We start from the raw sequence: 72089 nt of genomic DNA, 5'->3' as shown, positions 1-72089 counted from the left end.
ACAGAAAAGAGGAAATTGTAAAAAATAGAGCAGAAATCAATGCAATTGAAACTGAAAAAGTACAAAGAATTAATGAATCAGTAAGCTGGCTTTTTGAGAGAATAAACAAAATTAACAAAACTCTAGCTAACCGTATAAAGAAAAAGAAAGAAAAATCCAAATTCATGCAATAAGGATGGAAAAGGGGGAAATTACTATAGATCCCATGGAAATTAAAAAGATCATGAATACCTTCTTTGAAAATCTCTACTCACATAGCATGGAAAACACAGAGGAAATGGACAAATTTCTAGAAACATATGAACTACCAAAGCTCAACCAAGAAAATATAGCAATTTTGAATAACACAATATCAGCTATTGAAATTGAAAACATAATTAAAAACCACAAACAAAGAAAAGCCCAGGGCCTGATGGATTCTGAACTATACAAGAAATTTATAGAAAATTTGATGCTTAAACTCCTTAAACTCTTCAATGAAATTGAAAAGGAAGCAATCCTCCCTAAATGATTCTTGGAGGTATGTATTACTCTAATACCAAAACCAGAGAAAGACCTAACCAAAAAGGTGAACTATAGGCCAATCTCACTAATGAACATTGATACAAAGATTCTCAATAAAATACTGTCAAATAGAATGCAGAAAATCATCAAGAAGATTATACATCATGACCAAGTGGATTCATTGCAATAATGCAAGGATGGTTTTACATATGCAAATCAATAAATATAATATACCACATCAACAGAGCCAAAACCAAAAACCACATGGTCATCTCAATAGATGCAGAAAAAGCTTTTGATAAAGTCCAACACATGTTCATGATAAAAACACTTTAGAAACTCAAAATACATTGTGTCTACCTCAATCTCATAAAGGCCATCTATGACAAATCAAAGGCCAACATTATACTAAATGGACAAAAACTGAAAGTTTTCACTTTAAAATCAGGAACAGGACAAGGATGTCCACTGTCACCACTCCTATTCAATATAGTTCTGGAAACACTAGCCAGGGCAATCAGACAAGAGAGAGAAATAATAGGATTAAAGATAGGAAGAAGTCAAATTATCATTATTCCCAGATGACATGATACTCTATATAGAAGACCCAAAACCTCCATTGAAAGACTACTAGAGGTAATAAACAAATTCAGCAGTGTAACGATACAATGTCAATGCTAAAAAATCAATAGCTTTCCTGTACACAAACAAAAAACTCACTCAGAGAGAAATTAAGGAAGTAGAGTCCTTCACAATAGCATCTAAAAAATGAAATACTTATTAATTAACCTAACTAAGCATGTAAAAGATCAATATGCTGAAAATTATGCTATGTTAAAAAAGAGATTGAAGAGGATATTAGAAAATGGAAGGATATTCTTTGCTCTTCACTAGGAGGAACTAACAGTGTGAAAATGGCTATACTCCCAAAACTCTTATACATATTTAACGCAATTCCCATCAAAATACCATTAACATACCTCACAGATCTAAAGAAAATACTCTTAAAATTCATTTGGAAACAGAAGAAACCTAGAATAGCAAAAGCAATTCTGTGCAACAAAGGCAAGGCAGGAGGCATCTCAATTCCTGACTTGAAACTACACTACAAAGTCACAGTGATAAAATCAGCATGGTACTGGCAAAGAAATAGATCTGAGGATCAATGGAACAGATTAGAAGATACAAACACAACTACAAAGATACTCAGCCACCTAATATTTGACAAAGGGGATAAACATGTTCATTGGAAGAACAGCCTCTTTAATAAATTGTGTTGAAACAAATGGCTTTCCACATGCCTAAGATTGAAACTAGATCCATGCCTATCACCATGCACAAATCTAAAGTCTAAATGGATCAAAAACTTAAATATTAAAACAGAAACACTAAATCTACTGGAAGACAAGGTAGGTAGAAGTCTTGGACACATATGGGTAGGCAGAGAATTCATGAACAAAATGCAAATTGCATGGGAAACACTTCAAAGTATCAACAACTGGGATCTCATATTATTGAAAAGTTTCTGCACTTCAAAAGAAATCACCAGCAGAGTGAAAAGAAAATCCACAGAATGGGAAAGAATTTTAGCCAGCAACCTCTTAGACAAAGGACTTATATCCAGAACATACAAAGAATTGAAAAACATACATCCCCCCCCAATTCAAAAACCTTCTCGAAAGATTGCCATCTGTGATGAACACACAGTTGTCAGATGAAGATTTATAAATGGCAAATAAATACATGAAGAAATGTTCACCATCACTGGTCATGTGAGAAATGCAAATTAAAACAGCATTTGAGATTTCAACTCACCCTGGAAAGAATAGCTGCTCTCAAGAAATCAACTGATAACAAATGTTGGCGAGGCTGCGGAGAAAAAGGAACACTGCTCCAACTGTTGGTGGGAGTGTAAACTGGTGCAACCATTATGGAAATCAGTATCGAGAATTCTCAGAAGACTAGGATTGGAAGTTCCATTCAACCCACCTATTCCCCCTCCTGGGTATTTTCCCAGAAAAACTGAAAAAGTTATATCACAGTGATATATGTGCACCCATGTTCATAGAAGCACAATTTGTAATTGCCAGATATTGGAAACAACCAAAATGCCCATCAATCGCAGAGTGAATGAAAAAAATGTGCTATTTTTCTATAATGGAATATTACTCAGCTATAAAAAGGATGATCTTGAGGCCTTCATAGATGAATGGAGGCAACTTGAGACTATCCTCATTAGTAAAATAAATAAGAATCATAGTTATAAATATCACATTGTGTCTCTAGTGCAAAAGGTAATAAGAGCTGTAGAAGTAATAAAACCCAAAATGTGTAGTTGCTATTATAAAAAAAGAGAGGAAAAGAAAGTGCTCTAATGGGTATAACTGCATGTATGTTTAAGTGTGTAGGAATGATAACCATACTACTAAGTTTTTGTTAGATCGCTGAATGGGAACTGTTTGCATTCTTGATGTTTGTACTTACCAAAAGGGCGGGCAGATTGCCTTTTTCTCCTGGGTTCCACCATGGCCAGTTCTCCAATATTTCTCTTTAAGAGAAATTGCACGGGGTACAATAAAGAAAGTAATTTGATGCAGCTTATATAACCCTCTGAAGAAGTTTCAGGTGATATGTGTTACAGTGTTTAGCCTGAACTACACCGACCTTGCTGAGAGGGATCCTCCTGATTAAGATATGCTCCTGGGCTCACTAAACTGCAAGTCCAAATTTCCTTCAGGATTGTGAACTAAATAGTATGGGACATTCATGAATGGGGCTTAGAATCTAAACAGATTTTCTTAACTTTGATATGTAAATGTACAAATGGTTTTGCTTTTTTCTTGAACTTCTAAAAGTATATAGACAATTAACACTTCACTGTTCTTTAATCTTTGCTAATATGTAGACTACAAACTTTAATTTTTGTTTCATTTACTTAGTTTTGTATTTTCTATGTATCAAACTTTCATATGGCTCAAAAATTGGAGGTATGCAACTAATTATGTATAGTTTTAGTTACATGTATGTACATGTGCATGCATATATTAAATTTATATTTAAATTAAATTTATATTTATATCTATAGTTATATTTAACACATAACCATAAATATAGCTATAGCTATATATGTAACTATATGTTATATATGTAACTATAACTATAGTTATATAGCTACATATTATATTTAACTATAATATGATGTATAATTATTTATTATTATTTAATGTAGGTTATTGTATATACATTTTAGTTTTATTATACAGTGGTACCTTGGTTCATGAACTTAATTCATTACAAAATTTTGGGGAAAATGACCACATTCATGTTCATGTAGAATAGATGGCCACAGTCACGTCCTACATCCAGTGCAGAGTTCAAAAGCAAAAACAAAATTTTGCTAAACACTTTTGTTTGGAAACAAAACTCAGCCACAAAGAAGGGTTAATTTGAGACATTTATAGTTAAAGGACAGACCTTGAGACTACATTCTTAAGTGAAATAAATCAAACACATGTGTAAATATCACATTTTTTCCTGGTATGAGAAACAGAAAGATCTATATTATGTGATGGTATAAAATAATGAACAGAAAATATATGAGATAATATGATACAGGAAGGAAATATTCAATTGGGAAAGGAGCAAGAGAGGGCAAGAGGAAAGGAAGGAAGGAAAAAGAAAAAAAGAAAAGAAGGGAAAATGGAAACAAAGCTTTTATAAATAAGGAGGGGAAAAAAGGTTGGAGGGAGGGTAGGGAATGGGAAGAAAAGAGGCACTGAGGTGAGTCATGTACAGCTGCAAAGTTCCTGTGATGAAAGAGACCACTTTGTATATTTAAAATGTATCAGTAAATTTAATAAAAAGTAAATAAAATATTGAAAAGAGATAGTATGAAATCAAACTAAATGGTTTTCATAAAATATTTAAATATCTCAAGCTAATTTGAATCTTTGATGATAAAATAGAAAAAGTTTTTATTTGATGATATTGTCTATCAAAAATCAGAAATATTTGAAAAATAATTTGTACCACACAAATGTACTGAAATAAAAGAGATATTTTTAGGTATGGAAATGTTAAATACACTAATCTGTACTTTGAAATAAGACTTTGTTAAAGTATGTATTTAAAAAAATTTCATCATGAACCAAAGCACTGGTATATAATATTATTTATATATTTAATTATAATTATATGTATAGTTATATATAGCTATCTGATATAGCTGGTATAGTTATATTTTATATCATTACATAATATAGTTGTAATGTACAGTACTTTATAATACATATTTATATTTGCTACTTATATATGTATTTATTCATATATATGTAACTATAAGCTATATATATAGCTATAAATGTTACTATAAGCTATATATGTATCTTCCACCATTTCCCTCCCAGGAAATTTGAGAGCTGCACTGGATGTGACATTTTGGCACATGAACAGGAACCTGGGCACCAGGAAACTCATCATATAGCAAGTGAGAGGACACCTCTGAGAGCACACGTGAATAAAACAGTCTCGTGAGAGCAAAAGGGCAAAAGAGGCTCATAGGAAGCATAGGAGAGAGATGAGTACTGATATTATCAATATTCACTTCATCAGGTGTGAAACACGGAGCAAACAGGTTTTCAAGAACAAGTGACGTATATACAAATGCTTGTTGTATTATTGATTTCTGTATTTACCTTTTTGTTGTGGACCTGGAACAGGGAGTGTATGGATGATCATATGCCTGTTGAGATAACCACAGGGATTTGGCTCTGAGCACTACTGTAACACTAAGTCCCAAGCAGAAAAAAGATACTAGAGCAACAGTTTCCGCCATCCCCTACTATAGCATGAACCCTCTAGCTTTGCTCAATCAGATAAGGAAGGAGCAGTGAGTGGCAGAGAAAACCCTTCCCCACTAGGGGAATGCTTTGCTATGACTTTACAACTGCCCAAAATAAAACCACTAACCTTACCTGTGCCACAACTGACTACTTCTACTTTCTCAGTTCAGAAAAATTTTGCTGCATCACAGGCTGAGACTTCCACCTTTCATAAAATAGAGTAATCCTTTCTTTCTCCCTTGAAATTGGTGCTAACAGAAGCTGGGGGTGGGAGAATGCCTGGAGGGTTTTCAGCTTGTCTATCCTGTTGCTGAACTCCAAGATTCCAATAATTCAGGACAAGTTATATGTCTTCATGAAGTTGTATCCTTTAAAACCTTAAGAGAACTATAACAAGTGCCTGCTATCTATATTCCCACAACTCCTTTTACCTTGGGTTTTGTAGGGCTTATAGGATAACAGATTATGGCCCCAAGTGATTGGAAAGGAATAGCTAAAGCCTATTTAAATCCAGGGTATTATTGTGGAATGGAAATTTTTTTGAATTGTGTGTGGATCAAGCCACTCACAATGCTGTTCACAACATGGCCATTACAAAATACATGTTAACCCGAAAAGGTGCCTTTCCTGCCACGACTAATGAACTTACTTTTGAATTGCAAGCACATGAAAAATTAAAATAGCTGCCATAAAGGTATGGAGGAACTTCCTCCAAAGATTGAGTCATCTCTTGATCAGACCTTCGTTCACCAGGGTCCTGGTGAACATTTTTAGGATTTTGCAGCATGCTTATTGCAGGCTAATTGGAGGATTATCAATGGCTCAGAGACTGGCAAGTTAATCATTCAATAGTTGGCCTTTGAAAATGCAAATAAATGGTGTAAAGAGCCTTTAGGAGCCCACAAAAATACGTACTTCATTGTCTGAGATTATTTGGATTTGTGCAGACATTGGTCCCTCGTGTGTACAAGGGGCTGCCTTGGCAGCAGCTATCACTCTGGCTATTCATCCACAGCCCAGAGGAAAGGCAAAGAACAAGATTACTTGTTTCAGCTCTGGAGGTCAGGGACATTTTCCCCAAAAGTCCTGTGAGTACTGCGCTTGTGAGGGCAGCACAGCCGCCATTATCTGTTCCTTGAACAAAACCTTCTAGTATATGTTCAAAGTGTAGACAAGGATATCATTGGGAAACAAATACAGATCCAAAATGGATGTGAAGATGTGACCCATTTCAGGAAACACCTAGTGGGGCCTGCCCGGGGTTCCCAAACAGTGGAGATGCTTTTCCTAATTCCTCCCTAGTCCTACCTGCTACCTCCAAGCACATTTCTGACCTCTGGTGAGCAACAAAAGACAGTGAAGGCTTGGGCCTCAGTCCTAATTCAGATTAATACTAATTCTTTTCTTCATTTAAGAGAAAAAAAGACAGAAAAGTTAAACAAAAAGCAAGAGATGAACAAACAACGACAAACCCAATACAATAACAGTATAGATTTATAAAACATGATGATAGGAATTTGACAAAGGTTGTAATAATGCATATTGTCACCTTCGAAAGGGTTGCTTAGAATTATATATATATATATATATATATATATATATATATATGTAAAATTGATCTATTATATGAATATTGATGGATTTTTTCCAATAACTAGTACAATTAGTAGTGTAGTCATTTCATCTATCTTATGTATATATATGCAAATTTATGTCTTTTCCTTTTTCCTTCCATCTTTTCTCCTTTTTCTTATCCCAATTACTTTTCTTTTTGAGCAGTTTCTTACCCTTAAACAGTATTCATTTTAGATTTTGGATTATATATACTTTTTGAACTTCTCATGCTAGAGAGGCGGGACAGTAATTACACATGTGAGTTTGATTTAATTTACTTATGAGTATGGCCTCAAGTCATATCCAATTACTTATGAATGAAAGTCTTGATGTAATCTTTATAGTTGGGTAGTACTCTATTGTATAAAAACAACACATCTTTCTTATTCATTCCTTGATTGCTGGGCACTTGGGTTGTTTCCAAGATCTGGCTATTACAAATTCTGTTGCTATAAACATGGGTGCACATATGTCACTCTGCTATGATGCTTTCAGTTCTCCTGGGAAAATGCCCAGAAGTGGGATAGCTGGTTCAAATGAGATCTCTAATCTGAAGATCAATGGAATAAATTACAAGATACAACCACAGTTTTTGAGGAAACTCCAGACTAGTTTCCATAGTGGTTGCATCAGTCTACACTCCTACCAGCAGTGGAGAAGAGTTCCTTTTTCCTCACAACTCCTCCAGCATTTGTTATTGATTAATTTTTTCATCTTGGCCATTCTTTCTGGAGTGAGATGGAATCTCAGTGTTTAATTTGTATTTCTCTAATGACTAATGATGCTGAACATTTTTCCATATATTTGTTTGCCATTTGTGTTTCTTCACCAGAGAAGTGTGTATGCATCACCAAGGCTCATTTTTGATTGGATCTTTGAATTTTGGAGGCCTGATTTTTTTAACCCTTTATACGTCCTAGATAGAAGTCCTTTGTCTGAGGGAGAGTCAATTAAGATTTCTTCCCAATTCATGAGTTTTCATTTTACTCTGTTGGAGTTTCCTTAGATGTGCAAAAACTTTTTAAGAAGATGAGATCCCAGTTGTTGATTTTGGGAAGTATTTTCTGTGCAGTTTGATTTTTTTTCACGAACTCTCTACCTATCCCCATATGTTCAAGATTTCTACCTGCTTTATAATATTCCAGAAGTCTTAGTGTTGTTATTTTAACATTTGGATCTTTGATTCATTTTGACTTTAGTTTATGGTGATAGATGTGGATCTAGTTTTAGTTTTCAGCATATGGGACACCAGTTTTTTCAGCCCCGCTTATTTATTAAAGAGGCTATCTTTCTTCCAGTGAACATGTTTGGCCTCTTTGTCAAAGATGAGGTGGCTGAGTGTGTTTGTAGTTGTGGTTGTATCTTGTAATTTATTCCATTGATCTTCAGGTTTGTTTTTTTTTCTAGTACCATGCTGATTTTATCACAGTAACTTTGTAATATAATTTTAAATCAGTGATTGTGATGCCTCTTATCTTGCCTTTGTTGCCCAGAATTACCTTTGGTATTCTAGGCCTCTTCTGATGCTAGATGAATTCTACAGATAATTTCTCTAGATCTGTGAGGGATGCTAGTTGTATTTTGATTGGGATTGCATTAAATCTGTATAACAATTTTGGGAGAATGGCCATTTTCACAATATTTATTCTTCTTATCTGTGAACAAGGGATGTGTTTCCATTTCTTTTTAAAATTTTATTTAAATAAAGGCAATACAAAACAGAAAATGGGTAGAAATAGCACATAGTTTCAAAGAAAAAAACAGTAATAAATCACTAGTTGATGTTTACATATTGTCCTCATAAATAATTGTTCAAGATACAAAAGTGGAACATATAGGTGGGAATTCAAACATGGAGACTGCAAATAGTTCTTTTCAACTATCTAATGAAATCTTAGTAATATGGTTATCAATCCTATACACTTAAACATATACATATTTATCCATATCTTCATTTAATGTTGATATTAAACAAACCAAAGCAGACTAAAATCATTCTGAACAAAGAATATTAGTATTGCTGGATTTCACATCATGACACTCCGGAATCAGCTTTGGGTACTATAGTGCCTTTTTTTCCTTCAAAGTATTTGCTCATTTCATCATGTATCATAAGATCAGTTCTCATAAATTGTTGATAGGTTTTACACAAGTATGAGTCTTAACGTATATTTCTATCCTTTCTATATTAGAAGGAGGAACAGAACAAATAAGAACAGAGCAAAACATATTCCTATACACACATAAAACCAAAAAGACATAAGACTGCTGTACAAGGAGTTCTACCATGGTTACTATCATCAATAGAATTGGCTATATCATCAGATAAAGTATAATTGTATATATTAGTACATAACAGTATTAATAGAAATACAACTTTGTAGGCAGTGTAGAACTACAAAACAGGTAGTAATCAAACCATAATGGGTATTGTAGTGAATCATTGTCATTGTCAGTATAGTTGTCTATACCCTCTTGATTGTATCATCCTTAACAATTTTGAATAAAATCTGTCAATAACAAACAGCAATCAAGCAAATCAGGTTTAAGATCAGTCATGATATAACAGTATAAGTTAAACAAGGATCCAGATTAAGTTAATAGGAAATGAAAGATGATTGCTGTGCTATATCCTGGTATTTTTGGGATAGCTATCTGTGCCCTCAGATCTAGTGCTTGTATACAAACTGGGATGGAATAAGTTCTATCTAAGAAGAGTGTTGCGAGTAGTATGGGTTTTCATTCACAATACACTATTAGCAATATCTTCTGCTGTCTTTTTTTAAAAACTATGCTTCCCTTTCATTCCAAGTTGTACTGTGCATTTTTGGATCTCCTCAACACCCTCGGTTTTATATTGGGAGGACAACCTGCTATTTACCTAAGTGTTTCCGAACTTTCTCACTCCTGAACTTGATCTCTAGTTGTATTTCTTTACATACTAAAGCCTGTCTTTCCAACCTATCCATAAATACTGGTCCAGTTGCCCCTATTACTCTCTGGTGCCCTATCACATAGAGTCCTGTTTTCTCATATTTGATTTTTGGTCCATATACCCTTCTTCAGGTTAATCATATTTCCTATTAAGAGTATCTCAGTGGATAGTATCTCTCTCTCTCTCTCTCTCTCTCTCTCTCTCTCTCTTTTTTTTTTTTTTGGTTTTTGTTTTGTCTTTTTCGGTACCAGGGATCGAACTCACGACTGCCTGCTTGCAAGGCAGGCGCTTATGCTGCTGAGCTAAATCCCCAGGCCTGGATAGTATCTCTTGATCTACTCTGCCTGTGATTCTCTTTTTTCCCTTAATTTAGTGTATCTAGGCCATCTTTATTAGAAATTATATCCAATCTTCTCTGCCTCATTTCTGTTGTGCTCTTTTCCCATCATAGTTGTCTGTTTGTCTTCTTCATTTCACTTTTTGCACCCTTTATTGGGGCCTCTCAGCCACAGTTCCTGGAATCCTGATGCTTTTCTCTCTCTTTAGAATGTCCTGCAGTATTCTCTGTAGAGTTGGATTGGTGGCTGCAAATTCCCCCAGTTCTTCTTTGTCTTGGGAGTGTCTTGTTTCTCCATTAATTTATAGAGACAATTTTCCAGGGTACATCAATCTGGGCTGGAGGTTATTTTCTTTCAGGGCTTGGAATACTTCGCTCCACGCTTTTCTCGATTTCATGGTTTATGCTGAGAAGTCTGCTGTAATTCTGATGGGCTTTCCCTTGTAAGTAATTTGTTTCTTGTCTCTGACAGCTTTTAATATTCTGTTCTTATATTGGATTTCTAGGATCTTGATTGTTATATGCCTGGTTATAGTTCTGTTTTGGTTGTAGGTGACTGGAATTCTGTATGCCTCAATATCTTTTTCTTTTCCTATGTTGGGAAGTTTTCCTTGATTATTTCTGTAAACAGCCTTTGTAGTTCCTTTGTTTGTACTCCTGCTTCTTCATTCACACCTTTTATTCTTAAGTTATAGATCCTGTTGTCATCTTCTAGCCTTTGTATTATTACTGCTTGTTTTTTTGATATTTTTAAGAAATTTTTCCTTTCATGATCCCACATTGCAAACCTGTCCTCCAGTTTGGATAATCTCTCCTTAGTTTCTTTCAAGCAGTTTTGCCAACTTTCAATGGAGTTTTAATTTCCTAGTAATCTCTTAGAACCTGCTTCATGTATTCTACATTTTCTTTATTTTCTTCATCAAACAGTTCTCCCCATTTTTTGTGTTCCTCCATTCTTCAATCTGTTTTTTGTTCTTGAGAGGTGAGAGGTGCTTAGTATTTCTTTTATTATTCTATTTATATCTTGCTTTACTTGGTTAAATACTTCACTTTTGAACTCGTCTATGAGGTCCCAAAGATATAGCTTTATGTCCACTGGTGCTGTGTCTGATATTGCATGTTTGCCATCCTTAATCTCCTTTGCATTTACCTTTCCTGAATCAATGTTCTCTGGGTTGGGGGCTAGGAACCCTTTCTTGTTGCTTCCTCTTCTCATATTTTTTGTGCCTTCCATTTTTTGTTTCAAGGTGTACACAGGAAGCCCCAGTTTCTTTCTTTGTTGGTTATAGTTTGTCTGCAATGCAATGACTAGGTACTCTCGCCCACTGCAGTGTACTATGGAGGTACTGAACGGGGCAGCCTATGCTGGGTCCTCCCTTCCGGATCAGTCAAACTGCTGAGGGCTTCACTGCACTATGGTGCATGGCCAGGCGTAGGCACTTGGTTTGGGCTAGCCTATTGGGTCTCAGTCTGGGGTGTGACCCAGGTCAAGTGCTCCCCACCAATCCCACTTGAGAAGGGAGCAGCTGACTGAAGTCACTGCAGCTCCTTGTTTTCACCAGTCTGCCCAGTCCCAGAATGTCATCTGTTGGGGCCCCTTTTTTCCTATGGCATTCACTGCAGGTCAATGCAGGTTCCCCACCTGCTCAGTTCTCAGTTCAGTTCGCCGACTCCTGTCCTCAGTGCAAGTGGGTTTCCAGTAAGTCAAAGTGGTGGGATTTCAGATGGTTCAGTAAGTTGCTGCCACGCAAGTTCAGGTGCTGCAGTGGGAGCCCCGAACCTTTAGCTGTTCCAATTGTAGCACCAGGACTGTATGTTCGATTGCTTCTTCTCACCTTGGGTTGAGAGGATTCATCTCCCTCTATTTGGGACTCCCCATGCTGTATTATGTTGAATTCTAAGTTGACTATCTCAGGGAGCCTCTGTAGCCTGCTGTTATCTACCCACCATCTTTACTGGGACTTTATTAGATCTCAGCAGTTTCAAATAGCTTCCTCATAGAGATGAAGATAATGCTCCTCTTAGATACCTGGGCTTGTCTGTATTTCCATTTCTGAGGTCCTCTTCAATTTCTTTTTCAGGGTATTGTAATTTTCCCTGAGTAGATCTTTTACTTCTTTTGTTAGATTGATTCTTAAGGATTTCATTTTTTTGGATGAGATAGTGAAGGGTGTGACTTCCCTTATTTCTCTCTCAGTGTTTTTGTTATTTTTGAGTGTTGACCTTGTATCTAGCTACATTACTGAATTTGGTTATTACATCTAGAAGTCTTTCATCTAGAAGGAGTTTTGGGGGTCTTTTATGTAGAGTATCATATCATCTGCTAATAATGATAATTTAACTTCTTTTCATATCTTTATTCCTTCTCTCTCTTATCTGTTACTCTGGCTAATGTTTCCAGAACTATATTGAACGGGAGTGGCGATAATGGACATCCTTGTGTGTTTTTTTTTCTTTTTGATACCAGGGATCAAACTCAGGACTTTGTGCTTGCCAAGTGACATCCTTGTCTTGTTCCTGATTTTAAGTTAAATTTTTTTCTGTTTTTGTCCATTTATTAAGATGTTGACTGTTGGTTTATCATATATGGCTTTTATCAGATTGGGGTGACGGCCTCCTATTCTGATTTTCTGTAGAATTTTTTTTTTGGTCATGAATGAATGTTGGATTTTGTCAAAACCCTTTTCTCCATCTATTGAGACTATCATATGATTCTTGTCCTTGGCTCTGTTCATATGGTGTGCTATATTTATTGATTTGCATATGTTGAGCCACCACCCCTGCACTCCTGCGATGAATCCTACTTGATCATGTTGTAAAATCTTCTTGATGACTTGTTGTATTCTATTTGCCAGTATTTTATTGATGATTTTTGCATCTATGTTCAGTAGAGAGATTGGTCTTTAATTTTATTTTTTGATTGAGTCTTTCTATGGTTTTGGGATTAGGATAATACTTGCTTCCAGGAATGAGTTTGGGAGACTTGCTTCCTTTTCAATTTCATTGAAGAGTTTGTGGAGTGTTTGCATTAAGTCTTCCTTGAATTTCTTGTAGAATTCAGTAATGAATCCATCAGGACCTGGGCTTTTATTTGTTAGCAAGGTTCTAATTACATTTGCAATTTCATTAACTGAAATTGAATTATTCAGCATTTTTAAATCTTCTTGATCCAGCTTTGGTAATTCATAAGTTTCTAGGAATCTGTCCATTTCTTCTATGCTATTGAAACTATGAGAGTAAAGGTTTTTGAAATAGGTATTGATGATCTTTTGTATTTCCACAGGGTCTGTAGTGATTTCACCCTTTTCATTCTTTATTGCATGGATTTGAGGTTTTTTTTTCTCTTTTTGATAAGGTTGTCTAGGAGTTTATCAATTTTATGTATTCTTTCAAAGAACCAACTCTTTGACTAATTATTTGTATTGTTTTAATTAAATATTTGTATTGTTTTCACAGTTTCAATTGCATTAATTGCTGTTCTGATATGTACAGTTTCCTCCCTTCTCTGGGCTTAGGCCTTGACTTGCTCTTCTTTTTCTAGAAGTTTGAAGTACAGCATTAGGTTGTTCATTTCATTTTCTTGACATGGGAGTTTAGTGCTATAAATTTCACTCTGAGGACTGCTTTCACTATATCCCACAGGTTCCAGTAGGTTATATTTGAATTTTTGTTTGATTATAGGTATGTTTAATGTCTTCTGTGCCCCATTTTTTTGTATGGGGGAGAGTATTATTTAATTTCCATGTGTTTATGAAGTTCTTATGGGTTTTTTGTTGTTAATTTCCAATTTTATTGGGCTATGGTAAGATAATGTGCATGGAATTATTTCAATTCCTTTGCATTTACTTAAGCATGTTCTATTGGCTAGTATATGATCTATTTTCAAGAATGACCCATGTGCAGCTGAGAAGAATGTGTATTCTGATGTTGTTGAATGGGACACTCAGTATGCATCTACTAGGTCCATTTATTCATGAGTTTGATTCAATTCTGTTAATTTTTTTGCTGATTTTTTGTTTGGTTGATCTATCTCTTTGTGACAATGGTGTGTTAAGGTCTCCTGTTATGTTTATTATTGTTTATATGATTTTTCATGTCTATTAATATTTGTATCACATAGTTAGATGCTTCTGTATTTGGTGCATATATATTTATGATTGTAAATTCTTCCTCTTCAAAATTTTCCCTAACAAGTATATAGTGACTTTCTTTATGTCTTTTGATCATTCTTGGTTTGAAGTTCACATTGTCTGTAAATAGAAAAGCTACCCCAATTTTTGCTGAGTTCCTGTTGCAAGGAGTATTGTTTTCCATCCTTTGACTTTTAGTCTATGGATTTTGTCTTCTGTTAAATGTGTTTCTTGTACACAGAATATTGTTGGAATTTGTTTCTTTTTTTTTTTTATCGGTACCAGGGATTGAACTCACGACTGCCTGCTTGCAAGGCAGGTGCTTATGCTGCTGAGCTAAATCCCCAGCCCCTGGAATTTGTTTCTTAATTCACTTTCCAAGTCTGTTTCTTTTTATTGGTGAATCAAGACCATTTACATTGATGGATATAACTGGTATGTACTGATTTATCACTGTCATGTTATCTTTCTGTTGTTGGCTTTCTACTTTTTCTGTTTATTTTGCCCTGGTTAGTGGTTTCCTTCTGCTGTTGTTCTTGGGATTGTAGTTATCTTTGTCTCTTTCTAGCATGTCTTTCAATACTCTTTGTACTGTTGGTTTGGTGGTCATGAATTTCAACAGTTTTTCTTTGTTGTGGAAGTTTCTTATTTCTCCATCAATTTTCAAAGATAGTTTTACAGAGTACATCAATCTGGGTGGAAAGTTGTTTTCTTTTAGGACCTGAAAAACTTTATTCCAAGCTCTTCTTACCTTGAAAGTTTGTGGTTGAGAAGTCTGCCTTGATTCTCATAGGCTTTTAGCATTCTGTTCTTATGCTGAATTTCTAATATCCTACTTATTATAAATCTGAGTGAAGATTTATTTTGGTTATGGTTAACTGGGGTTCTGTGTGCCTCACTTATCTATGTATCAGATTCTTTTCCCATGTTTGGAAAATTTTCGGCTATTATTTCTGTAAATAGTCTTCATATGTCATTTGTGTTGTCCTGCTTTTTCATTGACCCCTGTCAATCTTATATTGTTTCTGTTTGCATCATCTTGCAGCTGTTGAATTGTTGCTTTCTGATTCCTTGTTATATTTAAGAGATCTTTTCTTTGTGATCATAAGCTTCTGTCCTGTCTTCAAGATCTGAGAGTCTATCTTCAACTTCATTCAAGCAGTTTTGCCAGCTTTCCATGGAATCTTTAATTTCCTGAGTATTCCTTTGAATCTGTTTCATGCATTCTAATTCTGTCTTATATTGTTCATTAAAGGTGTCCATCATTTTCTTCTGTTTCTCCATTTTTACGTAGATCTTCTTTAGACGCACACATTTCTTTTATAATGTATGTCATTTCACTTTTTACTTGAGAGATTATTTCTGATCTGATTTCCTCTATAACTTCACGGAGCTCTTTTTTTGCTTCATTTCAGAAAGTTCATTTCAGAAAGTGCAGTTGTAATTTCCAGTGTCTCCCATTTCAACATCTCTAGCATTTTTCTCAGTGGGCTAGAGGACTGAGACTGTGTCTTGCTCTTTCATTTTGTCATTTTCCTTTGGAACCAGTGCAGTTGGCCAGGCACCCTCCCAATAGATTGCACCAGAGTGCTGCACTTGGCAGAGCTTCAATCCTCCAATACCACTGCACCCCTGATCTGTGACTCTGGCGGCTTGAGCTCTGTGGCCTGTGAGGCTGGCCAGGCATTCCCCTGATGTACTGCATTGGGTTTCTCTGGATTCTGGGCTGGGCAGAGCTCCATTCAGCTAACAGAGATGCAACCCCAGTGTGTTACTGGAGCCTAGAACCTGGCTGATTGGAGTTTAGAAGTTCTGCAACTCAGGTGGCTAGTAGGGACTCACCCCAGAGTGTGTCACTGGGTCCTAGCACCTGTCTGGGTGGATTTTAGAGCCTCCAGGACCCAGGATATTAGGCAGAGTGTGTCCTTGGAGTGTGGCAGCGCTGGGGCCTTCTGTCTGGTGGGGAGGAAGTCAGAGCCTCTGGAGCACACAACTAGCCAAAGCACACCCATAGTGTCTGGTGCCACAGTGTATTGCTCTTGGCTGGGTGGAGTTTGGAACCTGTAGGAACCACTATATGGCTAGCTGGGCTGCACTTTTGAACTATGGAGCTGGAGCCTTGGTCCCTGATGGGCAGAACTCAAATTCTCCAAGACCCATTAGCTAGGCTGGTCATTCCCTGATGTGTGGCTCGGGAGCTCTAAGCTGGGCTGGGCTCAGTACCTCTGTGACCTGTGGTGCTGGCCAGACATCTTCCTGATGGACTTCACCGGGATGCTGGGCTTGAAGAGCTCAGATCCTCCCATGCAGCTAGTGCAGACACGCCCCTAGAGTAAGATTCATACTAACTCTTGAAATAGGACTCCTACTGAGGTTTATGGATTTTTATCCAAGGAAAAATGTGGTTCCTGGTAGGCTGCAGCAGTCTTACTTTAAAAGGTCTTCAGAATTCATTTGGTGTCATAAATGCTGATTATACAAGGGAGATCAAAATTATGGTCCAAACTATTTAACACTGTTCAAGTTACCTCAGATTCTCATATCACTAAGTTAGTCATTTTTCCTCTGACAAAAATTGGAAAATCTATAAATAAAGAAAGGGAATCTAACGGTTTGGGGCTCTCTGATACTTATTAGGTTCAACAGATTAAACAAGATCATCCCATTTTTAGGTGCAGATGTTTTCCAATGCTGTTGGTCTATAGAATGGCCTTTGGACTTAGCAACTACAGATCTACATGGGATAGACACTATTTTTCACCCTAGCATAAGTATTAAGTTGTTAACCTGGAAGGATGCATAAGGCTATTCTGGACATTTCTCACTTTATGTACTTCCCTATAGACTAGTCAACTTGTAGGGTTGTGACATATTACAGGCTCTGGGGGCATTTTTTGCAGTCCAAACCCTTTGGTGATTCATCAGATGTTACAACAAGGTTTTCTCCCCATTCAAGGGATTGGTAGATTCAGTCAGGAAGGAGAGAACTCTTTTCAGTAAACCTCAAAAAGGACCATTTTTGACATAGGCTACTCACTTGCATATTTGCAGGAGGGGCCTTGATTTCTTCTCTATCCCACGAATAGTGTCTAGTAGAACTTGGATGTCTGATGACCCTGTTTGGGTTGATCAATGGCCCCTCACTCAGAACTTTACAGTGTTTCATACACTGGTTAATGAGCAGATGACAATGGGGCACCTAAAACTTTCCAGTAGCCTTGGAGTATTCCAATTTTTGTAATAAAAAAGAAGTCAGGAGGGTGGGGATTACCACAAGATTTGTGAGCTGTTAGTCATGCCATGGAACTTATGGGAGCACTTGAATCAGGATTGCTGAGAGCTGTAGCAATCCCTTTTCATTTTTTTCCCTCATGGTGATTGATTTTAAAGATTTTTTTTGCAGTCCCTCTTCATTCCTCAAGATAAAAAGCATTTTGCCTTTTGTTTCCCCTGCATTAACAATCAGGTCTCTATGCACTGTTTCCAATGGTGTTGTCTGCCATAATGAATGGCATGTACTCCAACCCTGTGTCAAGAATTTATGGCTGCAGCCATTTTGGTAGTCCATCAGCTTATCTTATTCATTACATGGATGGTATTCTTCTAGTACATGAATCCTCATCTGCCTTGTACCAGATATTTATTCAATTAGATGATGTCCTCCACAATTCAGGCCTTTTTTGGCCTCTGAAAAGGTGTAAACCATCCTATCTTTCTCATATTTGGGTCACCTTACCCAACAGAGATATATTGTGTCCCAAACTACGTAGATCTATGTTAATCATCATGCAATCTTAACTGATTTTCAGAATGTATTTGGTAATATTTGACTTTTCACAGCCGTTAAGCAATCAGTTCATGATTTAGTTCCTCTCTTTGGCATTCTCAAGGAACACTAGGTCCCCATGGTTCCAAAAACACTTATATCAGAGGTTAAGGACAAAGTTCATCTGGCTCTTTCTAATGTTCAACTCTCTAGAGTTGACCCATCTTCACCAATGTTTTTAACTATTTTCGCAAGTCAGTCTATGCCTGTTGGGGTCCTTTGGCAGCCTCAGGGCCCCATACAGTGGCTGCATTTGTCACACGTTCTGCATAAAACCACTATTTCCTTTTATAACGCTGTAGCAGGACTGATCACAAGTGGATAAATGTGTGCTGTTCAACTTGGTTGTGAGATGCAAACTAACATTGTTTCCTTTTCTTCCATTCAACAACAGTGGCTGTGGCGATTTTTGTCCTCTTGGCAATCTGGACTGGCTAATGTCCCTGGTGTTACTGATTGCCATTATCCTCCAAACAAATTAATTCAGTTTGCTTCTCTCACAACTTTTGTCTTTTCTTCAAAAATAGGTTTGGCTCCCATAGTAGGAAGTGTCGTCATTTTCACAGCTGAGTCCTCTTTGGGTAGGAGAGATTATGTAATGGCCTCCTCTTCCTGAACACAGGATATGGGTTTCTTCTGCACAAAAGACCAAATTAATGGCTGTTATATATGGGCCTTACAAGATCATTCATCCATTCCCATCAACTTCTTTTCAGATAGTGCTTGTGTTTATGGTGTGGTGCACTATACTGAAACTTCCACTATTCACGCTGGCCAAGATCTTTTTCATTTATTCACACTCTCCAATCTGTCATTCAATCATGCCATGTTCCCTGTTTTATAGGTTGCTTGTGAACTCATTCTCAATTTTGGGGTCTCTCACTGGGGGAAATGCTGGCTACTGTCATTGTTACTCCTTCAGATGCCATTCAATAGACTTCTGCTTCCCATGCCCCCTTTCATCAGAACACTTTTGTCTTGCACAAACAATTCCTTTTAACCTAGGAACAGGTTTGACAAATTGCTAAACAGTGTCCTTATGTGTAATACATCATCCCTTTTCACTATGGAGACTAATCTCCAAGAGTTACACCCCCATCATTTTTGGCAAATGGATGTCACTCACATTCCTGAGTTTGGCTCTCTGTGCTAGCTTCACTTTTAGTGAGTAGTTCCTCAGGATTTATTTTTGCTGCTTCTCACTCAAGTGAAGTGGCTACACATATCATTTCTCACTGCTTGGATACCTTTAGTACCCTTGGTTACCTGCAGGCACTTAAGACTGAAAGTGACCGAGCTTATTTGAGTACTTCATTCCAAACATTTTGTAAAACCTTTCAGATTTCCCTTACTATAGAAATTTGTTATGATCCTCAAGGTCAAGGAATTGTTGAATGTGCTCACCTTACACTCAAATTCAGTTTCAAAAACGAAAAAGGTAATCCTTCTCTACAAAATGCAGAACTCATAATAGATTTGGCAGTATATACTATTAACTTTTAAAATTTACTAGGGAAGGACTATAGCAGCAGAAAAACAATTCAAGCATGTAAAGGAAAAGAAGATAGGATGGGTCCTTTTTAAAGATCTTCATACTGGCCAGTGGAAGTGACACAGCCTAGTACTATATGAGGCCAAGGGTGAGCTTGTGTCTTTGCAGAGAAGAATGAATTGTCTATCTGGGTGGCAGAGCAAATTTTCCAGCTGAATCATGGACCCAGACTTAGAGAAAGAGTTGGTTACACCTTTTAAGAAGCTGATTCTTAGTCCTGTGTTGGTGCTGCCATGGAGACCTCACTGCAGCTGATAGACAAGAATGGGGCTAGACCCAGTGTAGGACCAATTAAAGAAATTGGCCCGGGATGCTGAGGAGATGAGAACCCAGAATATAGTTGAATGCACTCTAATGTTGTAAGAATATTACATATATATTTGTTTGTCTGTTTGTGCAATCTATTAAGCTTTTTATTTGAATGCAACAATATTTTTTCTCTTTTACATTTTTGGATCATTTGCTCATAATTTAAATTGGTTTATAGATGTAAAAAGAATGCTTCCATGTAGATTGACAGCTGGTGAAAGTGATATCAAAATTGGTGTCCTCAGAGGTCAACAGAAGTTTGTTAAATAAGTGGCAACCCTTTTGGCTTGGAAGATTATTGATCAGAGCTCCCTTCAGTGAAAAAAGGAGCAGCTTCTAGGAAGAATTGTATCTCAGCCTTTGTTCATGAATTGGAGGCCCCAGTGATCTCTATAACTTTATGTGAGACTCTCCAATAGATGTTATTAAAATACATTATTGTGATATATTTACACTGGTCATCATCAAAAGATTAAATTTTCTAAAAATGAATAAGTTTTCTATGCTACCACCATTTTGGACCGTGGTGCTCTGCAGCTTTCACCTTAAAGCAAAGTCTTTCATTTTGCAGTTTTGAGGCTGCAAAAGTTTAGACTTGCTGCTTTTTGTAATACCTGTATTATCTTTGTAATACCATCTTTTTTATTTTCCTGTTCCTTTTCAACAATTGAAATTTCTTCAGCTCTATCTTTGCAGTCCTATTGGAACTTCTTTTCTGGCCAAACTCACAATGTTTTAAATCATCCTGCTGGGATCTATGCTCTTTATTTGTAACATAAGTCTGGCCAAAAGCTCCCAAAATAGCCATGCCACAGCCTCAACACTTGACAGCCTTGAAATTTCTTTTACCAGATCAATTATTCTGCTGCCCTTAATCTTAGTCTTGGGCAAAATCTCTGGACACAAGAAAAATGCAGAAAACCTTTTTGCTAATCCATAACACACATGATCTGGAGTCTAGCAACCAAAGCAGTCATTTTTCCCAGCAGAAACCTCCCAAACCTGGTCTTTACCAGCAGGATTTTTTATCAACCCTCTGAACTCCTGAGCTCTGATCAGAATCTACCATACAGAACAGCTTAAAAAATTCCAGTGATCTTCTTTCAGGAGACATCTCCAAGCCTTTCCAAATTCTTCCCATAAGCCATTTCCAAAGGCTTTTGAACCACATGGTCAGATATATTCACAGCAACAACCCCATTTCTCTGATAACAAATTCTGCCTTGCTTACTTTTCTCTCATGGCTGGCGCAAAATATCCAGCATCCCAAATGAAGGAAGGGGAAGTTTATCTAGCTTACACTTTGTGGAAGTTTCAGTCTGTAATCAGTTGGTTCCAAGGCAGGGTGGCATGGTACCAGGGCAACAGTTCAAGGCAGCAGGTAGAAAAAGCAGCCAGAGAGAAAGGAGGCGGTGGGAGAGAAAGCCTCTTTTTCTCCCTTGTACATACACAGCCTGGTATAGCACTCATAAAATCTCTTTGCCCCCCTCTTACGTAGGATGAGAATGTTTACAAAGTTTACAAACATTCTGGCTCCCTGCTGAGTCTCTTAAAGTTCTAAACTAGTAGCATGAGCCAAGACTGAGGTTGTGACATATAAGCCTGAGGATTTCATAAATATGTCTCTAGACTGCTTCCTTGGCTTACATTTTTGGGTACTGAGAATGAAGAAAGAGTACAAGGTGATTTTGCTTAAACTTTATTCATGATGTACAGGATAGGGCAACTGAAAACAATTGTAAGATACAAAACATTGCATTTATTTTGCTATAACATTTGAATGTTAAAATATTACTTATTTTGGATGAAGATATAACATGAATGATATGAATTAAATTATGAAGAAAGAAGAGTTAATAATATCCAGCCACATGTCACATGGGATTCTATATTGGAAAGGAATTTGACTGCTCTGTAGCAGCCTTGACCCTTGTTTCTTTCTCTGACGGAGACCTAGAAGTATGGCCAGTCCTAAGATGCATTTAAGGCTGCACTTTATTTTTTCTATACTTGGTGCAAAGTGGATAAAGATTAATGTGACAGTAGTATTTCATCCATTTAATGAGTAAAATAAATAGATGGATAAGCCTGAAAGACTGACAAAATAGCTGCAGCCACACACTTGGCATACAGTTGGACTATTTGTCATTTCTTGTGGCAGACAACAACATTGGAAATAGAATATAGGGTCCTGATGATTGATAGAAGATAAACTAAAGGCAAAACATTTCTTATGCTGAGGATGAAGTGGAACAGCAAAAAATCAGTCTTTTAAATCAATCACCATGAACTAAAAATGCTAAGGAATAGATATGGAACTGGGTAATCCTGGTTGAATTAGGTTCCCTGATTTTATTAGTGGCCCACATATCTTGTAACAATCTCCATTTTCCTGTATGTTTTATTATGAAAGTTGGAGCATTGCAAGGGCTGTTAGAGAGTTCTAGATGTCCTGCCATCATTTGTTCATTAACCAGTGTGTGAGCTGTTACAAGCTTCTCCTGAATAAGTTGCCACTAATCAACTCATAAACAGCAATTCTCAAAAACTAGCAGATTCAGGTCAGCAATTGTGAGGCTGCTAGTAAGTTGGGTAAATGATAGAATAAAGATGGTAGGCTGACTTATATAGTACTCATACAGAAAACTTTTCAGAAAGGGCAAAAATAGGAAACTGCAGGTTGAGAGTCTATTGCAATTCAGCTAAATATGTCTTGGAAAATATTTTTGCTGAGCATAATGTCCTCTCTTATATGAATTCTCTGAAAAAGCCTTTCTTTTATTGCCACACTTAACATATTTATAATTATCCTTAGCAATTTGCTTTTTTTAATCTCACAAGTCCTATCTTTTGCTTATTTAAATTTTCCTTTCTGATTTATTTGATCAAAAGTCAAACTCAAAATTGTGGGTGAAGGGTAGAGCATACATGAGTCATTATAGAGAATGTATTTTTCCTAAAATTTTTATTTTGAAATTCTTATATTTACTACAAAGCTGAAAAATAGTATGTACTTTTAACCCAGAAGCATCAGTTGTTAAAATATTATGTCTCTTTTGTCTCTCTTAGACACATTGTTCTTCTTTAATCATTTGCAAATAAATTTTAGATATTGTGAAACTTTATTCCTTCTACTTCTGTATACATCTTCTAAAAATAATTCTATATAACTATAATACCCTTATTACACCAGATATTATCATTAATTGAACAAGATAATCTAATATACAGTGCATGTTAAAACTTACTAGATCATTCAAAAACCACTTATCCATACTTAGAAACATTATATTTTGTCATTATGATTTTTTATTTTCCATTACCACTACCATTATTTTAGCTCTATTAATGATGCTATTTTTGGGGGACGCAAACAAGATATCTGCACTTTTTTTCTAATTATCTTTCATAATTACATTAAAGTTAAAATATTTTTTACAATACTACTTGACAGGCAATATTGGACTTATTATATCATATTAGGAGTTATAAAATTTCACATTGACTTTCTATTAGAAGTTTGATCAGTTAAATTGGATTCAAATTTTTTCTTTTATAAGAAATATGATATCTGTTTGGGGATAATTTGAGGCCATAAAATGCTTTTTAAAAACTTACACCTGGCTTAAATTTCTTTGTATATTTATTTATTAAATACTACTTTTGATTACTTGCCTCTATTGTATGTTGTTAAGACACTTCAAATTACTTCTGGAATACAGTGAAAACACTCCATGTATTTTCAACCCTCATTCCTTATAAAGCATTTTGGAAAGTCATTATTAATTTTGTTTTCATTAAACATCCATATATGAGTTAGTCAATCTAATCAACACCTTTCCCCATATAATCAATTGTTTGCATTTTGATACAATTCAAATAACAAGCTTTTCTTCTCCACTTGCAGAAACACCTATGTCAATGTGAGCTTAATTACATGTCATTTGCATGATGCCTAATATGGGAACAGAGAGACAAATGACAGCAAAAATACACCTGACCCAGAACCGACTAGAGGAAGGAGACTCAGAGGTTGTTAGCATGCGCGTCTTTAGGGGTTTGAGGATCCGATCTCTCTGGGTCAGGATGGCTTTCCGGGACCCGCTCCATTTCCCAGGACCCTGTAGACGGTACTGGTATGAAGTACAGGGCCCATAGAAAATCTCCTTGGCCAATTTTGCATCCCAGAAGAGGAGAGTGAACAGACTGGGCTTGACACCTAATTCAGATGCAATTTCATCCATGTACTCAATGTATTGCACTCGACGTGAAACTCTTGGGCTTTCCAGAACTCTGGAATAAGAAAGAAAATATTAAAAGCCCCATGCCAGATTTCAATCACTGTTTTCTACTGAGTTTGCAATGGAATTTATTCTGTTTATGGACATCAATTATCTTCTACTTATCATATTATCCTATATACACATGTGTTATGGTATATATGTAGATATTTGCGTCACCCCAAAGCCTCATGCAGTCATAGGTGGTGTTTTTGTGAGGTAGTTGGACCTAGGTATGTGATGCTGAGATTAAGTGTGTGATGCTGGGATTAAGGGTGCCCTAAATTGGATGTGAGTGCTATCCTGCCAGGTAGGTTAACTGGATGGAAGATAAAGGACAAACAGGGCTTGCTGCTGTTGCTTGCTGCTCTGGCTTCTTGCTGCTGCTGCCTGTCCTGCAATGGATTATTTCTCCCCTGTGATGCCCCTCTGCTATTCCACCTTGCCTTGGAGCCAGATGACTATGGATTGAAATCTCTACAAACTATTACTTGAAATAAACTTTTCTTCTTTGACTCTGGGTGTTGCGTATTTTGTCAGCAATGAGAAAAGTAACTGAGTCAACATACTTCTCAAACTTCCCCAGAATGCTACAGTCTCAAAACACAGCTCTGAAATCTTTAACATCCATAAAATTCCTAAAGCAGCCATACAACTGACTTGTATATGGAATATGTTGAATGAATGAATGAGTGTTTGAAGTCTTGGATGTTGATGCCCCTTCTAGACACAAGATCCAGTTTCATTATGTAAATTACATAATGGGGAATACAGGCATTTACTAGAAGAATGTTCCACTGTGTTAAAATTTATGATTCAAAGCTACGTGAAATATTTTCTCCATGTGTTAATTCTAGAGAAAACTGTGCTTTTGAATACTCTTAAACTGCCATAAGTTGTTCCACAAACCTGGACATTTAATGACACTGAAGTAAATTCCCCTCGGGTGAATGAAAACAAGACCTGAAAACAAGACTTTAATTATAGACCACTTTAAAAATATCAAACCAGATGTAATGGTGTGAGCCTTTTGTCTCAAGAGGGCCTTTGAGGATGAGGCAGATGGATTACTTGAGTTTATCAGTTCAGAATCAGTCATGGAAGCATAGTAAGACCTTGTTTCAAGCAACAACAACCACCACAAAAGCAACCATAACAACAGTAACAACAACAACAACAAGTCATACCAAGTCAAATAACAAAAAACCAAATGATCAAAATCTATAAAAATGTTGCGAGATTAGTTATTATCGAAGAAAAAAATCCTAAAATGTGAATAAGTAAAAGTTTAAAAATAAAAAAAGAAGAAGAAGCTGGAAAGAAACATAAAATAAGAGTAAAAAAGTGGTTATAAAGCATTAATTATGGTTAAGTACGAAACACATGAAATCAGGAAAAAGACAAATTGACAAATAAGTATTAAGGTGGTTATCTGAAAGTTTAAAATAAACAACGAAATAGTCATATCTCTTCAAGCCTTCACTAAGTAAAAAGAGAGAAAGCATATTTCTGGGTTAACCTAAGAGGTCTGTCTTGTTCTTTCACTCTATTACTCGGCTGTCCCAGTTTTTCCTTTTTGGAAGATTTTTGCTTCTGGGTCTGTGATTAGAGGTTATCACTATATCAATGGATCCAGATTTTTTTAAACTAAGAAAACATATTGCAATCTGTATAGTACAGTTAAATAGTTTTTACGGAACCTAGAGAAAGCGAAGTACCACAACATTTTCTTTTTTTTAAAAAATCTTTTTATTGGTACCGGGGATCGAACTTGTGACCACCTGCTTGCAAGGCAGGTGCTGATGCCACTGAGCTAAATCCCCAGCCCCATCCACAACATTTTCTTTAGCGCTGTGCAGTTAATGCTGTCATGTACTTCCTGTGCATTTTGCAGCCCTGTGACCTGGGGTTCTTTTTTGAATCTCCTACCTACTACAATAGCACTAGATCACACTCACCTATAGGGTCATTATATTGATTAAATGATATAAAGTTGTCTGCAACATACTTGTCCAGTTGTTCTCTGGATTTCACTCTGTGGACAGTGCCACGCTGCTGAGAATTTAGTATTTGCCATCTTCAAATCAACATGTAAGTATTTTTATTTTTTTATTGTGGGACAAAGTCTTGCTAAATTGCCAAGGCTGGGCTCAAGATTGTGACTCTCCTACCTCAGCTTCTGAAAATGCTAGGATTACAGTTCTATAAGACACATATACTTTTGTATGATATGATACGTAACAATGCGATAAATATCCATGTCTGTTCCTGTCTGATGGAAAGAACATCTTGATGGTTCCTTGTCTCATATGCTTGTCCTCCCTCTCACTTATTTCCACATGGGTAACCATTTTTATTGTACATTTTTAATTGCCTTCTTACTTCTTTTTGCTAGTTGTTGTGTTTTACAACATACAAAATGTGGTTTTTTCAGTCCTACCATCAAGGGAAATATTGACTCTAGTACTTTTCTAGCCCTCTGTATTTCTATCACTGGCTTGAATTTGTCTCCCAGATCACAGAAGATTTCAAAAGATTAATAAAAAAAACCCCACATTGTTCAACACTTCTCATTGCTTTCAGAGAGCAGATGGGTCAGGACATTTTAGTCTACCTGCTTGTAGAAATGAAAATGGTCATTCAGGGTTTTAAAAATTGATTCCTCTTCGTTCATTTCAAAAATGCATTGTAGCTATAGACTGTTGTTCAGATGATATCAATAGTTCAAATTTTGTTTAATCATCAAGCATGTGCTTAGTTTCTGTGACGTTTCCAATTTTGCTTCTATAGTTGCTCTTAATCATCCAGTACAGGTTATTAATAAATATCCACTCAAAGATGTTAAAAAAGAGAAAAAACATAAAATCTATACACACAAAATAAGTCAGAAAAGGATATGATAGAGATATCTGAAAGCTCAAAATGAGAAAATATTGTACATGCCTAAAAATTCACAAGATTAGAAGAAAATGTTAAGTTTTAATAAAATATATCTTTATACTTGACATAAGGATGAATGTAAGATTGCAACTAAACCAATAATGCTGGACACAAAGAAAAGCACGGTTTGAATTATTTCTAAAATAAATATTGGGCTCTAATATTTATATTGATTATTTCAAATTTTTAAGAAACATGAACTGTTACTTAAGTAATGTAAGTTGTTTTGAGTATTAAAAAACACTGAACATTTCCCTTTCTTTGTATAAGGCTTGTATATGCTTGATACCATAATATGCAAAAATAAAATAAAAGGGGACAAAGAAGAAAAAAGTTACATATTTATGGATATAGTTGCAAAATCTGTAATACAATTCTACAGCATGGAATTAGCAAGTGTTTTAAAAATAATCCGACACAATAATCAAAGAGTTTTTACTCCTGAAACGTAATAAATGTTTATCATTAGGAAATGTATTATTCGAATTCATGGCTTCAACACATCAATAATGAAATGTATGTCATTTTAGGGTATTGTCAAACTGCACTGGATGGCATTTGCCATCCATTTCTCTACGTACAGAGGAACTCGGAGGTCATTGTCTCAATATCAGTGTACATTGTCAGAGTAAAAGATGAAAAATGAGCTGTGATTTTAAATTAGAAAAACACAGAATATTCATGTTCTCTATTATTTATGATTGTACTCTAATAGCCAAGGCAGTCATACCAGAAAAAAGACATAAATATAAAAAAATTAAAATTATGATTTTAAATTATCAGAAAGTCTGAAATAATAAAAATTAGTTATAAGCAGCAAAAGATAATACAAAAGTCTCATTACAAAATAAATGTGCATAAAGCAATAATTTTTTCTAAAAACCAGACACAATTAGTTAGAAAGTACAAAGGGAAGCTTGTTTATCTTAGCAACAGAAATAGAAACTAAGAGTAAACCTAAGTAGAGACATAAAATCTTGGAAATCATAAAAGCTATTTACATATCACATCTAGTTTCACAGTTTGTATTGCTGAATTAGTTATAATATTCTAATAAAGTTTCTCATCAGTTTTTCCAAATTTCCCCTAAGGATGATCTTAAATATTAAGTTTATTGGAAAGCTCACAGAGTAGTATTTAATAAACTGAAATAAATGTGTATTTTCTTAAGGTACTCTTTACTTGATTATAAATTTAAAAATTATAATGTATGACTCTTGTTTAGATTCTGAAGGTACTGTTTCATTAGTGTGCTTGACTTCAATTTTTAAAAAAATTTTCTTCTTGTCTTTTTCGTTTTTATGGGTACAAGGGATCGAACTCATGAATGCCTGCTTGCAAGGCAGGCGCTTATGCCGCTGAGCTAAATCCCCAGCCCCTTGACTTCAGTTTTGACAAGAAATGTTTCTCCTGTATCCTGGTCGGACTCACTTTGTCGATTGTTCCTTGTGGGAGACGGGGCAACATGTGGCTGTTCAGAGGGAGGGAGATTTATGTTCCACAGCCAGGCAATTTTTACACATGTCCCATATGTGCATTGTTCACCATGATGTCATTGTACTAAAATGATCACATCTCAGGGGCTGGGATTTAGCTCAGTGGCAAAGCACCTGCCTGGCAAGTGCAAGGTCATGAGTTCAATCCCTCATACTCCACCCCCTCAAATTATCACATCTCAGGTAGGTTCAGTCTACCAAAATGAAAAATATCAAAAGTTCCGTCTAGATTGAGCTTTCTTTAGCAATTAGATGTCTTACATTTTTGCCAGTTCCTTTCTCTTTCTTGTGATGTCAGCCATCATGTCACGCTCTGAGGGTAATTTTTTCAATCCTAGGAAGAGATAGACATTTAATGACTGTCAGAAAGCCTAAGGTAGACAAGTAAATGAAAAGAATGATTTTGCAAAAGAATAATTATAACAGGTTTATGAACCTTATAATCGGAGCCCTGTACTAAAGAATCTCAGGGAAACATCATTCTCAGGTTATAGGGAAAGGTGTCAGCTTTGTATCACAAGGAGTGGGTTTTTGAGTTGTTTCTCAGTTTAAATCCATAGTTGAAGTTCTTGACCATTAAGAATCACCCACAATGTCTTTTTGGTGGACATATAATATTAGTGCATGGTTATATGATACACTGTGAGATTCTGATTCATGTATATATAGGGGAATAATAATCAACACAGGTAATTAGGGCAACTTGAATAATTAACACACATATGTCCTTAACTGTTTATAACTCATTTTTAATATTAAATATACTCAAGATTTTCTTTTGATGATTCTATTTTGAAGTATACAATGTATTATTGTTACCTATATTCACCTTGATGTGCCATGGGACATGAGAACTTATCTTGTTTATCTTCCAATCTGCCTGTAACATTTCACTGATTGGCAAATCTCTCCCCATTTTACCCCTAGTTTTGCCAGTCTCTGGTAATTACTATACTAGTCTCAACTCCTAAAAGGTCAGCTTTTAGATTCCATGTGAGATAAACAATTCATTGTCTTCATGTCATGTCATGTCATGTCATGTCATGTCATGTCATGTCTGTGTCTTCATTTAACCTAATAGTTTCCACCTCTAATGCTGCAAATTTTAAATTTTATTCTGTTTATGGTTAATGTTTCATTATATTTAATATTTGTAATTTTAATTTCTATAGAAATATAAGTGCCAAATTATATATATACCAAACACAATGGAGTTTGTATTCTTTGATTTCATGCGAGTATAAAAGAAAAAAACCCTTAAACTAATTTTCCCAATTAGAATAGCCATAACTGTTACCTTTGGTATTGGTGAGGAGAGTAAGGCAGGAAAAGAACACAAGGGGAGCTTATAAGTGATGAGCATGTCTTCTTTTCTAAATCTAAGTGATAGCTGAATGGAAGTGTACGTGTTCAAGTTGCAATAATCCAGCAAGCTATGCATTCATTATATGTGCACTTTTCTATGTGTATATTATAGGAAGTATATATTTTAAAAGTCTCATTTTAAAACGTAATTAGATATGAGTAGAGAACTGAAAATATGCATGAGAAGTGATTGGTCACTCTTTTTTATGATCATCTCTATGGCAAGCAGGTGTCATCTTTCAACATGCTACTCATGTCATTTGTTTGTGACCATATTTGTAGCAATCAATTCATTTGCAAGAAGAAAGAGAAGGAAGAAATATTTATGGATGCCAGAATATCAAAGTAGAGCCACGCTGAAGAGATTTTGAAATAAGAATCAAATAAGTTATTACCTAAAATGAAAATAGTGAGAGAACTGACATGTGATTTCAGAAAATAAATGATAAAGAACAGAGAACTGCATAAGCCACTACATAGTCTCTTCTAAGTCTAGTGAAAATTAGTGCATTTTATGATTTCCTGACTTGCTTAATTGGTAATTTTATGTCTCAGATGGCAGAAAATTTAGTGAGAGCAGCCTTACATTCAGACCCATCAGGAAAGAATTATCCCGACAAGAGAGGATGCTGACTCCTCATTCATTAAGCATGGAGAATGTGATCAAAGTCACTTTGAAATGTAAAAGAGAGTTCTATGTGATTCAATTAGTTTACTTTGCTTCCCAGAAGCTATGGTACAACTCTGTCAAACTTGAGTTCTTCTGGTATCAATTTTGTTTTGCTCAGATGCATCAATTTGAGTGAGAATTTGGAAAATAAGTCAAGAATATGAACCACATAAGTTGGAGGTCATTAGTAAAGTATATAGTTTCACCACCTTTTAAAAATATATTCATAGATAGATTCTTTTTACTACTTTGGCCAGTTTCTATTTTCATAAAGCTTTACCTTCTATTAGCTTGCTTGAAAAAGTACAAGTACCCAATATGCAAATCTAACTTGATTACAATTTCATGTGTTTTCTGCTTTATTTCTTGGCTGCTTTCATTTTAGAAGAATTCTTTTAGAATCTATAAATCAAAATTTAAGATAGTTCAAAAGCAATCTAATTCTACTGGTGAAATTTTGGGTATCATGAAAGAACAAAGAAGGACATAAGTTGATCAGAACACTTCTAACTTTTCTTATAATCTCAGTACATAATTAGGAGTATACTCTGATTATGGAGAAGACCAGTACATACCTTTGAATATACTAACAACCCATCGGCTTTGCAGTTCTGATATGGGAATAATGGCTCCCACTGGCTGGACTAATCCAATGAAAGCCAGTGTTGGCTTCTCTAGCTGAGGGGGGAAGACAAATTTAAACATGGAGCGCTGGCTGTCCAAGATTCCCGAGTCATCCTCCAAGAAAGGGAGAGAGAATGTGTAGCCTGTGGCAAAGACAACAGCATCTATGCTCTCTTCAGTACCATCGTCAAAGATCACAGATGTGATGGTGAACTCCTTCACGTTTGGTTTTACCACCACCCTTCCAGTAATTATGTGATTCGCTAGATCATCACTCATGGTGGCCTGATAGCTGAGAAACCTGCGTGATAGGGAATGTAACATGAACTGAGTATGTATTTTCTGCACAAAGAACTTATGGTAGATAAAGCTTCAGGAAACAATCATAGTATTTCAATAATTTCAATACTCTTTTTGGTAATCCTAGGAAGTTCATATAGTTTATTGGTTAAAAATTTCATTTTGAGAAACAGAACTGGATAGCTATACTAGCCTGCTGCTCAACAGCTATGGTGCCTGGGATAAATCATGAAGTACTTTAGCCTCAGTTTCCTGTACTGCAAGAACTATAATGGTATAGGTTATATTAATGACATAATAACTGTATAAGACACAAGACCTATAATAACAGTCATATAGCTATGGGGATATCTTTACACATACTTATATATCCAGTGATAATAAAGCTATTTAGGACACAGGGATAATAATGATGATATAGGAACTATAATGATGACATAACAGATCAACCATGACAATCAGGTGACAATACACATTAAAATATTTTTAGTCAGTCATATTTTTATGTATAAATACATAATTACATTGTGCTAGTCAGGTTGTGACATACTAAATATTTTTAGATAATAATATTTTCACTATTAGAATATTCCTTTATTCTTGTTATCATGTAAAGATTGACATTAATTAGTCCTTGATATTTTTCAAGGGCCTCCATGGTACAACTGCATGATTTTCAATTTGCTTCTCAGTGGGAAAATTTGTGTTCAGTGACATTCAGATCTCTAACAACTACAACAGAGAGCTTGAACTATGACTTAACAGTAGAATGTGGTATTCCCAGGTCTATGTATCTTAATAAATATGTATTCCAAATTCTAAATAGTTTTTCCACATGATAGAAACTGAAGTCACCCATGTTACCTAAGTTAGTCATGAAGTTATGGATGTGTCCTTGAAGTACTTTATAAGACTAATTTTTCTCTTGTTACTGATTGTGTATTAATTCAAGGATTTATTATTTTGGAGCAAATTTAATATCTTTAATACAGGAGGCTCTCTAAGGCAAAATAGGAAATCACCGAGAATAAATGTATAAATACTATAATGGTTTTAAATATCAGGTAGAGGAAAAGGACCAAGAAAGAAAATAAGAGTGGACACGGTTGAGAGAACCCAAAATGGGAGATATGGGACAAAAGCACTAGGTAAGGTTAGGGAACTGACTGGATTTGAGTGGGGTGAGACATGAGAAAATAATTTGATTTGCAGTTACAGAATGAGCCCTGAGTTCTGGGTACAGCTGTGAGTGTGGATGGTACAGATGGAGTAGGGTAGGAGACCAGAGAAGAGGAAGAGGTTAGAATGCTGGAATAGTTACACATGCAGATATTGAAAATGTCCTGGTTGACAGTAGGTTTGGAGGTAACTGTGGAATCATAGTGTAGAATGCAATTGACAGATAAAACTGAGAGGTAGCATCATGACTTACTGAGATGGTTTGAGTCTCAAATGAGTAAAGTATTTAGCAGTTTATTCCTCTTTTCATCCCCCCCCTCCATCTTTTTCTTATATCTTAGTGGAATTACCAAGTGTTACTTGAATATCCTCCTTCAAAATAAATTACATCAAGAGCTAGAGACATTGCTCAGTAGTATAGTACACCTCTAAACTTGGTTACAGCCTAAGCATTGAAAAAAATTCCACCAAGAATTAGATTGATGCCTGCATTCCCCTTTCTTTTTCTTTGTACCAGGAATTGAACTCAGGATCTTGTGCTTGCCAGGCAGGCACTGTGCTGCTGAGCTATATTCCCAGCCCAATGCTTTTATTTCTTATGGCACATTCCAGCTTTTAGTTTCTACTGTCTACTAGCTTGAAAGTATATATTAAATCCTAGATTTTACCTGTGTTTGGGCTGCAGTCCATAATTAGCATGATTAAACTTTGCATTTAATTTATTCTCCATCCATCTGTTGATCAGGAATGTGGGACAGAATTTCTGGACTGTGCTGTTGTAATGAGTGAAAAGTGTGACATCTATGGGATTCCCATTATCCCAAACTCGGTTCCATATCCACGAACCTTGTCTTGTGCTAAGGAAAACCTGCAAGAGAAGAGTGGCTGCCCAGGGACAGTAACAGGATCATCCCAATCTCGGTTACCACTTTCTTATTTTTTCTGCTGCCCTTTCTGCTTTCTCACTCTGTAAAAGATCGGGTTACTTCAAGTCCTTCCAATCCAACTGCTGTTTGTCACAGAACTATTCCCACTGTAATGTTTCCTCGAGCTCCCCTGGATGCCTGGAATCTCCTACATCCCAGTTTTGAAAAGAAATGTTAACACAAATCAGTTGTGTTGGGAATGAGAAGTTAGCATCCCTGCTCTCCCTAAGCTTTATCATTCCATACTGCAGTAGGAGGGGAGACACATCTGAATACAAAGTCTGGGATAACAATACAAATAAAATGAGAAAAGTCACATGGATTTTTCTCTTATTGCATTTGGAAAATCCCACAGTATAAAATATAAAATGCATGAAAAACAGGATATATAGTTTGAATTTATTTTACTCTCTGTTTTTAATCATTTAACCAACATAAAAAACCTTCAGAATTTTAATGAAAATATGAGCTTCAGAGATCATTAATTGCAGAGATCCATGACTCATAGCAGTGTGTACAGTTCAGAGAGCCTGACTTGGGCAGGGAGTTCTCACACAGAAAACTTTAAGTATGGGAAATCCTTTTGTTTGTTTTTTGGAAATCCTAAATCAAAACAAAAAATTAACCTTGAATTATGAAGTCATTGCTCCATAACCTTTAAGGGGCCATGGTATTCTGTGCAGAGAAAGGTAGCTCCTCTTTTCTTACTCTTGATAAGATTCTGCTCCATTCCCAGTACTTCATAAATCAGGGTGACATTTCTGTCCATGCGTATGTATTTTTTGTTTAAACTTTATTTTCCCTATGAAAGCTTTGCTGTTTTTTTGTAAAGTTAATTTCAGATTGAAAATTTCTACCTCACTGGTATAACTACACATATATAATCACACCTAACTCTAGTTTGATTGATTTATTTTATGACTCTAATGTATTATTATGTAGAAGAAAACGTACACCAGTGTGTTACTGAGGTAGCAGGCAAATTTGGTATATCATCACTAAGCAAGAGCAGAATTCTAGACTCGCAGGGCCATACTGTAAGAGTCAAACTTATACCGAAGTGCAGATCAATATACAGTGACAAACCTGTTCAGCAACACGACTGATTTCACCAGCCACATCTGCTCCCGAATTCCCAATGCCAATCACGACCACTCTTTTTCCCACAAACTCATCTGGCTTCTTGTACTCCCAACTGTGGAGATATCTGCCTCTGAATTTCTGGATCCCTGTAATCAAAGGATTGAATCCCCACATCACAAACACAAATGGGAAAGGCCACTTGGCAAAATTCTATTATAAGCTTGAAATGGATGGCATTTAAATACCATCCTTATGTGTTGTTGTCAATATGACAGAATTATATTACCTGAGGAACAAAACATTTAGTGACAAGGGTAATCCAAAATAAAAGTAACCTAGCATTTCTTGAGTTTAGGAACTTGTTATATTTTTCTGTATTTTTACTTATACACGAGGTAGTGCCTTTACTTTTTGTGGTTCTGTGGAGGAATACACAAGTGTTTAAAGATTCTCAGCAATACACCATAGGACATGAATGCAAATCAAATACGAAATTGAATGCAAATCATATATGAAACAACTTTTATAGTAATGATATGAAAATGATATGTATGATTTAATTTTAGTGATATATTTTATTAAACTCAACGTAGTCTATGAGGTTACTCTGCAGAAAGGTTTTATATATTTTACTATATTGCCCAATCTGGTACGTATTTTACACTGACAGCATATTAGGATTTCACATTTCAAGTGTACACGACGACATACAACTATTGGCTTCTTCATGGAAAAATGTGATCCTTGAGTATTAGTCATTTAATACTCCATGCCTAACTTATTAGTATTTTAAAGCATTTTGCAGTAAAAGTTGTTCATATTCAAAAATATTTTGTGATCTTGGCACAAATTCTATGATTATATTGGTGTATTCTATTTATTGAGTGCCCCAACCCCCATAATGTACCCAGATTCTTTCCCCTTCTTTGATTCTTATCATGATTGCTTTAACAACTCCATTATTATCTCTTTGATAAACTTTTAAAAAAACTCCCTCCTATTGATGTTCTTTTTTACTTTTATGTTCTTGGTTTATTGAGAAACTTCTAGTTTCCAGTTTCAGAGTTAATTCTACTATCAAATCTACGCTAAGTGTTTTAAAATCATTCCACATTTTTTATTTATTTGGTACCAGGGATCGAATTCACAACCTTGCGCTTGCTAGGCAGGCGCTTAGGCCATTGAGCTAAATCCCTGGCCCCTCTTTTTATTTTTTGAGACAAAGTCTCACTTGATAGTTCTGACTGACTAAGGCCAGTTTAAGAACTCGTGGGGATACTCTCTCTCGCCGGTATTACAGGGGTGCACCATAGCTGACAACCACACACTCTTTTGTATTCCCACATTGCCACGTAAACACACGCTTCAAATACCTCATATTGCACAGGCATTAAGGTTCTTAGAATGCACAGCTTTTTTTTTCACACTCATCAGCTAAATACCTGAAAAATCCTGTAAGGGCAGATACTTTTCTGTGTATTGACCACTGCAGATCATGATCCCATCGAAGATGTGAGATTTCTGTTTCCCATTAGTTTCTACTACAACATCCCACTGGCCAGAGGTTGAAAAATCAAGGCGCTTCCTCACACTGCACACCTTGGACTGGAAAGTAAGGGAAAAGGCAGCTTCAGTTCTAAGAGCATTGTTCTCAGACTTCATTTTTCCCCCTAGAGTTCTGTTATGTAAAGTAGACGGTACTTTTGTATTTGTACCTCCTGATTGTTTAATATTTTTATTCACAACAAATTCCTAAAGGCATTACTTTCTCCATCTCAAGATAATTTGGAGAAGCTATTACATTACTTTTTTTCTATAACCTATGTTCTATATTTAATAAAGTTAATTGAAAGCTGTATTTTAGGAATATAGCCTTAGATAATGCTCTTCTGAGAGAGTCAAGAAGAGCGTAATGGACTGTTCAATGATATTGACAATGAGGCATGATCATTCTTTCAGAATTGTGGTAGAAAACTGCAAATTGAAGCCGTGCCTCAGTGTGGTCTAGGTTGAGCAGACTTTGCATGGACCAATCTGGGAGTAATGTCAGAGATTTCATTCCTTACGAGGAACTGGATGTGTTGCACCAGACCAAAGTGCCTGGCATACATCCTGAGGTATTCCATCATTTTGGAGTTGTGGAGGTAGTTGGGATAATGATCAGGAAAAGGGTAGTCGCTGAAGGCTGTCATTTCTTTGGATGTGTTGCAGGTCAGAGACTTATAAATTCCAGGACATCCACTTTCTGATGAGTCCTAAGGAGATAAAAACTTCTTATTGCTTCCAGGATTCAGAAACATAGTGAAGAATGTGTTAGGCCTGATCACACCTGGGGTGTTGGGCTCATTTTTCTTTGATAAGAACACATTTGGCAGTTTTATGTCATAATGCTCAAAAGGGTGAGACAATGAATTTGCTTTCTTATGATGACAAGCAATTCTGTTTATAGCATTACCAATAATTACATCACATCAAGATAATGGCTACATTTACTAACACACAGTACAACTAACAAAATCACAGCAAACAAAATTGATACAGAAAGAAGACTGGGAAGATTGGGAAGAGGAACTTCACAGGGATAAAAATCAGCATCACAACCTAAGAAATTTGGTTCAAGAAGAGGGGCTGGCAAGGTTTTTGACTTGGCACAAGTCATAAGAAATATGTAAAATATTTTTTGAAATTCTTTATTGTTTCTATCCTTTTTTCTGTTTTGCTTTTTTCTCTACATAAAAGAAATAGGTGAAATAATGAAATATAAGAGCAGACAAAATTAGATAAACGTGGTAAGTATTTAAGTGCAAAAGTGACTGGGTACTTTGTAAGAGACATTATTGATAAGGCTGCATTTCCTTATTTCTGTTCATTTGGGATACTGCTCACTATAGTTTGGACCTCAATGTGCCCCAAAAGCCCATATGGTTAAAGGAGATTCCCAGCTTATGGATGGAACCTTTAGCGAGGAAGGAACTGGTAGAAAGAAACCACATTACTGAGGTTGTGCCCTGGAAGGAGGAATTGGGGCTGCAGTCCCTCTGTCTTTTGGATTCTCATCTGCAGTGAGGTTAACAGACCCTCTGCCACCATGTACCAGACCACAAAGGTCAACTGCTGATGGACTAAACATTGATACCATGATACAAATAGATCTTTGCTCCTTATATTTTTATTTTAACAGGTATTTTATTACAGTGATAGAGATCTTACTAATACACTATCCATGATATAACCCCATCTTTTTCTTCATATTAAATATGGTTGCATTCAGCATCAAACATATCTTTATTCATGGAGACAGTTTGGTTTTAAAAAATTGTCTATTAAATAATGCAAAGCTATATATATATATATCTTTGTGTTATAGGATGATCCTGTGGTATGGAGGGAAATCTCTGAACTAATAATGAGGAGATCTTCAGTCCTTTATCCAGTAAACTGGAAACCAAATTACATACACACTTCCTGTCATTTCTCTCATGTGGATAACCTGTTAGCAATATCCCAGGTATTCCACATGGGTTTCTTAGGGAAATGAAAGGAAATACCTGAAAATTTCAAGTTTATTTGAATAAAAGATATTAGTGTTTTGAAAGAATACTTAGGGAATAACTACTTTAAATGCCATCAGAGTTCTGTATCTTAGAATGAAAGCAGCTCTTTTACACACAGATAGCACCATACTTCATAAGAATATTTAAAAATTACCTCGTATCTCCACAGTCCTCCAATGTCATTGCTTTTTTCAAAACATACAGGCTCAAGTCCCTCCTCCAAACAGCATTTGATGGCACCTAATCCGCTAAGCCCAGCACCAATCACTGCAATCTTTCTCACTTTCACGTCTCTTAAAGAAAGAATAGTTGTTCAGCTTTGTTTTAAGAAGGCCAAGTTTCGTTTCTATGTCACTGTCCTCTTCATTTAACATTCTATTGTTACTTTTGATGGAAATTCATTTGTTTCAACTATGACTTTGTATTGGGTTAATTTAGCATTCAAACAATATAGATTGTGTATTTGGAAAAATATGTTTACACATACATAAATATTTTGCTGTACTCCCTATATTTGATTTTTGCAAGCACAGATTCTACCAACTACTGATTCTATTAGGTTGAAAATGTTAAAAAGAAAAATTGTATTAGTATTGAATATATACAAGCTTTTTTCTTGTTATCATGTCTTTGATGATACTGTACAACAACTGTTTGTACAGCACCTGCATAGTAATAAATACAAACCTAAGTTTGATTCAAACTTAAACGGAGGATGTATAGGTTATATGCAGACACTATATCATTTATATCATTTTATATAATAAGCCATTGACATTCTGTAGGTTGTGGTGTGTGTATTTTTTTGTGTATTTTCCTGGAATTTATCATCAAAGATTAAGAGATGCATGTATCCATATATGGATGAGATCTTTGATCTTTCATTAGAGTCATGAAAGTGTTGTCTCAATTAATCAAAATACAATTTGAAAAAAATTTTCAAGTGTTTAAAATTTTTATGGTAAAACTATCTTTTTACTAATAACTCACAAAGTGCTCAGGGTGGCAAGAAACATGTTTAGGAATGTTTTGTGTGTGTGTGTGTGTATGTGTGTGTGTGTGTGTGTGTGTGTGTGAGTGTGTGTGTGTGTGGTCTTGTCAACTTCCTAATTCTATCCTATTATAGCTCTATTTTCTACTACATTTCTACCCATTGGATCAAATGAACTATACATTTTCAGAAGTGCAGAAATTGAAAAACAACAGACACATTGAACTATGTCTTGCCTCTTTGTTAATTAGACTGAGATGAAATCTTTTGGGGGTTTTGGTTTGATGGCTGTGAGAGGCAGTGATTAGAAGGAATACAGTCATTGCTTATTGCTTTGAAGTCAACATCTCTCCTGGCTTCAAGTCCCTTGGTGAATCAGCTCCCCGAACCCAACATCCAATCTTTGGCAACACCCGTACCCCTTAAACATCACCATTATATTATACAGCACATTTTGATCTATGTTCTCACCTTTCTCTTTTTTTCCCCTTTTTTTGTCCAGAAAGTCATCTCTTTTCTGTATCATCCAGTTATGACTGTTCACCAAGATTCAGCTCTGTCAAATAGGAGAAACAATTCTGATGGTCAGATGTTAACTTCATTGAAGTTTTTCTTGACCAACATCAATATCTACTTTGAGAACCTTCGCTCTGATAAAATAACAAACACAGAAGAAGTGGACTGATTCCTAGATACATATGAATTATCAAAGTTGAATCAAGAAGATATATACATCTAAATAACTCAGTATCAACCAATGGAATTGAAAATGTGATTAAAAACTTACCAGCAAAGAAAAGCCTAGATCCTGGTGGATTCACTGCTGAGTTCTATAAGAAATTTAGAGCATACCTAATATTATTACTTGTTAAACTCTAATGAAATTGAAAGGGAAATGATACTGCCAAAGTCATTCCTGGAAGTATTACTTTGACACCAAAACCACAAGACTCTTCTTTTTCTTCTACAGCAAAGCCGGATAATACTCAAAGTTTTTCTCAAGTTTTCTGTTTCGTTACCTCATTCTGGGTGTGTCATACCAACTGGATGGTGCAGCTCTTAGGATAGGGACAACACTATTCTCTGCGTTCTCATCACAGTGCCTGGCAGAGCAGTAAAGGGTCTCAGTGACAAGGAAATGGGCCAGCACCATTAAGGTCAAATCCTTAATCTCAACCTGGTTTTGGTGGGGGAGGAAATTCCTGCTCCCATGTCATTTTAGGGATACTTTTGGGGTATTCTTTCTGTTTTTTCTTCCTTTTGCATCCTCATTTACTTATCACAGTGGGAGCTGGAATGATTCTTGTGATGAGCGAGGTGGCAACTTTGGTGTCTGTTGGGTGAAGCGAGCCTAGAGCCCTGCCTACCCTGACAGAGGCTTTCTGCCTCTCTTCAGGAATCTGAGCTAATACTTGGTCATCCATGCATTTGTTGTAATGGGCACTGTGAAGAATTCATCTTCTCAGGTAGTTTTTGATCTCTAGATTTGAGGGACAAGGATTAAGACTTCCATTCACACTGTAGAGCAAGCCCTATTCTCCAGTCTACGTTGAATGAAAGCCCTGCATTTGAGGCAGTAAAGCTATGGATGCATTTTAATGCTGTTTTTTGTGTCCATTGCTCACTTGGTTAGAATCCATAAATGAGTGATAATATTTATATTGCTAGGACTCCTGCACTGATAATAGTTGTAAATATTTCTTCCCTTCCTTTTCTTAATAATCACATTCTATATTATTTTCTAAATGGAATTTGTAATTTATTTAACCTTGGAATACATCTAAACACATATTGTTTTAAGTTTCTTTTCAACTTAATATTTAGAACATCATCCATTTCTGTATAGCTATACAAATTATGATCTGTCACAATGGATCTAGTAATTTTTTTCATCCTTTTATTTTTTATACCATTAATAATAATTTCTATTTAAAAATTATAAAACTAAATTAAAAATTGCATAGTCTTTCAATGATATTATTGAATATACATATGTATACAATTTTTATCTATCTATTATCTGTCTTCTAGCTACTTATTTTCTACCTATCTATTTAACTAAAACACACTACTTATAGTATTTCACCTACTTTTTTATCTAACAATTTTGTGAACATACTACCATATACAAAAAGGTTTTCAGAAAATATTTGTTAAATAAATGTTAGTGCCTATAGAATTTATATTATATAATTTTTCTATTACACAATGTAGATATTTCCACGTCAGTATTACAAATAAATGTGTGTTTTCTAACTTTTCAAAATATTTTTTCTGCCTACCAAACTTCTGCTACTTTATTGTTCTTTCAGTAAGTTGACTCTTCGTCAGCAGGTTATGAGAATACAGCATTTTCTCTTGGTGTGATTCCTGGGACCACCTAAGTAAATGATCCCTACCTGATGAATGGTACAAGTGTTTTAATAAATAGATGAAAATTACACTATGCACAAGAATTAAATAATCAATGAGTGATATGGTGGAAATGCAGCATATATTACAATCCATTCAATTTTTATGGTGCCCTAACTGATTTTCTATCATTTCCTTATTTCATTGTTCTAGATCCTGTTTTTCCTCAGTACTTAATTTTATGTCTGCATGAAATTTTGTTCCATAAAATCATGTGAATCATAAGAAGAAACAGATGTCAGAGTCAGAGTTCTGATTCTACTAACAAAGTGAAGGTTTGATTCTACCACCAAGGAATTATGCATACACCAGGAAACGAAAGAAAAGTACATAATAACTATGACATGTGGGAAAACATAAATGCCATGACTGTAAAGGAAATTTCCTGAATACAAATTTTTCATTTATTCGACTCACGTCTCCACCTCGGACAAATCACTGAAAATGCAGAAATTCTAGCAATTCTGCAACAAACTTTCTGTTGGAAGAGTGATAAAACCAGTGCAATAGAGAGGGAGGAGGGAAAAATTCAGAAATATAAACATCCCCAGTTTGCTAATCATAATCTTCGGTTGCCCTAGAGGATGGGTTTTCAACCTCCAATCCTTGGGGGTTGGGTGCGGGTGGGATTAGCCTCTTTGGGATTTACGTCTTCGGTAGCTGTGTGTTTGATGTTTCTGTCTTGGACACCTCAGGTGTTCATTGCCAAGGGCAGGTGCTGTAGGAGCCCAAGTCTACTCTCCTTGCTATCCAGTGCACTGCAGTCTGCCCACGGTGCTCACTCATCATCCAGGGAACCTGGCTGCTGCTGGAAACTTCCCACCATCAAGCCTCTGTGTACTTACCCAGTCCCTTTATTTCAAGGAGAGTGGGGTAGGATCCTCACACCTGTTCCTGGAAAGATTTACCCTTTCCCCCCCCGCCAAGGATATGTAATTACTATAGACAGAGATATAACTGGCATTAATGAAACCTGAAGGAGATGTGTCTCAAATTTATCCCTTTGGAGCTCTTAGCAAAAGAGAAGCACCTCCACCCACTGTATCTTCTCAGAAATCTGCAATAACAAAGCACTTCAGAGGCATTTCCAAAGTGTATGTTTTTATCTCATGTCAAGAATCTCAAGAGAGAGGGATTTAGCAGGGAGATAGACTCACATGGCAATTGTGGTCGAGAAGTCCCACTTCAGGATCCCTGCAAGCTGGAGACTCTTGAGAGGTGGAAGCTTACCTCAGTCCAGATCTGGAACCCTCAGAACCAGGAAAGCTGCTGGTGTCTGATGTTGCCCGGCTGAAGGCATGAGTGAGCACACAGAGAATTTATGGGGTATGTCTTAGAGTCCAGTATTGAAAGCCTGGTGTAGTGATGTTCCAGAGCAAAAGAGCATCTCAGTCCTAGGACAGAGTGAAAAAAAAATCACTTGTATTTATTCTCTCAGCCCACTGGATGTGCTGCGAGCATGGAGGGTGGATCATTTCTACTTGGTCTACTCAGTAACAGCCCATACCTTTGGAAACACCCTCATAGATCGGGCACACCTGGGCAATATTATCCTTATAATCAGATGCTAAACCATCTAGGTTTCTCTTTTCAGGAATTTAACAGAAGAAGAATGGGTGTGATACATACTAATCTTTGATAATCTTAATGCATTTCCTGCTACTTGGTAATCCATTAAAACAGTCAAGTTGACATCTAAAATTAGTTATCATAAGTTCACATCCTAAGTTGACACTTAATTTCTTCTCCTTAAATCATAGTCTCTATAATGCCAATAAAAATGTAATAGTACCATCTGATATGAAACAACTCTTCTGTACCTGAAAGAACACTATCTATTCCCAAAAAAGGAGTTAATATTCTTGGATCATTTTACCCTTCTTCTGATGTCCCATTGCTTAACTACTATGTTGAAAAATTAGGAACATGGCTCCGCACCGCGCCGGGAGTGCACGCAGCGCGGATTTTTGAACGCTCTGCGCGGCGCCAAGAGTGCAGCGCGGATTTCTGACCGCTCTGCGCGCCGGGGGTGCACGCAGCGCGGATTTCTGACCGCTCCACGCGGCGCCAGGTGTGCACGCAGCGCGGATTTCTGACCGCTCTGCGCGCCGGGGGTGCACGCAGCGCGGATTTCTGACCGCTCCACGCGGGGCCAGGTGTGCACGCAGTGCGGATTTCTGACCGCTCCACGCGGCGCCGGGGGTGCACGCAGCGCGGATTTCTGACCGCTCCGCGCGGCGCCAGGTGTGCACGCAGCGCGGATTTCTGACCGCTCCACGCGGCGCCGGGGGTGCACGCAGCGCGGATTTCTGACCTCTCCGCGCGGCGCCAGGTATGCACGCAGCGCGGATTTCTGACCGCTCCACGCGGCGCCAGGTGTGCACGCAGCGCGGATTTCTGACCTCTCCGCGCGGCGCCAGGTATGCACGCAGCGCGGATTTCTGACCGCTTCACGCGGCGCCAGGTATGCACGCAGCGCGGATTTCTGACCGCTCCACGCGGCGCCAGGTGTGCACGCAGCGCGGATTTCGGACCTCTCCGCGCGGCGCCAGGTATGCACGCAGCGCGGATTTCTGACCGCTCCGCGCGGAGCCAGGTGTGCACGCAGCGTGGATTTCTGACCGCTCCACGCGGCGCCGGGGGTGCACGCAGCGCGGATTTCTGACCGCTCCACGCGGCGCCAGGTATGCACGCAGCGCGGATTTCTGACCGCTCCACGCGGCGCCAGGTGTGCACGCAGCGCGGATTTCTGACCTCTCCGCGCGGCGCCAGGTATGCACGCAGCGCGGATTTCTGACCGCTCCACGCGGCGCCGGGTGTGCACGCAGCGCGGATTTCTGACCTCTCCGCGCGCCGAGAGTGCACGCAGCGCGGATTTCTGACCGCTCCGCTCGGCGCAGGGGGTACACGCAGCGCGGCTTTCTGACCTCTCCGCCCGGTGCAGGGTGTGCACGCAGCGCGGATCTCTTTTTTTTTTTTTCTTTTTTCTTTTTATTTAAGAGGAAAAAGAGAAAAACACAAAACAAAACAAAGCGGTGTAAGGGTACAGGTAATACAGAACTATAAAAAAAAAACAAAAAACATAACAGTAAGAAATCACCTGTTAGTAGATTACATATTATCATCTTGAAAATAGTTGCTCAAATCACAGTATCAAAGAATACAAGGTGGACATTCAAACAGGGAGACTGCAAACAGCTGTGTTCAATGATCCAAAAACATTGATATAGTCAGCTATTTAACACCCCTAAACACACTTGCTGTTATATCCGTTAGAGCTCTTTTTCTTTTTTTTTCCCTCTCTTTTTTACAACAAAATTTACACATTATGGATTTTATTACTCCTTAGTTCTTATTACTTTTTTTGGGGGGGAGAGAATACAGTCAAATATGGCAAAACAAAGCTGTCAGTCAAAACCAAGGATAGACATAGCACATGGTGTAGAACAGAGTACAAGGTTATCAACAATGGTTATCAACGTTGTCTCTTGTTTCCTTAAAAAGAATTGTCTATCTCATTAGATATTATAAAGTTGGACAAAACAGTAGAGAACAAGACCAATAAAACTTAGGCATTGTAAACATTACAGGACTTCCAAAGGAGACAATAGTCAAACCAGAATGGGCATCTTAGTGAATCTTATTGCCTTCAAAGTAGTTGCCTATGTCTTCAAACTTGATACTATCATATAGAATGGAACAGAGTCTAATCAGTCAAAACAAGATCGTGGGAGTACTACAGGACTTCAAAACAAGTTAATAGGAAATCAAAAAGAGTTACTATTTCTATATCCTAATTTTTAAAATTTTTTCTTTAATTTAGACAAACATAAGAAATGACTAAATAATTTTTTTAAAAGAATAAGGGGGAGATTGAGATAAAACAGGACATAAAAATATAACAATAGAGGTCAAAGCATGACTGTTTCAGCAACCTAGTACTTCACCACCATATAACCCGACTTAATAGTAGTTACCATAGTGTCTGTCTTTTTCCTTGAAATATTTGGATAAAACTTCATATACTCTAGCTTCAAATATTTCCATATCAAGAAGCCCAGAATAAAGCCTTTCTAATTAATGAGTGAAAACTTTATAAGGCTTCAGGGCCACCTAATGGGGAATCATGATTACCACATATTTTTATATATTTGAATCATTACTTACATTAGGGAAACTATTCGGTATTCACACATGCGAGATTGATTTATTTCACTTATGAGTATGGTCTCAAGCTGTGCCCATTTATTGATAAATATCTCAATGTGATCCTTCTTTATAGCTGAATAATACTCCATTGTATAGAAATACCACAACTTTTTTATCCATTCTTCAGTTGATGGACACTTGGGTTGTTTCCAAGATCTGGCGATTACAAATTGTGCTGCTATAAACATAGGTGCACATATATCACTGTGGTATGATGCTTTCAGTTCTTCTGGGAATATGCCTAGAAGTGGAATAGCTGGAATGAATGGGATTTCCAGTCCCAACTTTTTGAGAAATCTCCAGACAGATCTCCACAAAGGCTGTACCAGTCTACACTCCTACCAGCAGTTCAGGAGAGTTCCTTTTTCCCCACAGCCTCTCCAGCATTTGTTGTAGGTTTTCTTGATCCTGGCCATTCTTTCAGGAGTGAGATGGTATCTCAGTGTGGTTTTAATTTGCATTTCTCTAATGACCAATGATGATGAGCATTTTTTCATGTATTTATTTGCCATTTGCATTTCTTCATCTGAGAATTGCGTATTCATCTCAGATGCCCATTTTTGGATTGGATCTTTGAATTTTGGAGGTCTGAGTTTCTTTAATTCTTTATATGTTTTAGACAAGAGGCCCTTGTCTGAGAGAGAGTTCACTAAAATCTTTTCCCAGTTTGTGGGTTTTCTTTTCACTATGCTGGAGATTTCTTTTGACATGCAGAAACTTTTTAATAAGAAGTGGTCCCAGTTATTGATTCTGGGAAGTATTTCCCGTGCGGTTTGAGTCCTGTTCATAAATTCTTTACCTACTCCTATGTCTCCAAGGTTTCTACCTAATTTGTCTTCCAATAGATTTAGTGTTTCTGTTTTAATATTCAGATCTTTGACCCATTTAGATTTTAATTTAGTACATGGTGATAGACATGGGTCTAGCTTTAGTTTGCGGCAAATGGAGAGCCAGTTTTTCCAGCACCATTTATTAAAGAGACTGTCGTTCTTCCAGTGAACCTGCTTGGCTCCTTTATCAAAGATAAGGTGGTTGAGTATGTTTGTAGTTGTGGTTGTCTCTTCTAATCTATTCCACTGATCTTCGGCTCTGTTTTGATTCCAATACCATGTTGATTTTACTACTGTTGCTTTGTAGTATAACTTCAAGTCAGGGATTGTGATGCCTCCTGCTTTGTCTTTGCTGCTTAGAATTGCCTTTGCGATTCTAGGTCTCTTCTGGTTCCAGATGAAATTTAGGAGTGATTTCTCTAGATCTATAAGGTATGTTGATGGTATTTCTATTGGGATTGCATTGAATCTGTATAACAGTTTTGGGAGAATGGCTATTTTCACAATGTTTGTTCTTCCTATCCATGAGCAAGGGATGTCTTTCCATATTCTGAGATCATCTTCAATTTCCTTTTTCAGTGTATTATAATTTTCACTGTATAAATCTTTCACTTCTTTCGTAAGAGTAATTCCTAAATATTTCATTTTTTTGCTTGCTAATGTGAATAGTCCAGTTTCTCTTATTTCCCTCTCTGTAATTTTGTTGTTCGTGTATAGGAATGCTATTGATTTCTGAGTATTGATTTTGTATCCAGCCACATTACTGAATTTATTTATTGTATCTAAGAGTATTTCAATGGAGTTTAGGGGGTCTTCTATGTAGAGTATCATGTCATCTGCAAACAATGATAACTTAACTTCTTCTTTTCCTATCTTTACCCCTTTTATTTCTCTTTCTTGCCTAATTGCTCTGGCTAGTACTTCCAGTACTATATTAAATAGGAGTGGTGATAAAGGACATCCTTGTCTTGTGCCCGATTTTAAAGTAAAGGCTTTCAATTTTTGGCCATTTAGTATGATGCTGGCTGTTGGTTTGTCATAAATGGCCTTTATTATATTGAGGTAAAGACCATTTATTCCAATTTTCTGTAAAGTTCTTATCATGAATAAGTGTTGGACCTTATCAAAGGCTTTTTCTGCATCTATAGAAATGATCATGTGATTCTTATTTTTGGCTTTATTGATATGGTGGATTACATTTATTGATTTGTGTATGTTGAACCATCCTTGCATTCCTGGGATGAATCCCACTTGGTCATGGTGTATAATCTTCTTGATGATTTGATGGATCCTATTTGCCAATATTTTATTGAGGATTTTTGCATCTGTGTTCATTAGGGAGATCGGTCTATAGTTCTCTTTTATAGTTGGGTCTTTCTCAGGTTTTGGTACTAGAGTAATATTTGCTTCCAGGAATGACTTAGGAAGGATTGCTTCCCTTTCAATTTCATTGAATAGTTTGAGGAGTGTCGGCATTAGGTCTTCTTTATATTTCTTGTAGAATTCTGCAGTGAATCCATCTGGGCCTGGGCTCTTCTTGGTGGGCAAGGACCCAATTACATTTTCAATTTCATTAGCAGAGATTGGGTTATTCAACAGTTTTATATCCTCTTGATCTAGCTTTGGTACTTCATATGCTTCTAAGAATCTGTCTATTTCTTCTGTGTTATCAAACTTTTGAGAGTAGAGGTTTTCGAAATAGGTGTTGATGATCCTCTGTATTTCTATGGGGTCTGTAGTGATTTCTCCTTTTTCATTTCTTATTGCATGAATTTGAGCTTTTTCTTCCCTTTTTATAAATAAAGTTCGCTAGGGGCTTATCGATTTTATTTATTCTTTCAAAGAACCAACTCTGATTCGTTGATTCTTTGGATTGTTTTCTTAGTCTCTATTGCATTGATTTCTGCTCTGATTTTTATAATTTCCTCTCTTCTTTTGGCTTTGGGCTTGACTTGCTCTTCTTTTTCTAGCTGTTTGAGGTGTAGCATCAAGTTATTTATTTGTATTCGTTCTGTTTTCCTGATGTGGGAACTCAGTGCAATAAATTTTCCTCTCAGGACGGCTTTCATTGCATCCCAGAGATTCCGGTAAGTTGTATCTGCATTTTCATTTTCTTTTAGGTATTGTTTAATTTCTTCTGTGACCCACTGATTACTCAAGAGTGTGTTATTCAGTTTCCATGTGTTTGCGGAATTTTTGCAGTATCTTTTATCATTAATTTCTAATTTCAGAGCGCTATGATTCGATAATATGCAAGGGATGATTTCAACTCTTTTGCGTTTGCTTAAATATGTTCTGTGAGCTAATATATGGTCTATTTTAGAAAATGACCCATGTACTGCTGAGAAGAATGTGTATTCTGATGTTGTTGGGTGGAACATTCTGTATATGTCTATCAAACCCATTTGTTCACAGGTGTGATTCAGTTCTGTTATTTCTTTGCTCATTTTCTGTCTGGTTGATCTGTCCCTTGGTGTCAGTGGTGTATTAAGGTCTCCTGTTACAATTGTGTTACTGATAATTTGAGTTTTCATTTCTGTTAATAATTGTTTTATATAACTGGGTGCTCTGGAGTTTGGTGCGTATATATTTAAGATAGTTATCTCTTCCTCTTGGAGTTTTCCCCTTACGAGTATGTAGTGACCTTCTTTGTCCTTTATGGTCATTGTTGGTTTAAAGTTCACATTGTCTGCAAACAGAATGGCTACTCCTGCCTTTTTTTGGATTCCTGCTGCATGAAGAATTGTTTTCCATCCTTTGACTTTCAGTCTGTGAGTATCCTTCTGGGTTAGATGGGTTTCCTGTAAACAGCATATGGTTGGATTTTGTTTCTTGATCCATTCTGCTAGTCTGTTTCTTTTGATTGGTGCATTGAGACCATTTACATTAATGGTTATTACTGTTAAATGCTGGTTAATTGTAGGAATGTTATCTCTCTGCTGTTGCATCTTTATCTTTCTGTTCTGTTTAATTATTTGCTTTGCTTAGTGGTTTTTTCCTTTGTGTATCTAAACTGTCTTTCAATATTTTTTGCAGGGTTGGTTTGGTGTTCATGAAGTTCTTCAGCTGTTCTTTGTCATGGAAGTATCGTATTTCACCATCTATTTTGAATGATAGTTTTGCAGGATATATCAGTCTAGGTTGGAAATCATTTTGCTTTAGGATCTGGAATACTTCACTCCATGCTCTTCTTGACTTTATCGTTTGTGCTGAGAAGTCTGCTGTGATTCTGATAGGTTTTCCTTTATAAGTGATCTGTCTTTTCTGCCTGACAGCTTTTAATAATCTATTCTTGTGTTGGATTTCTGGGATGGTGATTATTATATGTCTGGGTGTAGTTTTATTTTGGTTATGACTGTTTGGAGTTCTATATGCTTCACTGATCCTGATGTCAGTTTCTGATCTCATGCTTGGGAAATTTTCAGCTATTACTTCTCTAAATATCCTCCTGACATCCTTCATGTTGTCTCCCTCTCTTTCATTAATCCCTATGATTCTTATGTTATTCTTCTTTGCATCGTCTTGCAGTTGTTGAATTGTTGTTTCCTGATTCCTTGTTATTTTCAAAAGATCTTTCCTTTCCTGTTCACTAGCTGCAATCCTGTCTTCAAGGTCTGAAATTCTATCTTCACTTTCATTAAGGCGGTTTTTACAACTTTCAGTGGAGTTTTTTATTTCCTGTATATCTCTGTGCATCTGCATTATGTATTCTGTTTGTTTCTTATATTGCTCGTCTAGGGATTCTATCTTTTTGTTTAGTTCCTCCAATTTTTTATCTGTGTTTTCTTTAGATATATTTAGAATCTCTTTCATTTCTTTTATCATTTCTTCTTTTATCTGGGAGATTATTTTGAGTTTGAATTTCTTTAAAGCTTCCTGGAGTTGCTTGTCAATTTCAGTAGCTATTGTGTCCGATATATGAGGTGGATGGGATATATTTTCTTCTATATACATCGATCCTAGGGTTTCTTGAGATGGGCTGGAGGTTTGAGGTTGTAATTTGGTCTTTCATTTTGTCATTTTCCTATATTTCTGTGTTTCAAGTGTTATTTTTGAAAGCTTCCTCAGGATCTGTTGAAAATCCCCTTCTATGTTTGGAGGTACTGAGACTCTGGCGCCACGCTACCCCAAGCCATTGGGCCTACAGAACCAGTGGCCCTCCTCTGCCTGCTCAGAACTCCGCAGTTCCAGACAAGCTGGGCCTCAGGGACACTGTGCACCCACCTGCCCCTTGGAAGCTCCACAGTTCTTCAATCGCAGCTGGGTTAGGGTACTCACCACAGGCCGCGGTGCCTCAGGAACCTGTGGACCCTCCCTGCTTGCAGAGGTATCCACAGTCCTCCAGACACACGGAGAGGCCGATGCAGGCACCCCAGATCCGCCCAGCTCCTCCTCTGTACACTGATGGGTAGGTGTGGCTGCAAAACAGGCTGGGCTCGGCTGATAGTGTGGGCCGGCCCACCTGTCGGGAGCTCAGCAGTTCTCCAAGTGTAACCGGAATGGGGAGGCTGATGTGGAAGCCTCAAACCCACCTCTCCCCTTCACTGCACCTGGAAGCCTGGGGGGACTCCAGCAGTCTGGGTGGAGATATCCAGAGTCCTCCAGACACGCAGAGAGGCCGGTGAGGGCACCCCAGATCTGCCCAGCTCCTCCTCTGCTCGCAGCCCGGATTTCTGACCGCTCCGCGTGGTGCCCAGGGTGCACGCAGCGCAGGTTTCTGACCGCTCCACGCGGCACCGGGAGTGCACGCAGCGCAGATTTCTGACCGCTCCGTGCAGCGCCAGGAGTGCATGCAGCGCGGATTTCTGACTGCTCCGTACTGCGCCGGGGGTGCACACAGCGAGGATTTGTGACCGCTCCGCGCGGTGCTGGGAGTACACGCAGCGCGGATTTCTGACCATTCCGCACAGTACCAGTACCAGGAGCTGCGCGGATTTCTGACCGTTCTGTGCTGTACCGGGAGTGCGGGAAAGGTGGGCGGCGTGGACCCTGGTGAGTACTGGGGACCCCGCGGCTGTTGGGGTTGGCCAGAGAACATCTTGGAACGGGGCAGTGCCCGCCACCACGGGGACATCAATAACACAGAGTCTGGTGGCAGCCATCTTACAGTTGGGCAGAACCTACAGCTCAGTGGCTTCACTGAGCCCCCCTGTAGGGAGGGCTAGTGGAAGGCATCTTGAAATTGGGAAGAGCCTGAGTACGTGTTGGCTTCAGCCTCATACAGAGAACTGGTGGGAGATATCTTGAGTTTGGGCAGTTCTGCTGTGCTGGTGCTCCTGTCACAGATAGGTCTGGAAGAGAACAGCTGGGATTTGGGCAGGACCCTGTGCCATAGTGACATTAGTCAGCTGCTTCTGGTACAAAGAGAACTGGCAGGAGATACTGGCGCTAAACCAAGCCTCTGCTTGGGGCCCAGCAAGCAGATACAAAATAGTCACAACTCAGTGACATCCAGAAAGTACAGTCTAATTTACGGACTGACTGACGCAGAGGCTGGAGACTACCCTGTACTGCCCCTGCATCCCAGCCTACCCCAGATAACAGCAAATTGGGGAGGACAGCAAAAACTCAAGTCAACACGCTTCTGAAAGGCCCTAAGCAATTCAGAGAGGGCCAGAGAACCCCAGGACAGTCTGAAAGAAACCAGAAACATGACAAGAGATAAAAATAAAAAAAAATCTCCAGCTGCCCAACATGAGAAAATAAGCCCAGGAGAAGTAAACACTGAAGAGAACAAGCACAGTAATCATCCATTGCTTGACACAGCATCAGCCGAAATTAAAAAGTACCTTCATGATCTCATAGAGGAATTTAAAGCTGTACTCCTGATTCAAGTGAGACAAGATATAAAGAGATTAATTAAAGAAATGACAAGCCCCGCCCAAGAGAACACTGATGGAAGAACTGAGGAAATCAGAAAAGAAAGAGAATCTTCTGAAGAAGAATTTAAACATAACTTAGAATGCATGAAACAAATCCAAAGAGAATACCTGGAAACTAAAAACTCCATTGAACACTGGCAAAATGCCTTGGCAGAAACTAAAGACAGCCTTCTGAAACTTGAAGAGAGATTTATGGCATATGATCGTGAAAGAAAAAGCCTCTTAAAAATAATAAGGAACCAGAATGAAGCAATTCAAAAACTAGAAGATGACAAAAAGATACATAACTTAAGAATAAAGAATGTGAGTGAGGGAGCAGGAACAACCAAAAATGAAATACAAAGAATATTCACAGATATAAAGCAAAATTTCCCATATATAGCAAAAAGAAATGATATCCAGATAAAAGAGGCATACAGAACACCAGCTACCTACAACCAAAACAGATCTACGCCTAGACATATAATAAAAAGATTCCAGAAATCCACCGAAAGAACAGAATATTAAAAGCAGCCAAAGAAAAGATGCAGATTACCTACAACGGGAAAACTATCAAAATAACAGCAGACCTATCAACACAAACTCTTAAGTCAAGAAGGGAGTGGGGAGAAATATTACAAGTCCTGAAAGAAAATGATACGCAACCGAAGCTCATATACCCATCAAAACTCTCTCTCAAAATTAATGGAGAAATAAAATATTTTCAAGACAAGGAGGAACTGTGGGAGTTCATGGCCACCAATCCAACCCTACAGAGAGTGCTGAAGGACATTACAGAGAAAGAGAGGAAGAGATACCAGGATTCCAGCAACAGTGGCAGAGAGGCCTCAGTGAACGGGGCAGACAGTGGAATGAGGGAATAAGGTGGACAAAATATAGTAGAAAAGTGGAGTAGCAGACATGCGGCAGAGATGGTAAGCTATAGTCTTTAGTATAGACAGCGCTGAAACTCTATTAAAAAAAAGAAAAAGGCAGAGGTCATTGTTAATGGTGTATAAGGATTTAAAAGACATAGTAGTCTTATGGACATATTTAGTTTGAATTTAATATATATTTGTCTGTCCACTCATGTCAGATTTGAGGGCACAGACATCTTGACCCAAAAATAGCAGGTTATACCATGGTAACTATCCTTACTTTCCTATTAACTTAAACTGAAATCCTATAATACTTACATTGTCTTACTATGACTGATCTTAATTGAATCTGAATCATAAGACTATGGGTTGGCCATGGCTGATTTTATTTGAAATTGGTATGCTTGTTAGTATCAACCCTAAAAGTAGAGGCCACTACTCTGAGGATGACAAGATGTAAAGGATATCCATACTGGTATTAATTAGTAACAGTTTTCAAATCCTACAATGCTGTCAAAGTTAAGTTTTTATAAAAATAGGTGATACTATATTTAACTATAATAAGCCAGTGTGGTGTTCAAATCTATGGAAAATAACAAGAGGAAACATAGTAACTATGGAAGATCATCTATATTGTGGTCTTATATGTTGTATCCATTACATGTTTTTCTAGGAAATTGTTTTGCTGTCTTACTATGACTTGGTATTCCCTATAACACAGGATAGATATATATGTAGAAATTCACACATGGTTTTTTTTTTCTTTTTAATTATTTACGGGAACAGATTATATAATGTAAGATGTAATGAACAGATACTCTGAGGAAGAGACGCTAAGAAACCGAGGCTAATTTTGTAGCATTATGATAGAAATTCTAGCAATACTAATGTTTGCTGATTAGAATGACATTGGACTGGTTTCTTGAGTTCAATTTCAGCATATGTAGAGATGGGGACAGCTATCACAAAGAGAATGAGAGATGTGATGGTAGTTACTATTGTCTTCCCTAATTTGGTACTTGAGGACCTAAAAAGTCTCCAATGATTTGATTAGTTCTATAATATACAATAAGTATATAAAGGTGGGTGAAGATGGGGACAACTATTTGTAAGAAACTAGAGACAGTTACATAGACAATGAAGATCTCCAGTGGGCTTGCTACGAAATCTGTATTTCTTTAAATTGTTTTTTTTAACAGCTATGTTCTGTTTTGATATGTTTAATCTTACCCTCTTTGAGAAGTAAAACAAAGGTGTAGGACTGATAACCATATTAATGAACTCTTGTTCGATCATAGAGCAGAAGGGTTTGTAGTGTCACTTTATTAATGTCATTCTAAATGCTTTAATTCTATAACATGAACAGCTATTTCTAAGATGTCAATGTGTAACTTTTCAACCAGCAATTTCTTACCGTTTGTTTTTCTGTAAGTTTGTATTATCTCTACCCTTTTTTTAAATCTCCATGTATTCTTTTGTTTCCTTTTCTTTAAATAAAAAAAAAAAAGAAAAATTAGGAACATTTAAATATTGAGAAAATCTTATGTTGTTTGATGAAGTAATAAGTTTAATGAAAACAAATTATGTTCAAACATTCCCATCTATACAAACACACAAAATGCATTCAGAATATACATTAAGGATGAAAATGAGGAAATTGAACAACTTCAGTAGTAGTTTCTGTAACAGGTCTCATGATCAGATTGGTATAAAAATACTTTTTTCTACATGTTTTAATTTTTGCTTGAAAGAAAAATACCCTAATAATTTAAAAAGAAAATTATTTACCACAAATATCTTTACATGATTTGCTCATGTGGAGAGGTCTATGCATATAACTCTGCTCCAAATATGTTTGTCCTCAGTTTTCCAGTTAAGTTCATTGCAAGTCCCTGACCATCCAACCTGACCATTGGCCACATATAGCCATGAATCAGTATACAGTCTCTTATCTGGCCACTTTTTCTTTTTTTGGTACCAGGAATTGAACTCATGACCACAAGCTTGCAAGGCAGGTGTTTATGCCACTGAGCTAAATCCCCAGCTCCCTGGCCACTTTTTCTTCCAAGAAAAATGTGCAACCAGGTACACTGTTCAAAGGTCTGCTTACTGCAAAGAGTTCCCTTTACCACTGTCCTTCAGGGATGTTTTGAAAAGGGACTGTAATGCTGCAGCTTTCCACTTTTTGGTGGTGCCTGTTATGTGCAGAACCATCTGTAAACCCATGTTCTCTTCCTCTGTCTACTGATTATATGGCGTACTCCAAGAGGTCATAGCCACATTCTAGGAGACCAAAGGCAGTGGGGCAGGAATGACAGTCAATCCTTTTCTATGTATATGGAGGGAATAAAATTACAATGTCTAACCTTCACTATGCAATATCTTACTGAAATATCAGAGGTGGGCTCAGTAAAATCAGAGCATTTATGTTCTTCTTCATCTGAGATCATCCTGAAAGGTATAGTGAAGGCAGTGACATAAAAAAATCCATCAATCAATAAAATTATAGTAATTTTCATTGTCTACCTAGAAAATCTAAAATAATTTAAAAATATCTATTATAAATCATCAAAGGGCTAAATTCTTATTACATAAGACACACATAAAGTATGTTTTCCTTAACACAACAGAAGTAATCAGTTGACAATATAAAAGGAAACCTATTTTAGAAATAAAAATCAGAAACTAAGAATAAACTTAGATACATAAGATTATGAAAATAATAAGTGCCATAAATAGTATCACATTCTTTATTTTTGAATTATTTATGAAATTATAATTGTTCCGAGTTTCCCCTAATGGTGCTCATGAATGTAAATTTATTGTGACATGCACAGAGAAGGTGTTTAATTGAAATAAATGTGCATATCTTTAAACTATTCTTCACCTGATTATTCACTTGGAAGCATATGGTTTTTACTTTGATTTTGAATATACCTAAAGTTCCCTTTGCCTCCATGATCTCAGCCCTGATAAAGAATGGAGGAATGCTGCCCAAGTGTCCTGATGATCTTTATTTTGGAGATTACCAATTGGACAGCTATGACAATCTATGGGTGTTTAACCAAGGCAGGGTAGGGAGAGCCAGATTCCATTTCTAGATTGTTTCTGTCCCCCATGTATTCTATTCACTGCAATGTCATTAAAGTTATCTTAGGAGACAACATTAGGTGCAAAATATATAAAGAGAAAAATCAAATTGCTTTTTGTAAACATATTTCATATACTTTATTTTTCAGAGTGATTCATTACTTTTCATCTAATTTATTCTTAGATTCTTATTCTTTTGCCATTATCTTTTTAAAAAACAAATTGCTAACTGTTTATTTCTATCCTTTAAAATTTTATCTTTTATTAGCACATGTTTGCAGTTCATAGTGATTACATTCCTCACAGGGAGTAAGTACATGCACACAACACATTCTAATTTTATTTTTATTCTGTTTATTCAGCTACACTTTTTCTGTATCTCTTGATCCTCTCCTTCTTTGAGAAAAATCTCTTTACTTCTTATTATCTAACTTTTATTTTGCTCTTTATTCATACTTTGGGTTTCTCATATAAGAGAAACCATGAGATATTTCAATTTGTGGTTTGATTTATTTTACTTAACATTATGAATTCATGATGTATTCATTTTCTTAAGCATGACTCAAGCTTATCTTTCTTCTACGTGGTTTATTACGTACAAATGCCATATTTTCATAATCCATTCATCAATCATGGACAGATAGAGTCATTTCTCCTGGTGGAAGATGGAATTTCAGTATTGTTTTAATTTGTGTTGCTTTAATGGCCAGTGTTGCTGAACGTTTTTCATGCACTTATTGGCCTTTGTACTTCTCTTGAGAAGGTTTTGTTCCCTTTAAAGTTGGCCAGCTTTTGATGAGGTCTTTTATTTTGGAGGTCTAATTCTTTTCATTATAAGTTTTTAAAACTTTATTTGTACATTTTATAGCACATAATGTTTGCGTTCTTTGTGGGAAGTTAGTACATGTGCATATCTTTTTCTTTTCTTTTTTGGTACCAGGGATCGAACTCACAACCTTGAGCTTGCCAGGCGGCACTTTTGCCTCTGAGCTAAATCCCTAGCCCCATGTGCATATCCTAATTCCTTTTTTCTTTCATTCCCTCCCTTTCCCCTCACTCCTCTTCATCTCTTGAGCTCCTTTCTCTTTCAGAATGATCTATTTTTCTACTTTGAATTTTTATTTTATTTTTCTCTTCATTTTTACTCTGGGTTTCTCATGTAAGAAGAATCACATCGTATTTAAGCTTGTGTGTCTGATTTATTTCACTTAAAGTTACAGTCTTCAGGTGCATCCTTTTAAAAAAATGATTTAAATTTATCTTTTTTGGCCAAGCAATAATTCACTGTGTGTGACTACTACATTTTTCAATAGATTCTAGGTCTCTTCTGGTATCATTTCTGTGAAGTGTTTATTCACTTTTCTTGCCCAATTTTTTGATTTGGTCTTATTATAGGAAGTCTATTCTTTTGAGTACTTTGTAAGTTCTGTGTATTAGTTATCTGTCTGAGGAATAGCAAGCAAATTTTTTCCCATTCTATAGGTTGTCTCTTCATTCTGGTTGTTTCCTTTGCTGTGCATAAGCTTTCTAGTTGGATGTGATTCTATTTGTTGATTGTGGTTGCTGTTTCTTTTCCTTCTTTTTTTTTTTTGTCTTTTTCATTTTTATCGGTACCAGGGATTGAACTCATGGCCACCTGCTTGCAAGGCAGGAACTTATGCCGCTGAGCTAAATCCCGAGCCCCCTGTGGTTGCTATTTCTTGTACAATCAGGGTTTTGTTCAGGAGCTTCTTGTCTGCACCCATTTAGAATTTTGCCTATCTTATCCAGAAGATCAAGCGTTCCTGTTTTAATATTTAGATCTTTTATCTATTTTGATTTTAGGTTCATACATGCTGAGAGATATGGATCTAGATTCAGTCTTCTACATGTGGATAGCCAGTTTTCCCATCACCGTCATCTTTTTCCTCCACTGTATGTTTTTGGCCCTTTTTGCAAAAGTTGGTTAGCTGAATGTGCCTGAGGCTTTTCTGCATCCTCTATTCTCTTCCATTGATCAGTGTGTCTGTTTTTGTGCTAGCACCATGTTGTTTTTATCATTGTAGCTTTATTATATAACTTTGTCTGGAATTGTGATGTTTTTGGCTTTTCTCTTGTTGCTAGCATTGTTTTTGGGACTCTAGGTCTCTTCTGGTATCACATGAATTTTAGAGTTGTTTCTTGTACTTCTGTGAAAAATATTGTTGGAATTTTGATTAGTGTCGCATTGAATCTGTGTATCAATTTTGGAAATATGGTCATTTTGCCTATATTAGTTCTTATTTAGGAAGAAAGGATATGTATTTTTTGATGTTCTCTCTTTCCAGAGTACTGTAGTTTTTGTTATAGTGTTCTTTCATTTGCTTGATTAGGTTCATTAGTTGGTACAGTATTTACTTTTTCTTGATACTGCTGTGAATGGTGTTGATTTCCTTATACCCATCTCAGGAAGTTCATTACAAGAATGCTATTGACTTTTGTGTATTGATTCTGAATCCTGCTGCGTTATTGAGTTTAGTTATTAATTCTAGGAGAATTTTGATGGAAGTGTTTGGAGCATGCTGCCTAATTTGGCTTCTTCCTTTTCTATATATCGGATTCTGTCCTAGATCCCCGATCTCCCAAATGAGTGTGCAGCGGAGGTTAAATAAAAAGAGATAAATTGTATGATTTTTAGGGCTCCAGAAGGGTCAAAACCATTTAATTAAGCTCGAGGCTTTGAGGGTAAAGACAAAGGATTCTCTGGATCAGTCCACTTATATTAGGACCAAGGACAAAGGGCAGAGAGACTGAGGAAAGTGCAGGCAATGAGCAGGACCTTGGGAGTCACTTCAAGGAGGTCTCCAAGTCATGAATCAAGTCAGTTTAGTACCACTGTCTTATCATGAAGACATAGTAGAAGTGAGACTGTAGGAGTAATCTTTGCAGCTGCAGTCTCTACCTTGTTAATTGGGGTTGGAGCCAGAGTGTCCACAGCTGTGACCTTATCCTGCCCTTTGAGGTATCTCTGGCCTCACAGGCCACTACAGGCCTCACCCAGGACCAGTGATTCATAGAAGTTCACTTACTCTAAATCAGCTCCTGTTAACAGGCAAGGGGCCTAGGCCTAGGACAAACTCACAGATAAACATAGAAAGCGAATTAGTAAAATTTAAATCCTGCTCAGAGCCACTTCATAGTGGTCTCCAGCATCTATAGACATCTTTTATTTTTTCCTTTTACTCAATTGCTTTTACTAATGTTTTGAGGGTGATATTGAACAGGAGAGTGATAGAGAATATTCTTGTTATATTCCTGATTTTAGAACATAAGGTTTTCCCTACTTAATATGACATTAGTACTAGAGGATGTAGATTGCCTGTAATTCTAGCACTCGGGCAACTGAGGTAGGAGGATCACTGTGAGTTTGAGACTGGCCTGGGTTACAGAGTGAGTTCAAGGCCAGCCTGCACTTCAAAGGAGGTCCTGTTTCAAAAATATCAAAAAAAAAATATGATGTTGGCAGTCAGTTTGTAATAAATGGCTTCTATACTTATATTCTTCAGGGATTTTATGAATGATGGTTTGATTTTGTCGGAGGCTTTTTCTGCATCAACTGAGATGATCTTTTGATATTTACTCTTGCTTCTGTTTATGTGATATATTACATTTATTGGTTTGCATATGTTGAACCATCCTTGAATTGTTGGGGTTAACCCCACTTGGTCATGTTGTGTGATCTTTTTGATGATGATTTATTGCATAGTTTAGTAGCAATAGTTGCATAGTTGCAATCTTGTTGGAGATTTTTGCATTTATGTTTCTTAGAGAGATTGCCCTATAGTTTTATCTTCTTTTTCTTTTTTTGTCAGCATCTTGTCTGCTTTTGGAATCAGGGAGTGATAGCTCCTAGGAGTTACTTTTGGAATAGTCTTTCCCTTTCAATTTCACTAAAGAGTTTATGGAATATTGGTATTAGTTCTTTTAGAATTTATCAGTGAATCCATCAGGTCCTGGGCTCTTCTTGGTAAGTTTTTTTTCTTTATTAGTGATTTAATTTCATTGCCTGTTTTGGATTATTCTGCATTTTTATATATTCTTGTTTTGGTTTTAGTAATTGCTATGGCTTGTGTCTAGATGTCCCCAAAAGCCTCCTGTTGTCATAGATGGGGCTTTTTCAGAAGTAACTAGATCTAGAGTGTGTGACACTGGAATTGATTCTTGGTGCAATGCTAGGATCAAGGGAACTCTGCTTAAGAGTGTGTCACTCACCCTAGGTGGTCTGGACAAGATACTAGGTGTATAAGTAGATATTACCATTCCTAATTACTTCCTTTTGCTATCTTCTGCTTGCCATAACTGGTTCTCCTCTACAGTGCCTTCTGCTAATCCACCCTGCCATGGAGCTTCATGGATTAAAACCTCAATAAACTGTGAGCTCAATGAATCCTTCCCCTTTTAACTTTTAGTGTCAGGTGTTCTGCCTTAGCAATGAGGGAAAAGTAACTAATACAATAATACATACATACATATATATATAGTGTCAACTGTTGGTAGTGTGTGTGTCTTGGGGTCCTACTGTAAGGTTGATGCTTGTCCAATTGCTGATTCCCACAATGAAGATGTGACTCAGTCACCTGAATTCTCCCTGCAGAGCCTGCTGGGTGAGTCCTATGTTCTTCCTAGGCTAACAAGCCTAGAAGTATTGATGGAAATCAACCCCTAGTTCTTGCTGTTACTATATCCTCAGGTTGTTCAGAGTCACCAGGTCTCCCTGTTTATGGTGTCTGTCTTGGCTGGGACCCTCCTGTGTCTCTGGGTGTCCAACAGGCCCCCTTAATTTTCTCCAGGTTGAGGGAGTCCTTGTTGGCACTCTCCTGAGGCTACTTGATATTCTCTATGTGGAGGAAGGACTCCCCACTTAATGCCAAGCTCGCCAATCACTACTTCTAGAGGATGCTTCTCTATTGCTCCTGTTTACCCACTGAAGGTGGCAAACTCCATTCCTATTTTAAGGGCAAACACCTCAGTGATGGAAGCCTGCTGAGGTCTTCTTATGAGTTTTCCTTTGATACTGCATTATTAATCCACTGCAATCCAAGGTTCTGGGGGGGGGAGGTGTGAGAGCTGAAGATCAACAGCAATGCTAGGCCCGGGATGTGGTGGTGGGGGGCCCAATAACAGCAGTGGGATTGCAGGTGCCTACGTCTCATGGTTTGTAGTTCCAGGGTCCTGAGGTGGGTGGCCCAGACTTTGTGAGACAGGAGTTGCCTGGTTCTGGCCTGGCCCCATTACTGCCTCTCGCTGGAGTTCCTGGGTCCCACGAAGTCATCTGTGCAGACAGCTGGAGTCCTAGAAGGGGCCCAGGTCTAGCCTGGCCCCATGCTTGCCCCTGAGTGGAGTTTCTGGGTCCCATGAGGTTGTCTGTGCAGATAGCTGGGGTCACAGAGGAGGCCCAGGTCTAGCCCTTGTCCAGTCTTAATAATTTATTTCCTCATACTAATTTGGGAGACTCAGTTTTTTTTTAACCTTGAAATGTGACATTAGGTTATTTGGACTTGCCATGGTTTTTTTTTTTTTTTTTTTGATGTGGCATTTATAGCTATGAACTTCTTTATTTAGACTGCTTTCAGTGTGTCCCACAGTTTCTGATATGTTATACTGGCATTATCATTTTACTCAAGGAAGTGTCTAATATTTTACTTCATTTTTTCTATGATTCACTGATTATTCAGGAGTTTGATCTTTAATTTCCATACATTTGCATAATTTCTGCTCTTTTGCTTTTGATTTCTGGTTTCATTGTGCTGTGATCTGATGATATGCATGAGATAATTTTGAATTTTTGCATTTACTTATTCTTTACTCACTCATAGGTAGTCTATTTTGGAATGCCCCATGTACTGTTGAGAAGAATGTGTACTTTGTTGTAGGGTGGAACTTGATATATATTTATTAAGTCCATTTGTCCAAAGGTTCAACTTTGATATGTCTTAATTTTTATATAATTGACCAATCTATTTTTGACAGTGGTACATAGTGGCTTCCCAATATAATTGTGATGATGTATATCTTACATTATGTAAGTAATGTTTGTTATATGAATTTGGTATGTTGGTGTTTGGTGCATGCAATTTTTATTGTTAGCCCAATCAGCTGTGTGTCATTTCTGAGCTCATCAGGGTATTTCACTCTATTTCTTTTCCTTATTGTTTTTTTTATTTTAAAGATAATAAAACCCAGCAAAACAAAATAGAATAAAACCAGTCAAAACAAAGCAGTGAAATTGGTACAGAACCTCAAAGCAGGTTAACAGGAAAACAACAATTACCATCATCGTATATATTTTATCTTCACAATAGTTGTCTATTCCATCAGATATAGCAAAATCAAACCAAAACAAAACAGAATAAAACCAATCAAAAGAGAACATTGAGTAAAGCAAAAACTATTAATTGGAACAAAACAAAGCAGTGAGAACAATATTAGACGTCAAAATTAAGATACAAGGAAATCTCCTATATTTGCTAAACTGTGTACTGTCATCATCCCAAAAGAAGCTCAGACGACATGCCCCAGGCCTGAAAAGTCAGCCAAACAGTAGAAGCATTCAGTTGGTTTTTGTATGTCAGTTGCGATCAACTCAGCCTGTCCTCTAAATCAGCCAGTGGCTTAAGGAACAGAGAGGCAGGTCTTGATTCTTAGCCCATGTGCCAGTAGGCTCACAGGAGGTGTTGTTTGACTTGTCTCTCCTGGGCACCATATGTCTTGTGTGGCTTACCAGAAAGCCTATCTATTTGGCTTCTTGTGAGCTCCTCCCAGCCCCAGCATGGCTGATTCTCAGGGGCCGCTGACTTCCCTCTTCCTGGGCCTGCATGTCTTGCCTCTATTTCTTTTCACATACTACTCTGTCTTCCTGGAAGGCATATGGCTAGCCTTATTTGCCTGTAGAACTCTCAGGTCTCTAGTTTACATGTGACTTCTATTACTACATCAGCACACATTCTTTTGTATTTACATTGCATTACATAAACAAGTGTTTGCCATGCCCATGATGATACAAGCATTAAGATTCTTAGACTCCAAAGACTTTCTTACACACTTATCATCACATGTTAAATGCCTGAAAAATTCTATAAAGGATTTTGTGTAATGTGTACACAAAATCTTTTCTGCGTAATGGCCATTACAGACCATGACTCCCTCAACGATTCAGGTTTTCTGCTTCCCTTAAGCTTCTAATTCATCTCATTAGCTAAACAACAAAAAAATCAAAATGCTTCATTATACTGCATGTCTTTCACTAGGAAGAAAGAAAATTTTTATGCGCAACTTCCTAAAAGCACTACTTCCCAACGATTAAGGTACTTTGGAGAATAAAACTTATTAAATTTTTTTCCATGCCAAATACTCTGTATTTAAAAAAACTAATGCAAAACTAAATTTCAGGGACAAGCGTTTACACTATGCATCCCACGAGAGAAAAATAAGGTAGCAGTAACCCTTCACAAATACTGAGGAGGTAGAAACATGATAATTCTTTCAGAACTGTCTTAGTTACTTTTCTCCTTGTTAAGACAAAGTACCACCACCAAATGTTAAAGGTAGAAAGGTTTACTTAGGGCCATAATTTGTAGAGTTTTTCAGTCCACAATTGACTGGCATCAAGGCAGGATGGTAAAGGGGTATCACAGAAGAGATACAGTCTATGGAAAAGAAGGGCAGGAAGAAGACAGCCAGCAGTGAAGTAGCAAGCACCCCTGAAATTTTGTCTCCTATATTTTATCCAGGCCATCCACCCTTAGGGTATGTACCATTCATAAACTATAAATCAGTCCCGCATCACATTCTTGATCTCAGCATCACATACTATTAGATCTGGAAACTTCTGGAAAGCCCCACTAATGACCATTGAGGCTTTGGTGGGGTGAGGGAGAAATCAAAATACAAAGCATAACAAGAATTTAGGAAAATTCAATTGGCAGTGTGACTTTGCTTACTAGACTTTGCCTAGACCATTGGTAGGGGATGTCAAAGTTTTCATTCCTCACCAAGAACTGGATGTGTTTCATCAGACCAAAGTGTGTGGAGTACATATTGGTATACTCCATGCTTCCGGATAGTTACAGAAGTAGATAGTTGCAGATGACTAGGAAAAAGAAATAGATAGTGCAGCGACTAGGAAAAAGATAGTTGCCAAAGGCTATCATCTCCTTGGAAGTATCAGATATCAACGACTTGTATGTCCAAGGATGGCTACTTTTAAATCTCCCACAGGAAACAAAGAAAAAGACCCCCAGGAGCCCATATGAATTCTAGGATTAGGAATACAATGAAGAAAGCATTGAAATTGTTAGATATTTTGGTGTGCCCCCCAAATCATATATATCAGTTTTGTATCATGTTACTTAACAGAGTGAACTCATTTCCTTTGGGGACCTCTTAGCAGAATCTTATATACTATGAAGGATCCAAAGTAACAACAGTAATAATATCACAACTGGATAAAACTGAAGATACTAAAACACAAGACAAAAATAAAATACAATCAAACAAAATTAAAATTAACCCAAATGGAATTTGGAAGAGAACTTAGCAAAAGCAAAACTAGCTTCACAACTAAAGGAATTTGGTTTAAGAGAAGGAACTGGAAACAAAGGTTACCTGGTTTGGGAAAACTCATGCCAATATGGAATATATTCAAATTTATGGATAATAACTGATACAAGTTAGATATATGGGATGAATACTTAAAAATACAACTGACTGATTTTTGAAGACAATGTATTATATTTTGATAAAACAAATTCTTGCTACAATTATACTTGGTTTCCTCTTACTTTCCAGAGTACAAAATGTAATCCATTGAAAAATTTGTTCCTGCCTGGCAAACATGAAGTCCTGAGTTCAATTTCTAATACTAAAACAAAAACAAAATCAAAGACAAAATAAAGAAAAAGAAAAACTCATTCCTTTAAGCACAGTTGTCTTCATTCACAATGACACATATCTTTCTTTGTAAGAGTATTTATTTTTTAAGAGGCTACTAAATACCACAAAATGGCCTTATAGCAGCAGAGAAGTATCAGAAGTAAGATTCAGAGACGTTTGGTCCCTGTGTTAAGCTTGGAGGTGGTAGAATAATTATAAGATTTCTGAATTTACAGCTTTCTTATTCAACACTTGTAACCAGTAATTGAGGGAGATGAAAGAGACAAGATTATGCCTGTGTATCAAGAAATCTCCAGTTTACTTGCACATTACTTTGAAAAGAAACCTTGAAGAATAAATAATTATATGCCATCCCAGTTCTCAAAACATATTGATAATATACTTGCACAGAGAATTTTACAAGGTTTTAATAGGTTTATACATCAGGACCAAGTCAGTTTTATTCTGGAGATGGAAAAATGGTATAGTTTATATAAATCAGTGAATGTGATACACTATGTAAATAGGATGAAGGATAAAAGCTACATAATCATTTCAGTAGAAGTGGAAAAAACTCTGAAAAATTTCAATTCCAATATCCACTCATAATTTATATTTCTGATGAAAAGGACTTTTGAACATATAGCAGCTTCACCTGAGAAATGTAAAGACTATGTACTGCAAACATATACCTATAAAGAAAAGAGGACAAAAGCAATCTTATGGGGAAACTTTCTAGGTCTAATCTGCATCATTCCATACCTAATCAAAAATTCATGCATTCAGAGGTAGGACTTTTGTAAGATGATTGGATCACAGCAGTGATATACTCAGTTCATTAGCTCACTGATGAGTTTGTTGCTAAATGTGCTGTTAGGAGATGAGGAAGAGTCAGAAGGTAACAGTGTGGCTCTGACCTGGAAGGATATATACCTGTCTCTGGATTCTTTTCACTCTCTTTGCTTCCTGGCTACCATAGACTGAACAGCTTCCCTCCACCATAGTCTACAATTATGCATGTCTTTCTTCTCTCGGAGTCAGCCAACTATCTATTGATTCCTCTAAAAATTGTGAGCCAAAATAAGCCTCTCCTCCTTTTATCATGGGTATCAGATATTTTATTCCACTGATAAGGAAATGAAGAAAACAGATTTTTGTTATCAGGAGTGGGGCAATGGCTATGAGTGTACATGACCATATGGGTCAGAAGCCTGTGGAGCTGGTCAGCAGAAGGAGTCTGGAAAGGTTTGGAGCCCTAAAATGTTGTAAACAAAACTTGATGGGAGATTCTGATTAGGGCCCAGAAGATCAAAGTGCTGGTAGAAATAAAGAGAATAAAGGCAGGCTGAACAGGTTTTAGTTTGGACAAGGACTCCATTGGCCATTGAACTTCAGGCTATGTGTGTTGTGTGCTTTTAGAAAATTTGACTACAATTTGTCCATGTCCTTAGACTTTGCAGGAGATTGAGATTACAGGCACTGATTAATTAATCTGGAGGAAGCAACAGTGCAATGTTCAGGATGTGGTCTGGATACTGTTGGCTGCATTTGGTCAGATCTACAGTAAAAATCAGGAGTAAAAAAATATTTCAACCAAAAGAAGTGAAAAATTTTCAGTTATAACAAAAAGAAGGAGCCTGCAAAGTTGGGACCACAAACAATGTGATTGTTGCAAAGATTAGCATTTAAAAACAAGTAAGTTGCTTCAGAACAATACAAGAAATGGCTTGAAGGCATCTCAGGAATTGGCAAGACCCTACTCTTTCCAAGTTCAAGAGTGCAAAATTGTAAAGCTTCCATTTGCAAAGACAGGGTCATATAGAGAAATGTTTCCCTGATTTTAGGCACTCAGACACTCAAAGGATGCTGCAACCATGATCAAAGGGGGCCTGTCAAATGTTTAATCTGTTAGTAGACAATCTTTCAGTAGACGTTGGTGTAATCCATATGGTACTGGTTTTATAGGCATTGATAATGCAAGCTTGTGGGGTCAAAGAAACTTCTGCTTGGATTTCAGAAGAAAGCTTTGGAGTCCAGGAAGAGTGTCCCTGAAAAATAAGTCTGTAAAAATGTGAAAGTGAAACTGTAAGTGCAGTGCACACCTGAAGAAAATTGAGATGCCAGAAAAGCGCAACATTGTCTAAGGATGCCAGCGACAAATCCACTGCAAGAGCCCACAGGACTGCAATCAGCAAGGATGTAGGGGTGAGGCTGTCTTATCCCTTTGGAGTTGATATCTCACCACAACTTGCCATGGATGCTGGACATGAGCTACAGGATTTAATGTGTTTCAATCTTGCTTTGTCCAATTCCTTTCTATTTTTCCAGTTTTCCCTTTCAGAATGGGAATGTTTGCTCTTTGCCATTGTGTCACTTCCATGTTTTAATCTACTTTTATGGAAGCTCACACCTAAGAGGTTGTTTTGAGTTTCAGAGGAGATTTTGGTCTTGTACTTTTCAGCAATTTTGAAACTGTTAAAGTAGCACAACTCTTAGAGATGGACTGCAATTCTTCCTTATGACAGTTCAAAACAAGGCTGAGAGTGTAACTCCAAAGGGCAATTTAGTGAAAATGTATTTCAGCAGAAGCCTGAATATGCCAATGAGGCCATTCTCTAATACTCTGCTACATTCCAAAGACAAAATACAGAATTGCTTAAGAAATATTAGTAGACTGCACAATCTTAGGAAGTCCATCACAGTTAATATTTTATGCCTGGGCTTTTGAGAAAAATCCCATGGCAGAATGTGAATTTGTAAACTCTCAGAAGAAGCTGTGCTATTGATTAAAGAAAAAGAAAGATCATCTTCTTATTTTTAATAATTAGAAAATAATAAAGTCTCTAAGAGAATTAAGGATTTCACCAGATACATGACCTATGATGCCTCCTGCCCCCTCCCCCCGCATCTCAGCAGTGAATTAAGGGAGAATTTAGAAGCAAAAGCCCAAGTCTGTCTCTGTCTGACCTTATCTGTCTCAGTCTCCCACTTCATCCCACACCCCACACCCTGAGACAGGGTCTCAGTGTGTGGCTCAGGCTGGCCCAAAATCGTGAGCTCCAGCAATCCTTCTGCCTCAGCCTCCTTTACAGGAACTGGGACTACAGGAATGTGCCATCATGCCTGGCTTCCAAATCTCTTAGGAAATAGTTGGGGCCTCTGTGACCTATGCAAGAAAGAGGGAGGCATTAAAAGAGTCTAATATGTTAAAATGTGCTTACGAAAAACTACTGTTTATATAAAATACAGAGTTCATGGACCCATGACATTAATTTTGATTTAATCGTGCTAGACTGGGCCAATGAAGCCATAGTTTAAGCAATGACTCAATTAGAAGTAGGGACTCTACCTTAAAGGATTATGCCTTAAAGGGCTGTAATAATTCTAAACGGGAAAAAACCTCCAAGTAGATGATTGTGATTGATCACTTGAACAGCAAAAAGTTTCTCATTAAAACATCTTGATTTTTAAAAAATTTTAAAATAAAAAAGAATAAAAACAATGATACAGAATTTCAAAACAAAATAATTGACTATTGCAACTCTTAGAAATGGACTAAATGTATTTTGATATAAGTCTTTTGAGGGTCAGTGTAGAATATTATAGTGTAATTTTAGATGTTCCCTAAATACTCTCATGCATGTGGAAGATGAATGGATGATGACAGTGCTATACTCATTGGATTCATCCCTTGGCGAGTGCCATAGCTAAGCATGCTCTCAGGAAGTGGGATCTTGTTGACACTGGGTCCCTGGAGATGTGACCTAGAAGGGTGGTGTTTCATCTTTATCTGTTTCCCTCTGTCTCTGCTCCTTGATTGTGATACATTGAGCACATTTTTCTTTGTTGTAGTTCTCTATCACCCTTCAACTATGCACTGAAACTGGAAGCCAAAATACTGGAAACTTCTCTTTTAAATTTTACCAGGTATTGTGTCCAGTGACAGGAAAGTGACTATGATTTTGTCCTTACAGAGAGACATAAAACCAGAAATAGCCTCACAGGTTTTTTTCTATAGTATATTGAAAGTTATGTGCACTTACAGTTCTTCAATAAGTGAAGATAATGATTTTTGCCATAACATTTTTATGTCATCATCATCTAAATTGCTTCACTCATCTAAATATTCCCTTAAATTTCTGAAGAAAATACTTTCAAGAATTTTTTTCACCATTCCTACTTTCTATTCTTAGACTACCAAAAACAAATACATAATCAATTTATCTTTATTTTAAATTATTATACTTCCATCACTTCACATACTGTCTGGCATAAAAAAGTACTAAGTGAGCATGTTAAAAGAAAGTAAATAAAAAAGTTGATATTTTAACTGCACACCTACAAAAGGTCTCAAGTGGTAGAATAGTATTGCTACTTGTGTTGCTTGTCTGCCACATATCGTGAACAGGTCTGTTTTTCTGAGTTCCAAGGATGCCAGACAAGTTTGTTCCTGGTACCAGCAGGAAACTGAACTCCTACTATGAAATTGCTACTACCCATTTTGAACAGTTAGAGCTCAGAGAACAGCAATAACACCACCTTCCCAGTCCTACCCAATCTCTTATATCAGTTTAAAGCCAGTGTGACAGGAAACTTTAAAGCAAAAAAAAATCATTATTTTCGGTTTTCAGTATTACCAATTTAGTCTTTCTGTTTTTGTTGTTGTTGTTTTTGTACCAGGGATTGAATTCATACCCCTGTGCTTGACAAGCAGGCACTTATGCCGCTGAGTTAAATCCCCATGGCTGCTTCTTTTTTTTATTTAAAGAGAAAAAAGATAGGAAATTAAAAAAAACAAAGCAGTAAAAGGGTACAAATAATACAGAATTTCAAGAAAAAAATATACATTAAGAAATCACTAGTTAATAGGTTACATATTGTCATCTTAGAAACAGTTGTCCAAATTATAAAATTAAAGCATATAAAGTGACATTCATACTGTGAGATTGCAGACAGTTCCGTTCAATGAGCCAACAAAAGCTCAGTAATATGGTTTTCCATCCTATGCACTCAAACATACATGCAGTTATATCCCTTAGACCACCTTCCTTTCCTCTCTTTTTTACAATAACAGTTACACTTTTTGGGTTTTTTTACTCCCACAGTTCTTATTACATTTTGTTTGAAGAGAATAAAACCTAACGTGACTAAACAAAACAGAGTCGGTTAGAACAAAAGGATGGGTGTAGTACATGATGCAAAAATAGAATATCAGGTGATCAAAAATGGTGACCATTGTGCCTCTTGCTATTTTTAAAAAGAGTTGCCTATATCATCAGGTATAATAGAATTGATCAAAACAGTAGAGAACAGAACCAATAAAACCTACACTGGAGACCTTACAGGACTTCAAAAGAAGATAATAGTCAAACCATAATGGGCATCATAGTAAATCTTATAGCCTTCAAAGTGGTTGCCTATACCCTCAAGCTTGATAGTATCAAACAGAATATAGCATAATCAGACAGAACGAGATAGGGAGAGCAATACTGGGGTTCGAATCAGGTTAATAGGAAAACAAAAAAGTTACTATAACATAGCCCACTATTTTTTAATTTAGTTTTCCCTTAATTAAAAAATGAGAAAAATAGATTAATTAAAATAGGGGGAGATTGAGATAAAAGAGGACATTGTAACAGAACAATGCAGGTCAGAACCGAACAATTTAAGCATCATTGTGTTTCACCACCAGATAATCTAACATAATAGTAGTTACCATAGTGTCTTTTTCCTTGAAATATTTGAGTATAACTTCATATACTATAGCATCAAGCATATCAAAACAGTGTGAAGCCATTCAAGAGAATGAAAGAATTATAGGGTATTTAGAACCAGTTAACAGAAAATGAACATATTATCTATATTATCTCTTTGCCTATAAAAAATTTTGTTTATACTATCGCATATAGTAAAGTAAATATAAAGTATAGTAAAGTACATAAAGTATAGTAAGATACAACATGTTAAAACCAGTGGAAACAGATGTACAACAGCTTGATGGGACTTCAAAACAAGATGATATTAAATCAGCACTAGCTTTTATGATGTATTGTTTTCTTCAAAATAGCTATTCGTACTATCACAGATACTAAAATCGAACAACCCAGGTTAAAACCATTGCAATTAATGAGTGAAAACATTATATAGCTTCAAACCAATATGGTTGGGAATCATGTTTACCACATACTTTTATGTAATCTTATCATTTCTTACACTAGGGAAACTATTCGGTATTTATACATGTGAGTTTGATTTATTTCACTTATGAGTATGGTCTCAAGCTGCATCCATTTATTTATAAATATCTCAATGTGATCATTCATTATAGCTGAGTAGTACTCCATTGTATAAAAATACCACAAACGGCTGCTTCTTTTTAAAAGCATCTTTTTATTGCTTCCCACCTGTCTTATGTGACTTGCCTTCATATTTTTCCATCTAACTTCATTGAGAAATTCTCTTAT

The 72089-nt window shown here is 36.9% G+C and overlaps 1 protein-coding gene across 1 annotated transcript; it reads right to left on the bottom strand.

Moving 5' to 3' along the window:
• Positions 1–21745: 21745 nt before the first annotated feature.
• Positions 21746–51808, bottom strand: LOC100733965 (flavin-containing monooxygenase 5-like). The gene is made up of 11 exons (XM_063254063.1): positions 51586–51808; positions 43775–44834; positions 43099–43158; positions 38620–38758; positions 36978–37166; positions 36354–36516; positions 34915–35057; positions 33571–33770; positions 31375–31724; positions 29026–29098; positions 21746–24341 (listed from the first exon to the last, which is right to left on the bottom strand). The coding sequence occupies exons 1-11, from the start codon at positions 51806–51808 to the stop codon at positions 23978–23980; spliced, it is 2964 nt and encodes a 987-aa protein (XP_063110133.1). The 3' UTR covers positions 21746–23977.
• Positions 51809–72089: the final 20281 nt, after the last annotated feature.

Source organism: Cavia porcellus, unplaced genomic scaffold (genome assembly GCF_034190915.1).
Source record: "Cavia porcellus strain 051 isolate PalLab524CR breed Dunkin Hartley unplaced genomic scaffold, mCavPor4.1 scaffold_7, whole genome shotgun sequence".
In the NCBI taxonomy this organism is placed as follows: Eukaryota; Metazoa; Chordata; class Mammalia; order Rodentia; family Caviidae; genus Cavia; species Cavia porcellus.
The sequence above is the reverse complement of the archived record's forward strand: the minus strand, read 5'-3'. Positions and strand labels throughout refer to the sequence as shown.

What these genes read in the sequence shown, in the direction of transcription:
- LOC100733965 (XM_063254063.1), bottom strand. Translation starts at nt 51,808, where the DNA reads ATGGTCAGAAATCCGCGCTGCGTGTACTCCCAGCACCGCGCGGAGCGG. An exon ending in CCTGGGCACCACGCGGAGCG is followed by an intron (nt 44,835 to 51,585) that starts GTCAGAAATCCG and finishes AAAAAAAAAAAG; the next exon opens with AGATCCGCGCTGCGTGCACA. An exon ending in GAGGACTGTGGAGATACGAG is followed by an intron (nt 37,167 to 38,619) that starts GTAATTTTTAAA and finishes TTATCTCCTTAG; the next exon opens with GACTCATCAGAAAGTGGATG.